This window comes from Tenebrio molitor, chromosome 4, assembly GCF_963966145.1.
Source record: "Tenebrio molitor chromosome 4, icTenMoli1.1, whole genome shotgun sequence".
Taxonomy (NCBI): Eukaryota; Metazoa; Arthropoda; class Insecta; order Coleoptera; family Tenebrionidae; genus Tenebrio; species Tenebrio molitor.
Window position 1 is genome coordinate 17,523,018 of NC_091049.1, and position 59,945 is coordinate 17,582,962.

The window sequence follows — 59,945 nt, forward strand, 5'->3', positions numbered from 1 at the left end:
CCTAAGCACGTTGGAGGGATCACGATGGTTTTCCACACTAGATCTGAAGAGTGGCTACTGGCAGGTGGGGGTCCACCCGGAAGACAAGGAGAAGACGGCGTTTTCTACTGATAGCGGTCTTTACCAGTTCAACATCATGCCATTTGGTCTCTGCAACGCTCCTGCCACTTTCGAGAGATTGATGGAATTCGTTCTGCGAGGATTGACGTGGAAAACTTGCTTGGTGTATCTCGATGACGTTATGGTGGTAGGAAGTATTTCGGTCGCCTCAGAAGCGTACACCTTCAATTGAATGCCAAGAAATGTCAACTATTCCAGCAAGAGGTAAAACTTTTGGGACACGTAGTTTCACCTGCAGGAATCCAAACGGATCCTGATAAGTTAGAAGCTGTTCGTGAATGGCCCCGACCGATGGATAACCACCAACTAAGAAGTTTCTTGGGCCTCTGTACGTACTACCGTCGGTTTGTCAAAGGATTTGCCGATATCGCCAAACCTCTTCACAAGCTAACTGAAGACAAGACGCCGTTCATTTGGGATAAAGAGAGTGAAACTGCCTTTCAAAGCCTCAAGATCTCACTGTGTACAAGTCCTATACTCTCTTATCCGAAAATAAAGGGGTACATCTTGGATACTGACGCGAGCAATAACGGTATAGAAGCAGTGCTATCACAAGTCCAAGAAGGGGAAGAAAGGGTCATCGAATACTATAGCAAGGTGCTGTCAAACCCGGAAAGAAATTATTGCGTGACAAGAAGGGAGTGGCTGATGATCGTAAACGCGGTGGGACATTTCCATAAATACTTGTACGGTCAACATTTCAAAATTCGAACTGATCATGCGGTGCTGAAGTGGTTGTTAAATCTCAAGTATCAAGAGGGATAGGCAGCCGAGTGAAGAGGAGAGAGAAATGGAGTTGTATACCGGATCAAGGGCCATCTCAAGGCTAAGATGAAGGTGGTTCACTTGGACCGTCTGGTTCCTTACGCAGGAGACAACGACCAGGTTTAGTTGTTCGGGGCGAACAATCTTTTAGAGGGGGACAGTGATATGAATAGTGATAATGTGGGCTCAGAAGAAATTAAGTCAGTGGAATGAGAAAGTGGGGAGAAGAGAAACGTCAATTTTAATTAATAAAATTTGATATTGACGGTTAAAAATAAAGTTTCTTTAAAATATAGCGAACTCAAATATAAAAGTCGTTGCAATATAAATACAAGGTTAATTTATTGTTCGTTGTGGGTAGATAGTTCGATAACGCAAAAATTTAAATGTGTTATTATCTTTTCATATGGAGATAACAAAAAAACGCACTACATTCAGTTGTGCATATATTATTGTAGTAAAAACAAAACAACTCGCCTAGAAATATTCAATATAAGTTCGTAAATTAAATTGAAGCATTATACGTTTTGTTTCAATTTGAAAATGGAAAATACAGATCTAAGAAAATTATCGAGAGAAAAATTGAAACTTCATCCAAAAATGAAAGCATGTTTCCTATCGGATTTCTTTTTTTGGTAAGACCTGTCATTTTTATTTTAATAATGTTGAGGTACTTGCTTTTGAATTCAAACCAACCGCCAACAAAAGCCATGATAGTACCGATGTCGGTACCACCAGCAACCACTAGGGGCGGGGGTGAAAGCCGACAGGGGATGAACGACCATGTTTTTTTTTGTTCTTCTCTGTAGATGAGTGCAGAGGTACCCTGTGTGATTTTTTTTTCTGTGCTCTAACTGTGTGATTTCGGTCCTTTCCGAACTACATTAGATGTTGTTGTTGTCCAGACCTTCTGGTTTGAACTAGGTATGTGTTTGCGGTACTAAAATTATTTCTGTGTCGCGCGAAATGTATTTTAACAATAATAAGACACAAATATGTCACACGTGGGTTGGTGATGTTTCCATCATGTTTTATAAAATCCGCAATTATCTCGACCATCCCCATGTATCACGCTTTTAACATTTGTAAGCTTGCGAAGCGTAAGGTAGCCTTGTTCTAGTTTCGCTAAATTTATAAAATCGTACGGACCACGTTTTTTATCCTAAAAGAAAAAAAAGGGACCAAGTTTTAGAGTTGGTCTGTGGCTTTTCATGATTTATAAGCACACTCCTTCATTTTAATCCCCTTTAATTATTCCGAGTGACGCTTTTGTGTACTAAGTAGTTATTGCTCAACGTTTTTAACCCAAGTGTAAAAGTCTCCACTCTCCATCCCGGGAGCAACCAATTATATTTATCTTCCAGGTATCTGCGTGGGTTTTCCTTATCTAGGGATATGCTGTATTTAGGTACTTCCGCCATTTAGGTACACGCGCCCAACATATTATTCAGGCCGCCATCTTGCGTCGATGAACCGGCTCAACAAAGAGCTGGGGTCGACCGGACTGTGTTTTTGTTGGTTGAGAAAGGCAATTAAAGTAGGTTTATATTGAAACGTTTCGACTTCCTTGACTTTTCCTCGATGATTTCTTTTTTCCCTCATTTGGAAATACGAAACAAAAATAATGAGAAAAGAAATATTTATGGATCTTACGTTGTGTTTTATTTTTCATTTTGTTTAATTAGGTTCTAACGAGAGGCCGTACTTTCGGAAGGTTTTTTCAAAGATGAAATTAAAACGATTGAGCACACTTCACTTAAATTTTATTTAACAAATAATCGAGTGTGGTGGTGTTTGGTCCCAACAAATGGTAGAAATGAATAAATGAATTTAATTACAGAAGTTGGTGGAAATGAAATTTGACTCGCGGCCCACGAATTGAGATCTGACTCATAAATAAATGACTAAGCTAGGCAAATACAGAAGTTTCTGGCGTGAACAGCATTATGCGAATTATGTGATCCGATTTAGATTTGAATTATTTCCCCAATTAAATTGAACCCGACGCGATGCCCTGGAACCTCTCAGTCTAGCCTGGTCTAATAAAGGGTAAAATAAAAGGGGTAAAGGTTCTAACAGACTAACAAGAGTACCTCTCTTCACGTGTCAGCTGTACCTAAAGGGTCACTATTCACCTAAATTTGGCGCCGGACCAACAGCTAATTGAGAACGGTGGACACTGGCGGTAGCTTCCCCTGAACCGCGAGAAAGTCCCAAAGCGACGAATAATGATTTAAGGTGTCCCCTTTTTTATAATAATTTAAACTAGATCGCCTTGTCGAGAGCACGTTTCCCTAATCGGTAAATGCAAGAAGATCACATACTTCGCGATAAAGAATTTAATTCAAGATTCTAAAGAGTCACGTGGTCATCAAATGCTCAAAGAAAATAATATAATTTTTATTTTAACACTATAGTGAACTAATGTTGTGTGAATAATTGAACCGCGACTACAATTTAAGTACAAGAATTAGAAAAATAATTTACCTTGTAAATGTTAAGCACGTGGCACGACCTGCTGTATAATAACCGGCCTGTTCATTTTATTAAAAAAGCATTGCGAAAATGTTTCCGAGAAAGAGCCAATTTTCGCCCATGAGGGCGCCACAGTACGGGCGCTTCTAAAGAATAAAAATGCGGAAAAATATGTTTAGACATGATTTTAGAGTTAAGATTGAGTACAGTAAGTTCATATTTTCTTTGTAAAACAAAACTGAATACCAGTGTATTTTTGTATTTTTGATTTTAAATTCGAATGTCATTTGAACGAGAAAAACTCTGGGTGACAAAAACTTAAGATGAATAATATCCCCAAAAAGCGTCCGTACACTAGCGCTCTGCGGGGATCACTCAAATTACACTTTTGAACAGGCCGGTTATACCGAGTGACTATAAATGATTGAAGGAAAATAGTGGATTGGCAACACTGATGCAGTTGGTAGTGCAAGTCTTCTCGTGTATCATCTGTCAATCATTCCTATTTAGGTTAGGGTAAGTCACGAAGTACATTGTCGATTTAGATTTTTTTGACGTTTGTTTCAATTTTAAAAATTGCGTGTGTCATGCCAACGATGTTGCCAACTAAAGATTTCAAATGTGTTACCAACATAACAAAATAATTTTCAATCATTTATAGTCACTCGGTAATACAGCAGGTCGTGGCACGTGGTCACAAAATGGCTGCTGGAAGTACTGAACGTACCTACTGCTACCTTGAAGATCAAACCCCCAGTGAATCAAAAAAGCCTTGTTTCCCGTCCCGCATTCGGTTTTATCATTTCTGGCGCACCCCACTTTCGCAACCCCTACTTGACCAAAGTGACCAATCAGCTCGGTTTTACTTTACGCCGATCGCGACACCTTCTCGATATCTCTAGAACTTTTGAAATTACAGTTTCCGTTTTTCCACCATTATTTTAAATGTTTAAATTTTAGACATTTGTTAGAACCAGACCGAATGTACTTAATTTGTTGTTGAATTAGAACTCTGAAAAAGAAATAGAATTAAACAGGAACACTGAATTACCGACTCTATACAATAATAAAAATCAGCACCAAGAATTAAACAGAATTAAAATGAAACAGACAGAATTAAAATGAAACAAACAGAATCAAAATGAAACAGACAGAATTAAAATGAAACAAATTAACATTATTTTGAAACCTAAATTGGGCTTGAAACGCTGTTACGTAAGTGTCATGTCATGCAACTAAATTCCGTTGATCTGCTACTTCTAAAAATTGTTCTACATTGGTTTTATTCCCCAAAACTGTTCTAATTAATAATTGATTCGTAATTTTCATTCTCTCTCTCTCTCACTCGCACCTCTGATTCTACTCCCGTTCTACTTTGCTTTGTTACTTTTCTAACTAAAAGTGCAAACGATTCTAGTTATTTTCTACGATAAAGCGCTCTGTTTCTAATTTGCAATTCTCGCCCTTTAATTACAAATATGCCACAACTTTGAGAATGCTAAAAAAATAAATTAACCTAATGAACATTGATTTGGTGGTTCTCTCAATTTGAAACCTGCTAACATCAAATTCATTAATTCAATTATCCCCTGATTTTAACTGGACTCCCCAAATTGTCGAACGAGTAAATTTTCTTTTCCCATGAAAACTGATATCTTTTTGTTGTGTTCGGACCGGGCGCGTACCTGCATTTTCAAAGAAAGTTTGGCAGCTTTTAACTTGAGGAATGTGGTATCATTCTTGCCGACAAAGACATCACTAAAATTTGCAGCTGACCAGCATTTCCGTTGCAAATGAACGGTATTTAAAACATTTCTTCAGTCGAAGAAGATCGCCGTCTCGTAGCTCAGCTCACTTTTACCAGAGCCAGGCTCGAAAAGAGCCGCGTCTCGTTTTTTGGAGAGAGGAGTGAAATAACAGGCACTTTTTTAGTATAAAAACCAACTTCACTTTTCTCGGCCGGCGCCGCCTATTTTTTAGAGCAGTTGGGACTAAGGTGCACTAGCAAAACCGGAACGCAAACGGTGCCCGGTGACAATATGTACAACGAAAATAACAATTAATAAAATAAAATCTTTTCAAAAGTTCACACTCACAACAGTTTTTAGCACTAATTTGTATGTGTTTGTTATTGGTTGTTCCCACTTGTCTCATCCCAATTTGAAAGTTTTCTTAAGTAACTTCGTCAACAAATTTTTGTCGCGGTTTTGTTTGCATTTTCCCAGTTTTGCTGTAAATGTAAATTCTTCCTTACCGCGAGGGTCTCTCTTTTGAAGAGGTTTTGCTTCTTCTAACATCCCAGGGTTCAACATGACCTCACGCCCCCCTCGTAAAATTTAAAAATTTTGAGACCCGAAAAACTTAACGATTGGCAGGGCTTGTTCAATGTTGACCTGAAATGTCACTCATGGTGTAAGTTGTCCCCGACTTCCTTGGCACAAGCTTTCGGAATTGTGATCTCCCTGAGTTTGTGGGACCTGACAAGCGTTGTTTGTTTTTGCTTTGTAATAGTCATACTCACCTCAACCGATGAACTTAGAGTAGCTCAATTTGTTGACTTAACGTAAAGCAGCTAGGACTTTCCTTTAGTAACGTAAAGCAGCTAGGACTTTCCTTTAGTAACGTAAAGCAGCTAGGACTTTCCTTTAGTACTAAATCACGGGTAGGCGGGAAATGTTAAAGTCGTAAGGATAGGTTGCCACAGACCACCGCACCATGCAAGGCCACTCACCCCTTCTATAGCGTATCTGCCGCACATTGTAAATTTACTTGGAAAAAAAAGGATGCTAAAGTTCTCGTTGAGTAGTCTTCTCACATTTGGGGAGACTTGGGTGCCCTCTCCTGAGACGTTTATTAGTCATTAATCTCACACGTTACAAAGATTATAACATTGAATAAATAGCTGATTATAATTGTATAGTTTTATTTGCACTCTTCTATGTGGTTCAGAAACCCTGTTGGAACGAAATCTGGTACTGTTTAAATTGTAAAAAAAAAACACAACGTAGGGAAATTAATGAGGTACGATCACGCGTTCTTGGCCATTTTTGAATCCCGCGGGTTTTATGAATGACATTTTTTTTTTTTAGTTGTGAATCATTAAAACTGGTCTCTTGGACCAACCATTAATTTACTTTTAAATAGAGGCAAAAAAAATAAATAAATAAATATTGTGTTAATAAGTATTGCTGGTGTTATCAGTGTTATCACTTATCACTCATTGCACTAAAGTGTGGTCGCTGAACAGATGGAATAATAAAAAAGGGATGTGGCGTTAGTTGCGTAGAACGATATACGCCGAAGTCTGTTTCACAATGAGGCAGGTTCTTTGCCATTTTTCATTTTTATAAGAATATGATATAGTTGATAGACTGAGAAAAATGTTGCATTCATTGACGTGCACATCTTCTCGAAATATGAACACGTGGTCAAACTGCCGAAGCGAGGTTAAAATTAATGAGATGCCGCCAAGTAATTTTTGTGGAGGTATGTCAGGCATTCAAAAATATGCGCACGTTTTGAATAAGCCAATTGGACGCTGCTGTTTAAAATACGCGAACACTAGGGGGCGGTTTTATTACTCCATCTGTTCAGCGTCCACACTTTAGGTCACTAGGTCTTTTTCTTTTCAATCTTCGGGTTGAACCGTCCTTTACCAGTAGTTGTGTGACCTCTGGATTGACGTGTTCTCTAACTCTTTTTGGTGTTTTTGGGCTGAGCGTTTTATTTCATCGGCAATATACGGGATGTTTAAGTCCCGACGAATATCGCTGTTTCTCGCATATCTTGGTGCATCGACAATATTACGGAGCACTTTGTTCTGGATAGTCTGTGTCATTTTTATATAGCGTTGACTGGTACAGCCCTAGAGCTGAATACCATACAGCCAGGACGGCTTTAGCATCTGATTATATAACAAGACTTTGTTATACAGGGTGTCCCAAAAATGGCGTACTAACTACTTACTACCGTATCCAGGATGTTTAAATGTACACGAAAAAAATATAGAAAAAAATTTTCAGACAAAAAAAAATAATAATTATTATTTTTATTATTAACGGTAATACAATGTAAACAAAGATGTACTCGTACTTCATTACCTTGCAATGTTACCGTAGTGGATTTAAAATATTTTTTTCGATTTCCAAAGCTTCTAAATTCACTATTGTGCAGGATTAGATATTGGTAGTGAGTAATCTTGTACTTTGTGATAATATGTACGATTAGAGGTGGCTGTCATGACAATTTAATTCATATATTTCAAAATAGTGATGGATAAATAACCGGTCATTTATTTTTGGTCAAAGTTGACCGGTCCTTGAACGGTCAATTACCAGTCATTATTGGTCAAAAAGTAGGAACTAGTTAAACATCACAAAATGATTCTTTCAATGTCAAGGATTATTTTAATACCAAATAATGGTTCTTAATTCCATTTTTTATAAGATTTATCGATCGATAAATTACTGTTCTAAAATTGTTTAAGTGAGGTTAAGTTTGAATTGTTTGAAGTTATACTTTGTTTTTTCTTTAACATATTTGCTTGAATTTGAACTTTTTGTTAATTTAAAACGCTTTAAACGTTTCAACACAAATGTGTGTGTGTATTTTCAGTTTTTTAGTTTCTTTTAAAATATGTACTTAAACATTCGTTTAGAATTTAAAAAAGTAGGTAAGTATTTTATGAAAATAAAAATATATCGTATGTCATCTTAAGAAGACAGAAAAACGATTGAAAAACAAAAACCACTTCTTCCTATTAGATAAAAAGCGTAATCGTTTTCCACAATGATCTTTATTAAAGTTTTAGATGTTTTGTGACCAAAAGTTGGCCAGTGACAGCTCCGGGCTCCCAGGGGGTTTTTCGGGGCAGAGGGCGTGGGTTCGGATTTTTAAAAAATGGGCGCCAGGCAGCTATTGTCTTGAGCTGGTTGTTGCTTGTCCAGCTGCCGGGACAAGTGCTCAGATCTTACTCGTCGAAGGTAAGTAAAAGCAAACGCTTTCTGTTCGTTAAACAAATTTTGGTTTATTCGGTTACTGCAAAATTATCCACAGAACAGTCTTTGGTGGTTCGGTACTGGTTCACACGAATGCGATAATGGTTCGCTTGTAACTACTAGATGAAAATTGAAAGATGCGGAACCAGTACTTTTTGGTGGCCTTAATATCTACTTTGGTCGTAACCAGAAAAGCTTTTCTTTCACATGTGACCGAATCTTAAACTAAACATGATATTCTTCGACGAAATAAAAGATGTTTTGATTCCTGATGAGGAACCTCCCGAACTTAGACTTCCTTCTGATCGAGCTAATTATTAAAAGTAAACTTAATGAAACCCAAGGTCAAGATTGGGGTGTCACCTTGACAAAAAATTAAAATTGATCCTGATAGGAAAGCTTAAATCGGTGAAGTTCCGAAACGTTAAATTTGACTGAAATTTCTTTAAGTTGACACTGGAGATTGAATGAAAAGGTTCTTACAAAAAATTCTAAACATTTGCAAAGTTTCAAAAAAATTTAGTGAACATACAAAAATTATGAAAGCGAGAAGCGAGAAATTCGAGGCGTTCCTAAATTTTGCAATGCCGCGGTAAAAAAATATGGCGACTTAGCTTTATGACGGGTCTGTTGTCTCCTCGAATAGCGTCCTTTTGACTTGCGGTGTGACCTTGGCGATACGGTGCTCAAAATAAACGATCGCCTCTGCGAACGATGTTCTCCAAAATGGTCGCCTCTGCGAACGATCTGGCTACGAATCGCCCTGCGAACGATCTGGCTACGAATCGCCCTGCGAACGACCCCTAACGAATTGTCGTTAGTGTTGTGAAAATCGGAAGATTCGGTAATTACCTTTCAGCGAAAAAGGGGGTTCTTGGCGCTAAATCGAAGTCCTTCCGGCACTCCTTTACTCAAAAATTTTCGGTACTCTAAAGTTGCGATACGGTACTGGATCAATTCATCCAAACGGGATTGACTCTAAACTGGATCGAACCACCCCTAATACATGGTCTTAGTGAAATGAATTCAAAATTGAACGATAATTACCTCTATAGTGCGAGGGGTCACTCGACCACGAACTCTAAAAGGCGCTTCGCTGGCGTCGCTTCGACGGCTCTCGACGAAGTGTCCGACTTCCGCATTTTTAATCTCGGTACCGCAGTCCCATAAATCGCGAAAATCGTCACGCGCGCGATTCTCGACCTTATTCAGTTGTGCTATAAGGCGGGCTGCGCTTGCGTGGTACTGCGCAATCAAAAATGTGCATTTCCGGTGGTACTACACGTGCGCGTGTCATGACAGGTGGACCGTCATGGCGTCGGTTTGTTTACCTCGAAATTATACCGAGCGGGAGAATTCAGATTTTGGACGGTATTGTGTCGGTAAGTCGTGCACGTCTATCCTGATGTTACTTGCCGTAACTCGCAGGTCAAAAAAAGGACAGGAAGAAAGATGGGGTTGAAAAGAAGGAGATGACTTTCCGGCAAGTTACTAAAGAGGAAAAGGGACCCAACATTGCCGTACGGTCACCTATCGCTGAGAAGAGAAGAAGAGAAAGTGAAGAGAAAGAGAAAGTGAAAGTGGGGTTCTGAAAGATAGGTTGCAGCTCGCCAACCTAGAGGCGTGAGGCCACCTCAGCCTGACATTTGCGGGGGTAACATGTGTTCTTCCAGCCCCCCCGTGGTGGCTGGCACAAATGACTCTAAATTGAAACTTTCCGCTTCCGGAACGAGCGACGTAAAAAACTTGAAGGCAGGGTGGGCGCGTCGCGCTGCCAAATGCCGTGCGTTAACTGCTAGTTCCGGGTCTTCGAACTGCGATCTATTAGCCCCGCGAGCATAAGTAGGACCTCGTGGCCTCCTACTCCGGCCAATCGCCATTGTGGCGTTTCGTAACGCTACACTACCCCCCTCCTCAAAAAGAAAAAGGAAAAGGTAACTCAGTTGCCTTTTACTTTTTACAAAAAAACGAAGATGAAGTCTTCACAAAAAAACGTCAAAATTTGATCACTGGAAAAGTTTTGGTTTCGCCACGAAAATGGCTTGTCGATATCTGCGCGTATCAAACGATTGAAAACTGAATCTCAATGTCAATTAGTACTTGAGTACTGCGGTATGATGTAAGTCAAGTCCGGTTAAATGTCATAATTTGGGGTTCTTAAATAAACTTTTCCTGAACAAACTCCACGGTAAAATTTTACTGTCGTCAACATTCCAAAGGAGGACAAAAGAATTAATCGAAAAATTGAACGGTACGAAAAAGTGAAATGCAAAGCTCGCTACGGTTCTTCGGCTTCTGCCAGAGATCCTCTGAATTCTTTCAAATCTTTCATGTGCCAAACACCTAGATCTGCGCGGTTCTCATCTTCGAGAGCGTACGCGAGTTTCGATAGTTTTCTCGTTATCGTGCACAGCACGTAGCGTGGCGCTAATTTTTGCGCAAAGTCTTTCGCAGCGCTGGAAAGTACTTTGTTGCGTTTCCAAACTTTGTCGCCTACAAAAAATTCAGCGTCGCGCTTCCGAAGATTGTACGAGCGTTCGTTGCGTTCGTGCGCTTTGTGAAGGTGCTGGGTTACATCCTGCAAGATGGTCTTGAGGTGTTCTAAATTTTTCGCGTGATCTTCGCGATCAGCTGTCGTCAAGGTTTCCGGATTTTCCGCTACTTTGCCGTAAAATTCACCGGTACAGGGTACTACCCTACCAAAATTGAGAAATGCTGGACTGAATCCGGTTACTTCGTTGGCCGCTGTGCGAATCGCGTACCCGATCTTTGCCACCTCGGCATCCCACTTTTTGTGAGCGCCTTTGACGTAACTTCGTATGGCAGTGCCAACTGTGCGGTTGTATCGCTCCACAGGGTTGCTCTGAGGGTGATACTTGGCTGTGAACCAGATCTTTTGAACTTTGTAGTTCTCGCAAGTCTTTACAAATTCGTTTCCGACAAACTGCTTGCCGTTGTCGACCAAAATGAATTGCGGTACACCATACACAAGAAAAATTCCGTTCTCGATACATTCTGTAACTTTTGAGCTCGTAGCTTTTCGTAACGGAAATAGTACAACGTACTTCGTGAACCAATCTACGATCACTAAGAGATACGAATATCCTTTCGTGGACGTCGGTAATGGACCAATCAAATCAACGGAAATCATTTGCCACGGAAACTGAACCTTTTTTTCTTTTCCCATAAGCCCTGCGCGAGCGGTGTTCGGTGCTTTTTGCTCATTGCAAACCTTGCAGTTTCGAACGTAACGAATGACGGAACGACGCATTTTCGGCCAAAAGTGATTGATGGATAACCTTGAAAGTGTCTTGTAGTACCCGAAATGAGCTGATGTCGGTGCATCATGACATGATTCTAAAATTTTTGTTCTTTGATTTCGCGGTACTAAAAGCTTCCACTCCGGGACGTTGCCGGGTAGTACAATTTTGTTCGGTACGAATCGATACACGAAACCGTTCTCGACTTTCCATGATGGATTTCTTTGAGGATTGGCGATTATGTTGTCGCGAAGTCGCGTGTACGACTCGTCCAAATCATTCAAGTTCACGCCGAGAAAGCTGTCAATGTCTACCGCAGCAATTTCTGCAGGTAGTCTCGATAGTGCGTCCGGTACTACATTGAGCTTGCCCTTACGATGGACCAAATCGAATGAAAATTGATTGAGCTTGACACTCCATCGCGCTAACTTGCCTGCTGGGTCCTTCATTCGGTTTAACCAGAGCAATGAATAATGGTCCGTCACGATCGTGAAATGGGTGCCCTCAACGTAAGGTCTGAACTTTTCCAACGCGAACAAAACGGCTAAACATTCTCGTTCCGTAACGCTATAATTTCGCTCGGCTTTTGTTAGCGAACGGCTGGCGTACGCGATCACTCTCTCATCTCCGTCTAAATCTTGCGTTAAAACTGCTCCTAGACCGGTGTTTGAAGCGTCAGTTTGGATCACGAAAGGTTTCGAGAAATCAGGACTTGACAATACGGGTGCTGAAACAAGTGCATCCTTGATTTTCTGAAAAGCTTCCTGAGCTTCAGGAGTCCACTCCGTTTTCTGTCGCTTTCGCTTTCCGGTAAGTAACGCGTTTATCGGGGACATGAGGGTCGAAAAATGAGGGATGAAACGCCTATACCAAGAACACATGCCTACGAAACGTTTGATTTCGGTACTAGTCTTCGGGACTGGATAGCTCACCATGGCCGCTACTTTGTCTGGATCGGTACCTAGACCATGTTCATCGACAATGAAACCCAAATATTTCAAACTTGAGCGGAAAAGTTGACACTTTTTCGCATTCACGGTGAGTTTCGCGTCTCGAAGACGTCGTATCACCTCCCTCAAAACTTGTACGTGTTTCTCGAATGTCGGGGCGATAATGATTAGATCGTCCAGGTAAACAAAGACGTGAGGTTCTAGTTCAGGTCCGAAAATTCTGTCCATGAGACACTGCTGCCTCTGGGCTGCGTTTGTCAGTCCGAACGGTAATACGTTAAAATGAAAAAGACCTCTGCCGGGAATCGCAAAAGCTGTCTTCGGTCTAGACTCTGAATCTAACGGGATTTGCCAAAAAGCGTTCTTGAGATCGATCGAACTGATGTACTTTGCTCCTCGCAACATACTGAGAATCCTGTCGACACGCGGTAATGGGTAACTGTCACGTTTTGTCACGGCATTGAGCCTGCGACCGTCAAAGCAAAGTCGGTATTCACCGGAAGATTTCTTTACTAACAAAATTGGAGAAGACCACGGACTGTCAGAAGGCGATATGACATTGTTCTCGAGCATGCGGTCAATTTCTTTGTTGACTTCCGCAAGCATGTACGGAGACCACCAATACGGACGTTGTTTGATCGGCAATGCTTCTCCCGTGTCGATTGTGACTGTCATTTTGTGTGTCCTCCCTAACTTTCCGTCGTTGCTCAACAAATCTAAATTTTTCCGGATGATCTCGGTGATCTCATGCCGATCCGCGCCACACTCCGTCACCGCGTCACATTCTGGTACTCTTACGATATCCGACGCTACTTCAATTTTGTGACCCGCGAAATCTATCTTGAGTCCGAATAATCTACAAAAGTCGCACCCTAATATGACGCTATGCTGAAGATCTGGCACGTAGTAGACACGAATTCGCCGTCTCGACGAGTCTAACACTGCTTCTAGTTCGATAGCTTTGGTTACCGGATGTTGTTTTCCGTCGGCAGTTCTGATGGTTTTTAGCCGAGATGGGAAAGTTTTTCCACCTGCGCGAAAATGAATTAAATCGGCTCCTTTTCCACCAACTATAGTGCAATTCGAACCGGAATCCACGAGTCCTTCAGTTTCCTTATTGTTTAGACGCAGTCTGATAAATGGCCTATTGTCATTGGTTTTGCTGACGAAAATGGAAGCGGAATTTGCCCGAGAAGGCTTGCAAAACTCTTTGACTTCGTCTAACCAAGCGTTCCACTGGGTGTCCGTACGTTTCGCGATGATCGATGCGTTTACATCGGCCTTGGAATGTTTTAGGAACGTAGCACGGCCGCAAGTCTGCCGCGTCCCTACTGCGCGTTTCCCGACGGATTACACTTTTTGCAGGTCGCCAAGGTGACGTCTGGCTCCCCACAACGGTAGCAAAACTGCTTTCTTTTCAGTCGACAGTTCATGAACGAATGATTCGGCTGTTGACAATTCCAGCACTTGAACGACCTGGAGGACGAACTCGCGGGTTCACCCCGTCTGGCTGAATTGCCTGAGGGTTCCTTCACGACGATGGCGCGTGGACTCGCTTTCGCGGGTTCGCTCGCCCGAACATATGCCAACTCTGGCTCCAACACGCAAGATGACTTGGGTGCAGCGCGATGTTTCTGCCGCAAAGCCGATAACTCCTCCACTTTTTTGCACAACTTAATCAACTCCGGTACGGTGACAACTTCGGTGATGCTAAGCTGGTTAAGGTAACATGGAAGCAAATTCCTCCGAATCGTCTTTACCTTGGTTATCTCCGCCGGTGGTCGACTAAGTCTAGCAAAAAGCGTCTCCATAACCGCAACGTAAATGGTTATCGACTCGCTTTTTCCCTGAAGCCTGCCCTTGATTTCGTCCCACAACAATTCATCGAAATCCGGTGGAAGAAATTCCTGTTTCAACAACTGAACCACTTCGTCCCAATCGCTCAATCTGCTCCGAACAGAACGATACCAAATCAGCGCTTTGCCGCTAAAGAGATCAATGGCCGCGTTAAAAAGGTCCCTGTTGGTTGCGTTTCGCGCTACCGACAGTTCCTCTACCCGTTCCAAGAACTGGTTCACCGTCATTCCATTTTCCTCCCCGTTGAAAGCTACGCCCCAGGTGTGAATTGGCACTAGTTTCGGTTCCGGAGATCTCGCGTGAGGGTGCACGTAAATGGGAGTAGTCGCGACGACTGGTGGCGCTTCCACCGTAACCGGGCTCGCTTCTGCTGCCTTGTCGTGAAGATCAGCTTCGAGCAACAAACATGTCGCGTACGCCTCATTTCTATACTCCGCATCTCGCTCGCGTCTCATTCGCCGAATGCGAAATGAAAGGTGCGTTAGACGGGTCTTCAACCGTTTGAAGATCATGTCTTCCGCCGTTCCTTCAAATTCTGTCAAAATCGTGCGTATGCTCTCAAGGGTGTCCTCAATGGCCTGGACCTCGGTGTCGTGATCATACTCTGCGTCATGAAGTGACAGAAAGTATTCGTCCGGTCGACCTAGTTCTTTGGACAGAGCTCTCGCTAACAGTTTCCTCTTATCGTCCTGGTTTCGGCTAGTCGTGATGCCGCGTATACGCAATTCATACGTCAGCTCGTCAGCTAGTAAATGCTTGACCTTGAATTGTTCGTCCATTTTGACGAAGACTCACCGCGATTCCACGGGTCGGTAACGCAATAAAAACGCCGGTCAAAACACTACCAAAAAACAGCGCGCAACACGATAGTCGATTCCGAGAAAAGGTTTTTGTCGTCGAGGGTACAAGATAAGACCGCTACTCAAACAATGAATTCGCCGCTAAATTTCCGCTTCTCATTAACACACAATCAAAAAATTCAACTTTCAATAAACCTTTACCAACTCCCTTTGCTCCGATTGAAAAAAGTGACTGAGCCTCAATGAAGATGAACGATAAACGAAAATTTGTGGTTGCTCCAAAAAATCGAGCCCCACGTTCTGGGCGTCAAAATTTGTGTGACCAAAAGTTGGCCAGTGACAGCTCCGGGCTCCCAGGGGGTTTTTCGGGGCAGAGGGCGTGGGTTCGGATTTTTAAAAAATGGGCGCCAGGCAGCTATTGTCTTGAGCTGGTTGTTGCTTGTCCAGCTGCCGGGACAAGTGCTCAGATCTTACTCGTCGAAGGTAAGTAAAAGCAAACGCTTTCTGTTCGTTAAACAAATTTTGGTTTATTCGGTTACTGCAAAATTATCCACAGAACAGTCTTTGGTGGTTCGGTACTGGTTCACACGAATGCGATAATGGTTCGCTTGTAACTACTAGATGAAAATTGAAAGATGCGGAACCAGTACTTTTTGGTGGCCTTAATATCTACTTTGGTCGTAACCAGAAAAGCTTTTCTTTCACATGTGACCGAATCTTAAACTAAACATGATATTCTTCGACGAAATAAAAGATGTTTTGATTCCTGATGAGGAACCTCCCGAACTTAGACTTCCTTCTGATCGAGCTAATTATTAAAAGTAAACTTAATGAAACCCAAGGTCAAGATTGGGGTGTCACCTTGACAAAAAATTAAAATTGATCCTGATAGGAAAGCTTAAATCGGTGAAGTTCCGAAACGTTAAATTTGACTGAAATTTCTTTAAGTTGACACTGGAGATTGAATGAAAAGGTTCTTACAAAAAATTCTAAACATTTGCAAAGTTTCAAAAAAATTTAGTGAACATACAAAAATTATGAAAGCGAGAAGCGAGAAATTCGAGGCGTTCCTAAATTTTGCAATGCCGCGGTAAAAAAATATGGCGACTTAGCTTTATGACGGGTCTGTTGTCTCCTCGAATAGCGTCCTTTTGACTTGCGGTGTGACCTTGGCGATACGGTGCTCAAAATAAACGATCGCCTCTGCGAACGATGTTCTCCAAAATGGTCGCCTCTGCGAACGATCTGGCTACGAATCGCCCTGCGAACGATCTGGCTACGAATCGCCCTGCGAACGACCCCTAACGAATTGTCGTTAGTGTTGTGAAAATCGGAAGATTCGGTAATTACCTTTCAGCGAAAAAGGGGGTTCTTGGCGCTAAATCGAAGTCCTTCCGGCACTCCTTTACTCAAAAATTTTCGGTACTCTAAAGTTGCGATACGGTACTGGATCAATTCATCCAAACGGGATTGACTCTAAACTGGATCGAACCACCCCTAATACATGGTCTTAGTGAAATGAATTCAAAATTGAACGATAATTACCTCTATAGTGCGAGGGGTCACTCGACCACGAACTCTAAAAGGCGCTTCGCTGGCGTCGCTTCGACGGCTCTCGACGAAGTGTCCGACTTCCGCATTTTTAATCTCGGTACCGCAGTCCCATAAATCGCGAAAATCGTCACGCGCGCGATTCTCGACCTTATTCAGTTGTGCTATAAGGCGGGCTGCGCTTGCGTGGTACTGCGCAATCAAAAATGTGCATTTCCGGTGGTACTACACGTGCGCGTGTCATGACAGGTGGACCGTCATGGCGTCGGTTTGTTTACCTCGAAATTATACCGAGCGGGAGAATTCAGATTTTGGACGGTATTGTGTCGGTAAGTCGTGCACGTCTATCCTGATGTTACTTGCCGTAACTCGCAGGTCAAAAAAAGGACAGGAAGAAAGATGGGGTTGAAAAGAAGGAGATGACTTTCCGGCAAGTTACTAAAGAGGAAAAGGGACCCAACATTGCCGTACGGTCACCTATCGCTGAGAAGAGAAGAAGAGAAAGTGAAGAGAAAGAGAAAGTGAAAGTGGGGTTCTGAAAGATAGGTTGCAGCTCGCCAACCTAGAGGCGTGAGGCCACCTCAGCCTGACATTTGCGGGGGTAACATGTGTTCTTCCAGCCCCCCCGTGGTGGCTGGCACAAATGACTCTAAATTGAAACTTTCCGCTTCCGGAATGAGCGACGTAAAAAACTTGAAGGCAGGGTGGGCGCGTCGCGCTGCCAAATGCCGTGCGTTAACTGCTAGTTCCGGGTCTTCGAACTGCGATCTATTAGCCCCGCGAGCATAAGTAGGACCTCGTGGCCTCCTACTCCGGCCAATCGCCATTGTGGCGTTTCGTAACGCTACAGTTTCATTGTCATAATCTACTTATTTGTTGTCATAATCGATTTCTTCGTTGTCAACAGCTACGTAAATGAAATCAGACAACCCAACATAACCTCATCTCATTAGTCCAACAGTCATCATATCCTATAATCTTCAACATTATAAGCGGGAAATTGAAATTTTAAAAATGACTGGTCAAATACGTCAAGTCATTGACAATTATTGACCGGTCAAATAGGTCATTGACTAAGTCAATTACCGGACCTCACAACACTATTTCAAAATAATTTTCCTGTTAAGTGCCACTTTCAAGGACCGCCAAATCAGCAATTAAGGCCAATAGAATTTTTTAAACATTTTTCTGACGTTTACGGTAGTCTCTTCTACACCGTAGTGCACCGTTAGTACGCCATTTTTGGGACACCTGTATATAGACAACTGTGAATTTCTACCTATCAACCAGTACATTTTCTTATATTTTAGGACGACTTCTTTCTTTTTCACATGCTCTTTTCGCTTCAACTTTGTCTGCAGAGTCATTCCGAGATATTTCGCCGTATTAGCGTAGGGTATTATGATGCCATTCATGTTAACATTATGGTGACCCGCTATTCGTTTATTTGTAAAAGTTATCATATGTACCTACAGATTTTGCTTCATTCAGTTTGATTCGCCAGACACGAGTCCATTCGGTTATTTTATCACAAGGAGTTTGCTATCTTCTAGTGCTACTGCTAATTTCACGACCAACTGCTAATTTCACGACCAACTGCTAATATCGCCGTGTGATCTGCAAAGGTGGCCATGGTGATGTTGTTTCCTTTTGGTAGATCATGCGTATACAGTAGATAAAGCACTGGGCCTAGAACGCTGCCTTGGGGCATTCCGGCCTTTATATCTTTGAACTGGGAGTATTCATCTTCTTGTTTTACCCGAAATATCCTTCCAGTGACGTATAACTCCAGCAGATGCACATATTGCTTTGGCAAGATCTTGTTCAATTTACTCATCAGTCCTTGATGCCAGACCTTATCGAAGGCCTGGGGAACGTCCAGGAATACCGCCGAGCAGGTTTCCCTTCCCTCTAATGCTTCTTCTATTACGTTTGTTATACGATGTATCTGGTCGATTGTATTATGTTGCTGCCTGAATCCGAATTGATGGTTCGGTATTAAGTTTTTATTTTCAATTGTCGGTTTTAGTCTTTTTAAGAGCAGTTTCTCAAAGAGTTTGGAGATAATTGGCTAAACCGATATAGGCCTGTATGATTTAACCTCGTTTCCAACAGCTAGGCATATGTTGCAACCTGATTACTGCATTGAACAGGTATGTCAACATTACTATTGCTTTTTTGGGCAGGTTTTTTAGTAGTTCACCGGGGCTTTCTTTGGATTAAGATTTACTTTAATCTCGTTGGCGATTCCTTTGGAGTAACAAGGGGAATTTTTTCATCGTCTTGGTTATTATATTCTTCCTGGCTCATGGAATTATTTTGAGCTGTATAGTGTTGGAATGTTTGCTCGAGAAAATTAGCAAAAGCCTCCGCTTTTTCTTTAGCGCTTTTTGCCATCCGTTGTTCTTAATGGCAGTATATGTATATGTTATTGGTTTCTTCAGCTTCCTGGTAGCTCTTCATAGTGAGTAGTCTATACTTCTTTCATTTGTCAGTTCTCTTAGGTAACACTTGATTGAGGATTGTTTCAAGTTTATAATTTCACGCTTTAATTGTTGTGTAAAGTTGTTTAATTTGGTTTTGTCTGGTGCGTTCCTAGTTGTCTGCCACTTTCTCCTAGCCCTTCTTTTATCTCTCACGAGTTCTCTTATTTCTAAGAGATAATTGTTGTCCACTGTTTTGTATGTGTATGGTTTGGTGTTATTCCATGCTGCTTCTTGAATTTGTGCTATGAATTGATCCGCTGCTGTATCCATTTTTTAGATGTACGTTTAATTGAAATTCAATGAATGAAATGAAAATCAATGAAAACCATTGCGCATGTTGGTAAAAAAAAGAGAGATGGCCGCTTGGCGGGATCTTTGAATGGCCCACTCGATTCATCACGATGCAACAATTGTTTCAGTTGGGAACTACCATTAATCGTAAAAGGATGGAGAAAAGAGCTCACCGAAGATGACCTTTATAAAACACTCGAAAATCACGAATCCAGCCGTTTGGGAGATAAATTAGAGAGTCTTTGGTCAGAAGAAGAAAACTTAAGCAAAAATCCATCTTTAGAAAAAGCTCTTACAAAACTCTTTGGTTTAGAACTTGTCCTTTATGGACTTAGCTTTTTTCCAATACAACTGACCACAACGTAAGATTACTTTTTTTGATGTATCAACGACTTACTTCAAAATTGTAGATTGTTAATTCCTTTTTACATTAAAAGATTACTCGATTACTATACTCCCAATCAAACGGAAGTAACTCGACAACAAGCATACATTTTTGCTTCCGTCCTTGTCTTACTTTCACTGATTCGTGTCTTGTTCGTACATTGGTATATGTTTCAACTTCACATTTTGGGAATGAAAGTTCGAATTGCCTGCTCAGCACTCATATATAGACGATGTTTAAAATTGAAAAAAAGCACTCTAGAGAAAATTTCAGTGGGCCAACTGGTTAATTTGCTGTCGAATGACATCAACAGATTTGACACCGCATTCATGTCTGTGCATACTCTATGGATGGCTCCTGTTGAGTTAATTGTTGGAATTTATTACATGGACGTCACACTTGGGCACACTGCCATAACGGGCGCTGCAGTTTTAATACTTACACTTTTTTTTCAAGGTTAGTGAATCATTTGATAAACAAAAATATAAGTATCTACATTTTAGTCTACTTGTCAAAGAAAATTCCTGACATCAGAATGCAAGTGGCTGTGAAAACAGATAACAGGATTCGTTTGATGAATGACGTAATATCCGGTATTCAAACAGTCAAAATGTATACTTGGGAAGAATCATTTGCGAATATAGTGAAACAGGCCAGAAGGTAAATATCCAATTTAATTTACAAATAGTTAACTTTAATTTTTTAGAACGGAAAGTGAACGGGTAGTGGTTGCTAATCGGTTTCGTTTAACCAACAACACCTTAAAAATTTATATGACAAAATGTTGTGTGTTTTTGTCAGTACTGGCCACAGTATTAACTGGAACGCCTTTGACGTCGCAGTATGTTTTCGCTTTAACTAATCTTTATGAAAGTATTAAAAATTCCATAAACATTGCCTTACCAGCGGCTGTCATCATATTTCCAGAAGCTCTAGTTTCAATTCAAAGAATTAAAGAGTTCTTATTAAGGACCCATAATGATTCGAACAATCTAATTAAGGCAAATGGCAAACCAGATAAGGTAGATAATTGCATTGACAAACATCATCAAACTTTTCAAAATAAAAATACTGGAGTTTACATAAAGAATCTTGGAATAAAATGGGACCGATCTTTATCCAATTACGTTTTAAAAAACATCAATTTTCATGCTTCGCTGGGAGAGCTAGTAGGTGTAATTGGTAAGGCTGGGAGTGGAAAATCAACTTTACTTCAAGTGATTATAAAAGAACTCGACCCTGTGAAGGGAACTAGAGAAGTCGAGGGAACAACTTCATATGCATGTCAAGAGCCTTGGATATTTTCCGCGAGCATTAGACAAAACATTTTATTTGGGCAAAATTTCGACTCAGAAAAGTATCAAAAAGTGATTAAAGTTTGTGCTTTAGAGCACGATATTTTCCTATTTCCTTATGGGGATCAAACTCTTGTCGGTGAACGAGGTGTGATGTTAAGTGGTGGACAAAAAGCTCGAATTAGTCTCGCTAGGGCTGTTTATAGAGATGCTGATATTTATCTCTTGGACGATCCTTTATCAGCTGTTGATGCTAACGTTGCCCAACAAATATTTAACAAATGTATTCTAGATCATTTAAGAAACAAGTGTGTAGTGCTGGTTACTCATCAGATCCAGTACCTTCGAAATGTGGACAGAATATATCTTCTGGAAACAGGGACTATTGTTGATAGTGGAAAATATGAAAACTTGGTGTGTTTAGATAAGTACTTCACAGAAAACAATGGCGAAAGGTTTGCTGAGACTGTAGACAGTCCAGGTTTAAAAGTTTACAATTTACCGCTCGAGACAAAAGAACATCGAAGTTCAGGAACCACTGATAAAAAAATCTATGGAGCTTATTGTACAGCCGCTGGTCACTGGTTATTCACATGTCTGGTGCTCCTGCTATTTACCTTAGCTCGGTTATGGGGAAGCTTTATAGATATTTTTTTGACATTTTGGGTTAATTTAGAACAAGAAGCTGCATATTTGACGTCTGAGCTTTCAAAAATGTTCACCACAAGTAACTGTCTATACACTTTTGCTGGGCTTTTAATGTGTTTTATATTGACAAGTCACATATCTGCACTACTCTTTTCTAAGTTCTGCAGTAAAGCTTCAAAAAACTTACATAATAACATGTTAATTACCATTCTAAATACCACAATGACTTTCTTTAATCATCATCCCAGTGGTCGAATTCTTAATCGATTTTCAAAAGATATGGGAAGCATAGATGAAGAAATTCCTGTGAGCTTGATGAATAGCATCATGTCATTGCTCACCGTCTTGGCGACACTTGTGATTGTTGTAGTAACAAATTATTGGATGATTATACCGACCGTTCTACTTTTGATCTTTTGTGCATTCTATTTTATTATATTTCAATCTACAAGTAGAAATCTTAAAAGGACAGAAGGAATTAGTACGTCCCTATAATGTGATTTTCAATATAGTAACTAATTTAATTTTAGCCAGAAGTTCAGTTTTTACACACATATCAGCTTCACTTCAAGGTCTAGCTACAATAAGAGCTCTCAGTGCTGAAAAAATCTTGATACAAGAATTTGACAATCATCAAGATATTCACACTTCTGCTTTCCACTTATTGATATCAACGTTCTCAACATTTGGATTTTGGATAGATGTTATGTGTGTTTTATACAATGGTTTAGTAATTTTCGCTTTCTTTTTGATTAAATTTGGTAAGTTCATACAATTTTATGAAAAAAATATTTCTTGTCTAGGTATTTATAGAAACACACGTAGGGTCTGTTGGTCTAGCTATATCTCTGTCAAATTCGTTATTATTAGTAATGCAATATGCCTTGAAAACATGGATGGAACTCAATGCTCAAATGAGTGCAGTTGAACGAGTAGTTGAGTATTCGGAATTATCTTTGGAACGAAATGATGGAGTTGAGAAACCTCCCGAATCATGGCCAACTTCAGGAAATATATCATTTCACTCAGTTTCTCTCCGATATTCTTCAGACGATGTATATGTCCTTAAGAAGGTCTCATTTAAGGTTAAGTGTAAAGAAAAAATTGGAATAATTGGTAGAACTGGCGCTGGAAAGACTTCTTTGATTTCGGTTCTGTTCCGCCTGTTCCATTTTGAAGGATCTGTTGTAATAGACAACATCGACACCAAATCAATACCTCTGAGAGAGCTTAGATCGAAAATTACGGTTATCCCTCAAGACCCTCTTTTGTTTTTGGGCAGTCTACGTAAAAATTTAGATCCCTTTGGCCAATACAGTGACCATCAGCTTTGGAGGGCTTTAGATGAATTTGAGCTGAAAGAAGTTGTTTCCAACTTACCTTCAGGCTTGGAGAGTATGGTTTCTGAAAAAGGTTCGAATTTTAGTGTAGGACAAAGACAGTTGCTGTGTTTAGTGCGAGCAATGCTGAAAGAGAGCAAGATAATTGTCTTAGACGAGGCAACAGCAAATGTGGATTTAGAAACTGACGAATTGATTCAGTCCTCAATTAGGAAAAAGTTTCAGAACTGTACTGTTTTAACAATTGCACATCGAGTGAATACAGTAATCGATTCTGACAAAATTTTGGTAATGGATGAGGGATTGGTTGTCGAATTTGGCCAACCACATCAACTCTTACAAAATCGTGATGGATCCTTTTATAGATACGTTAAAAAGAGCGGTGTGCAAGCAATGGCTGACTTGACAAAGACAGTCGAAAATGTGAGTGGTTTATTTCAGTTATAGTGGCTTTGTTTGAATTTTTCTCATTTCAGTCAGAAGATGATCATGTCAGTATGATGTAAAATATTAAAAGAATTTAATTTTAAACTTTAGTGTTTTCAATAATCAGATTTGTTTAGTTTTTATATTCTAACAATAAGATATCATTGTTTGTCGTTATAGTTTGCAATAAAAACTGAAAGAATTCACCAGAAATTATTTTTAATTGGTCTCGTAGGTACAGGGTTATTCTAAATGATTGTAGTCGAAGTAGGCCATGCCCATGTTATTACGTTTTTGCCGCTTTCATGTGAACTGTCAGTTGTATCGCTTGGATTTCCAGAATTATTTTACAATTATGTTAATCACAGTCATTTTGTAAGCAGGTCATTACAGATAAAGGTGGGCCCATAACAAAACAATTATATTTGCTTAATTAATCCGTGTCATTCTTGGTGGAAATGAGTGGAAAGTAATTATAAAGTAAAGTATCATTAATCACTAGACAACTACGCATGACTGCATGTATCATGCAGATACATGTGTGTGGACTGCGTCACGATGCACGTGATGTATTTGATAGCATGACAGTTAGTTGCTAACAGTAACCCCAAACGTCAGAATCATGAGAACGTAGGATTTTTCGGTCTACGCCCAGGCCGCTATAGACTCTCTCACTATCTAGCAGGTCGTGGTTTGTACAATAAACAACTCGTAAACAACATATCCATAGCGATTCGTGACCAACGTAGTTAAATAACAAAAAACATTTTGAATAACACTCTTGCGAAAAGTTTTAGCGCCGGTAGTATAAAGCCATGTCAAGTTCGTTGTTAAAGTTAGCATAATATAGGGCGATCGGATTGGGGGATATTTAACATTGGATTTGAATCAGCCAATCAAATGGGCGGATTTCAGACTTGACGCCTTGTTAGCTGACACGATGTTAACTAAGTTTTGTACAACCGGGCCTTTTAAAGTATCTCGAGTGTCTATGCTCGACTACGTCTCGTTGCACAACGAAAACTTCGAACTATAAACCTAGGATTTCGCACGTGAATTATTAATAATAACTATTACTAGAGAAAGTTATTGTCTCAACATTCGTTTGCCACTGAATAAAAGGATATACTCTTGAGCAGATTTATAGTCAGACACCAACTATTCAGTGTTTCTAATTGTAGAAGTATAGAATAAATTCACCTAAAGCTTTTTCTGTTAAAAGTTACTTTGGAACAGAAATCATGATGAAAATACCGAGATATTAATAAGTATATTGAATGTAGTATGTTTGATATCCTTATGTAATAAAAAAAATAAATATAAAGTTTTTTTGTATCCTACTGTTCGCTGTTGGTAGACAGTTTAACAACGCAAAAATTTAAATGTTACATACTTATCTTTAAAATGAAGATAATAAAAAAAACGCACCACACTCAGTTGTCAATTTGTTATTGCACCGTGAGATCATTTACATTTATAAAAAAGTAGACTATGACTTTTAAATTAGATTGCCAACACTGTTGACAACTTGCCTTGAATTGTGACGCTTCAAAATTCAATGCTAAATATGAAACGGCGACAGTACAACAAATTTTGTACTGAATTTTGAAGCATCACTTTGACAATTCAAATCAAGTTGTCAATAGTGTTGTCAATCTAATTTAAAAGTCATAGCCTACTTTAATTATAAATTTAAATGATCTCGCGGTAGTAAAAACAAAACCACTCGGCTAGAAATGTTTAGTATAAGTTCGTAGCTTAAATCGAAGCATTATACATCTTGTTAATTTGAATATGGAAAATACAGATATAACAAAATTATCGAGAGAAAGATTGAAACCTCATCCAAAAAAGAAAGCATGTTTCCTGTCGGATTTATTTTTTTGGTAAGACTTGCCATTTTTGTTTTAATAATACAACGACTGTTTCAGTTGGGAACTACCACTAATCGTAAAAGGATGGAGAAAAGAGCTCACGGAAGATGATCTTTATAAAACCCTAGAAAATCACAAATCCAGCACCTTGGGTGATAAATTAGAGAGTCTTTGGTCAGAAGAAGAAAATTTAAGCAAAAATCTATCTTTAGCAAAAGCTCTTACAAAACTCTTCGGTTTAGAACTTGTCTTTTATGGACTTAGCTATTTTTCAATCCAGCTGGCCATAACGTAAGATTACTTTCCTTGGTGTTTCAACGACTTACTTCAAAATTGTAGATTGTTACTTCCTCTTTACATTAAAAGATTACTAGATTACTATACTCCCAATCAAACAGAAGTGACTCAACAGCATGCTTACATTTTTGAAAAAATTTCAGAAAATTATTAAAGTTTGTGCTTTAGAGCACGATATTTTACTATTTCCTTATGGGGATCAAGGCTGTTTATAGAAATGCTGATATTTATCTTTTGGACGATCCTTTATCAGCTGTTGATGCTAACGTTGCCGAACAAATATTTGACAAATGTATTGTAGAGCATTTAAGAAACAAGTGTGTAGTGCTGGTTACTCATCAGATCAAGTACCTTCGAAATGTGGCCAGAATTTATCTTCTGGTAACAGGAACTATTGCTGATACAGGAACTGTGATGAACGCGGTATTTATACATTTTATTTTATTACCATCGCGGAAATTATTCACCTTAAATTCAACAAATTCAAATTTGTCTCAACGACCTCCAAGTTGTTTCTGTGCAATTTATGCATTCCATTTATTTCCATTTTTAAATACACACATGTCTTGCAAATGTCAGAATGTTGAGAAAAACAGAGCCGTTCCCACGAAGGGTTTCCTGGAATTTCAGACCGTTGCAAATCGCAAAATTAACTTCTTTTCTTTCAAAAGGCCATGTGGTATTTCTCTAAGTTATCAGGGTGGCGAGACGCCCACCATACTCGACCAGTCGACCAAGCAAAGCATTCATTTGCATACGAAAAGATAAATAATTTAATTGTTGTTTAAAATTGGATGAAAATAGAGATGTAACGATAAATGAAGTCATACATCCGTTTAGAAAGGAGTCGCCGTGTATTTTGAGTGACAAAAACAAAATTTAACTAGAATTAACAACGTTGATAATGATCCAATTGATCTGGGGTTGTCGTAAATCATGTTTCATTTAAATTTCACATAAGATGTTACATTAAATAGGAAGTTTTGTTCGGGGTTGTTAAATTCATATAGTAAAATTTGTTAATTAGTTTAAATCCTTGTAGATCGGTCGATTTGTTTAAAATATTCACAAATGAATTGGTCCACTAGAATTTGGTGTCTGCGATTTAGATTTTAAACACAGCGTCGCCAGCCAAGGGTGGTCCGTTTAGTAAGGTGGCGAGAGACGCGTTACAGATCGAGGCTTTTAAGTAAGATATCGGATTACACTTGCACGTGTGGTCAGTCGTGGGCTCGTGGGAAAAATTTAGCGAAATTAATAAATTCTTGTTTAAACAAAGTCAAGTTACAAACCCACTATTTTAGAAAGACGCGCTGTATTTTTCTGAACATTTTGATATCCAATTTAACCCTAATTTAAGCTGGTGTAATCGTAATTCTGATGTACAAACCAATTTTCCTTATTTAATTATTGTAAGCAAATCTTGCACCGTACGATTACTGCCCATTTACTAACATAGTTTTACAAGGGAAGTAGGTGGAAATTTCTGTAGGAAAAACGTAGAAAATCGTGAAAATGTAAAAATAGTACCGCTGTAGTACTGGGGGCGACATCTAACAGAGGGTAGTACTACGAAATTTACAGTTTTCTTACGTCTTTCTTCCATATGCTTTCCGTAAATTTAAACAAACAAAATTTGTTGTTACATTCATTAACCATCTTCAGTTCAACAATTAGTTGCAGACAGAACAACAACCAATTTTGGAGTTTAATTTCTGTTTCAGCGTAATTGGGGTTGATTCGCTATCGTTACTATGTTGTATTATATTGTCCAATGGACAAACAAATTGTATGTTTAATAATGTTGATATTGCGAATCGAAAAACCACCCTAACTAGGAAATAATAATATTTTTAAGCGAGTTAAACGAGGTTTGATCGAATGCCAATGCGTCGTAAGAATCAAATTTGCATAATTCCACACATATGGAAAATGAGTAACAAGGGAAGGGGGGTAGGCGAGTTAGCGTCCCCTATTTAAAGTTTTGGCACATTTGTCTTGGGGAATTCGGTTTTTGACTGTCTTTCTAGCTAGTCGATATCCGTGTGTCTACCTTTGCGATTTTGTTTAAATTTTCCAAATTTAAACAAATTGTTTTATTAAATCACTTTAACTTCGTTAAGAGTGCCCAGTGCTAATAAATAAGTTAGTGCCAGTTCAAACAACAGGTGCCGACGATCAACCAGGGTGTTAAACTTTCTAGGTAAGCCCGAGAAAGGGTTATATTATTTTGATTAATTAACTTTATGTCAAAATTTACTTGTTTTTCGTTGGACTTATTTATTTCATTCACCCTGGAATATTTAATTTCAATTTATTCAATAATTTGAGGTAATCAAAATCCAAATTTAAAGTAATTTTCCAAGTTTCGAGGTATTTGAAGTAAATGTTTAAAGCTAGAGGTAGCCAGCAACAAATGATTCTATTTCCGATGGAAAGGGGCCGCAACATTTTGGTTGTCGGATTACTTAAATTACAAATTTAACTTATCCGATCCTTTTATTCGACATTTTTTATATTAAATTCTTTACTCTAAATTTGAGTGTAACCACCAGTCAGGGATTTTGAAACTTAACAGTCAATTACTAAGTTATAACTAAATCGTTCCTGAATTTTCTCAACTGGTGCCCTCAAATCAGATCGAAATTTCTAGTTATAAACTTTAGGGAGATAGAATAATTGGTTGCATATTCAATATAGGGTAGAGTAGGGCTATTTCTCTCCCGCGTCGTGTTTAGGCGACCAAGCAAAATTATTGTTTTGCACCAATTGCACCTGAAATTATAGGCGCGTTTGTCGGCCATCAACGATGAGGAGAGTCGTGGTTCCCGGGGACCCTCTTCTCCAACTTTACTAGGTCTAAGACACGGTGTCAGGTCGTAGTTTCCGGCCGTGGACAGAATGGGCGTCGTAATTCCCGCTCCAACGACATGTACTATGTATGTGTGGGCTACCACGAGGACAAACGAGACAAAATAACCATCCCGGTTACCTGTAATAAACTGGTGTCGCGTACGACAAAGTTCTGTACAAGTCTTTGTCGAAGCTCGTGGACGAAAATTTGTGAGAGAAATGACGCCTACAGTCATGCAGATTAATTTGCGAGGACTTGTGTACCCGGGTTTTGTGCGGAAGTTGTGATTGGTGTTTTAAGCACCGGACTTTTACCGGAAGCGGTATTTCGGCAGTAGGGCGTAATAGTTAAATGCGATGCACTTATCAAATGCCGCGAGCATGTTACCTTCCGACTCTGGTACAAGTCTAACTTAGTAAACGCGATATTAAATGTTGCTTGGGTGATATAAGTTCGAACAAGTTACCTGAAGGTTAGGGTAGATTTGCCGTACGTAAATAGGGTTGCATAAAAATGGGGGTTACAGCAAGATCAAACTTTTTCAAATCTAAATTGGATAACATAAAATATAATCAGGTGAAGACTGACGACTCAATCATCTGTTTAAATTCATGATCACAATTACCAAGAAAGTCTCTTACGAATTTGATTACAAACATAACCTCAACAATAATTTTAGCACAGGGCAAAATTTGATCAAACCCGCAGAACTCATCCATTTTTGTAAACAAGGCTTCGAAATATTTTGTAATAAAATAATTGTGGGGAAACTTGTGTTTAAATCTCTTCCTCCATACGTTTTGACACTACTTTGTCTCCGAATTTGTGTTACGACTACTGAGTATTGCCTAATAGGCCTTAAGATAAAACATCATCATCGCTATAAAGGTGACTAGCGACGAAAAATAAACACAACGTAGGTAAGTGAAATTAATAAGTGTAAAGGGTTACTAGACGAACCAAATAGATTAGTATATCAAATTGAGAGTTTAAAAGATAGATTAACAGTTAAAAATGCAAAAATTTACGACATCCTCACGATCAAAATGGACGGTCTCACTACAGAACATATGGAAACTTGGTGGGTTCAAAGAAGTATTTCACAGAAAACAATGGCCAAACGTTAGCTGAGACTGTAGACAGTACAGTTTTAAAAGATTACAATTTGCCGCCCGAGACAAAATAACATCGAAGTTCAGGAACCACCGTCAAAAAAATCTATGGAGCTTATTGTTCAGCCTCTGGTCACTGGTTATTCACCTGCCTAGTGGTCCTCCTATTTACTTTAGCTCAGTTGTGGGGAAGTTGTCTAGATGGTTTTGTGACATTTTGGGTTAATTTAGAACAAGAAGCTGCATATTTGACGGATGAGCTTTCAGAAGTTTTCACTACATATAACTGTCTATACATCTATGCTGGGCTTTTAATCTGTTTTATATTAACGAGCCACATATCTGCACTGCTCTTTTCTAAGTACTGCAGTAAAGCTTCAAACAATTTACATAATAACATGTTAATTACGATTCTAAATACAACTATGACCTTCTTTAATCATCACTCCAGTGGTCGAATTCTTAATCGATTTTCAAAAGATATGGGAAGCATAGATGAAGCACTACCTGCAAGTTTGATGAATGGCATCATGGCATTGCTCACCATCTTGGCGACACTTGTGTTTGTTATAGTAACAAATTATTGGATGATTATACCGACCGTTCTATTTTTGATGATTTGTGCATTCTATTTCATTATATTTCAATCTACAAGTAGTAATCTTAAAAGAACAGAAGGAATTAGTACGTTACTAAAATGTGATTTTCACTGTAGTAACTATTTTAATTTTAGCCAGAAGTTCAGTTTTTACACACATATCAGCTTCGATTCAAGGTTTATCTACAATAAGAGCTCTCAACGCTGAAAAAATCTTAACACAAGAATTTGACAATCATCAAGATCTTCACACTTCCGCTTTCCACTTGTACATATCAACGGTCTCAACATTTGGATTTTGGACAGAACTTATGTGTGTTTTATTCAATGGTTTAGTAATTTTCGGTTTCTTTTTTATTAAATCTGGTAGGTTCACAAAAGTTTATGAAAAACATATTTCTTGTTATTTTTAGAAACGCAAGTGGGATCTGTTGGTCTAGCTATATCTTTGTCAAATTCGTTATTAATAGTAATGCAATATGCCATGAAAACATGGACTGAACTCAATGTCCAAATGACTGCAGTTGAACGAGTGGTTGAGTACACGGAATTATCTTTGGAGCCAAATGATGGGATTGACACCCCTCCGCAATCGTGGCCAACATCAGGAGATATATCATTTCATTCAGTTTCTCTCCGATATTCTTCAAATGATGTACCTGTCTTAATGAACGTCTCATTTAACATTAAGTCTAAAGAAAAAACTGGAATAATTGGTAGAACCGGCGCTGGAAAGTCTTCTTTGATTTCGGTTCTTTTCCGCCTATTTCACTTTGAGGGATCTGTTGTAATAGGCAACGTCGACACCAAATCAATACCTCTGACAGAGCTTAGATCGAAAATTACAGTTATCCCTCAAGACCCTCTTTTGTTTTTAGGCAGTTTACGTAAAAATTTAGATCCCTTTGGCCAATACCCTGACCACCAGCTATGGACTGCTTTGGATGTGTTTCAGCTGAAACAAGTTGTTTCCAACTTACCTTTAGGCTTGGACAGTATGGTTTCCGAAAGAGGTTCGAATTTTAGTGTAGGACAAAGACAGTTGCTGTGTTTAGTGCGAGCAATTCTGAGAGAGAGCAAGATAATTGTGTTAGACGAAGCAACAGCAAATGTAGATTTAAAAACTGACGAATTGATTGAGTCCTCAATTAGGAATAGGTTTAAGAACTGCACCGTTTTAACAATTGCACACCGACTGAATACAGTTATTGATTCTGACAAAATCTTGGTAATGGATAAAGGAATGGTTGTCGAATTTGGTCATCCACATCAGCTATTACAAAATCATGAAGGATTCTTTTATAGATACGTTAAAAAGGGCGGTGTGCAAGTAACTAGTGACTGACTTGACAAAGACAGTCGAAAATATGAGTGGTTTTTTATTTTAATAGTGTCTTTTTTTTACTTTAAAATAACGAATGTTTTATATTAATAACATAATTACATTTGTTTTATAATACAAAAATTTCCGATAATATTGCGGAATCTGGAAAAGTGCCCCGAATGCTTGCAGCGTTTCTCTTTGTTTGATTTTCAGTCAGAAAATGATGATGTCAGTAAGATGTAAAATAATGATGGGATTTAATTTTAGAATTCAACGTTTCCCAAAATTATTTTTTTGTTGATATAATAGGAGTAACGATTAGTGGAAAATGCCACGTTCGTCGAAGAAGAGATGCTGACATGCATAGGTACTACTAATATCATCACAATTATTATTTGTTGTTACCTATACTTTGTAATAAAAACTGAAATCATTCATGCAAAACTGTTTGAGATTTTTCTTTTATTAATTTATTTTGGAAGTTACAACTAAGTATGTTTAATTTGACACAAGTTTATTCTAACGATAAGACAACGTACAAAAAATTGTAGTAGTCAACAACACCTTAACTTTTTCCTATACAACATTATCTATTAAAACAATGTGACCGCGTAGCCGTAGAATTCAAATTTTATACAGTAGAGTTGGTTCAAATCCAAACCAAACAGAAGTTGTACTCCAACACTCTTACCGTCCGTGAAAAGGACATTCTACGAGGGCAAATTTTTATGTAATTTACCTAGCAAATGAAAATGAATTTTCATTTGGCTCTCAAACAGTGGAAACAGAGTTTACTCAGTTTAGTTCAGCATAATAAAAAAGCAAATTGAAAAAAATGTCACTAAGAAAAGTTGTCCATTTAACCTAGCTGTGCATCTCAGAAAAGTTTGTTACCTTAAACACCAAACACCCTGTACAACATTTTATATAATTCCTTTTTCATTTTTATTTCACACTGTCAGGTAGATGTTCGATTGCATTATCAATTTGAGTCTGGTAAGTAAGTTATAACTTATAAGTTATAACAATATCAGAGCCAGGAAGCGTAGCTAAGCAAAACCTACTGGACTGTTTTATCTTAATAATTTAAATATATTGAAAAATAAAAAAATTCAAAAAAATTCAATGTAAAAAACAACAGCAAAGGCGGGTGCCATAGGAAAAAAAGTGATGCAATTTTCAGAATATAATGTGATTTTTTAATTTTTGAAATAAAATTATGACAGAATAGATTTCCTGTATGAAATAAAATACATTACGATACACTTCCGGTGGTACTTGCAACGTAAATTACTATGGTCATTCTTATAAGTAATTCTTACGTAATTACGTCAATTCTGTAAAATTTTATCTGACTTTTATCATTAGGCGACAATTAGGAAATAAGTGACATTTAATAACATCAAAAAGCTACGTTACTTTTCACAATTATCATTTATGCAACAAGTTAAATCAAGAAAAAGAAGTATATATTTGAATCCATATGCATAAAGAGATGCTTGCCCTTATGAGCAGATACTGAAACGTTTCGACTTCCTTGACTTTTCCTCGATGAAACTTTCCTCCCTCATTTGGTGTATTGTTGGTTGCCTCATTCTCTCGAATGTAATTTTTGCAGAAAATATGAAACAAAAATAATGAGAAAGAAATATTTATGGATCCTACGTTGTATTTTATTTTTCATTTTTTTAATTAGGTTTTAACGAGAGGCTGTACCTACGGAAGGTTTTTCAAAAAATGGAATTAAAACGATCGAGTGTGGTTGCGTTTGGTCACCCGATTCCGTTTCATATTTTACATTTTTACGAATGGGGTTGCAGCGGGATTCCTATTGATAATAATTTAATGACAACTTTGTCTTCAAAACAATTAGGACCTTTTAAAAAGGTTCAGAAAGACCAGCATAGTCTGTAACACAATTTCCAATAGAACATAACCTTAAAATCGATATCATGTAAAGATACTTTTGAGGAACACGAATTCCCCAAAAGTACCTTTGCGGGAATTGAAGAATGATTCGGAATCCGGCTTTTTTATTCGTTTGTGATTGGGATAATTTCATGGAATTTTGAATATTTTTTAATCACCAATCAAGTAAAATCGGTTATAAAAATATTTCGCCAAATACAAGCGGGGTCACCCGATTCCGGTTCATATTTTACATTGTTACGAATGGGGTTGCAGCGGGATTCCTGTGGATAGCAATTTAATGTCAGCTTTGTCTCCAAAATAATTAGATCTTTTTAAAAAGGCTCAGAAAGGCCAGCATAGTCAGTAACATAATTTCCAATAGAATATAACCTTAAAATTGATATCACGTAGGGGTACTTTTGAAGAACACGAATTCCCCAAAACTATCTTTTTTTAAAGTGAATTCACAAAGAGGAATATTTTTTTATAAAGTTGGCCGAAATGTAATGCGGTATAGGCAGAGAATTGCCTGACGTATATTTAATTAATTCAGAGGCTAATTAATACTGCTGATTTTTTTCTTGAAGTTCAGACTGCATAAGCTAGGCAACTATTTTCGCTTTAACTTAAGTTCTTCGAAAGTCACAATAGAGAATAAAAAGTTCTGAAATTTTAGGCAACCAATTTTGCTGCGAAAGTCCTCGAAAGTCCTGAAGGTTCCCCAAAATTCCTTCAAACGTCTAGCTTTGCTGCAAACCAAAAAAAACACCCCATAAGTATCTTTGCATACTTTTTTTTGCAAAAATTGTCTTTTCTTTACTTTTCTTTATAAAAATGACTTCTTCAGGTAAAAATTAGATGAATTTTAGTGAAATCCTCACCTTCGTACGACAACGAATAAAAAAGCTCCCGCAAAGTCCCTTTCCACATATATACAGGCTGATTCACGTAGCCCGTTCATTAGAAACTTTCTGACTTCCCCAAATCATATTAAGTAATATGAAAATTGGTAGTTGACTATAATGGACTACTCCAAGTTCAAATGAAATACAGGGTGTCCCAAAAATGGCGTACTAACTACTTACTACCGTATCGAGGATGTTTAAATGTACACGAAAAAAATATGGAAAAAAATTTTCAGACAAAAAAATAAATTTTTATTATTATTATTATTAACGGTAATACAATGTAAACAAAGATGTACTCGTACAACATTACCATGCAATGTTACCGTAGTGGATTTAAAATATTTTTTTTGATTTCCAAAGCTTCTAAATTCTCTATTATGCAGGATTAGATATCGGTAGTGAGTAATCTTGTACTTTGTGATAATATGTACGATTAGAAGTAGGTGTCATGATAATTTAATAAATATATTTTTCTGGCGTTTACGGTAGTCTCTTCTACACCGTAGTGCACCGTTAGTAAAATGGTGGCACTTCCGGAAATGCCGGAAATCGACGCCATCTTTATTTTTTTAAATGGAAAGGCCTCATGTTATTGCCCGTTATTGGGGCTTGTAAGAGAAAAGCTTTTCTTAAAAATTCAATTCGAAATATTTTTTTGACTGGATATTTATAATTATTTTTCATTTTGATTATTAAAGAGTGTCACATTATTTTCCATTTAAATCTTCTTTTTTTATTATTGTGTCGAAAACTCGGAGTCCTTGTTCCGGCAACTGAGCAAGGCTCCTTTATTTAGTTGCCTAGCGCCCACCACGAATCCACCCTTTGAGCTCCAGAACAAAAAACTGAGCCCGAAGAAGTGACTGTCCCATTGAGGGTCACACGTTTTTTAATATTCTACTGTTCGCTGTTGGTAGATAATGTAGTTTAACAAGGCAAAAATTTAAATGTTACTCCCACATTCTTATCTTTAAAATGCAGATAACAAAAAAACGCACTACACTCAGTTGTCAATATGTTATAGCACCGTGAGATCATTTACAGTTATGAATAAAATAGGTTATGACTTCGAAATTAGATTGGCAACACTGTTAACAACTTGATTTGAACCGGCAGTGACGATGACGCTTCAAATTCAATATAAAATATGAAACGGCGAGTTAACAGTTGTATCGAACACCCGGAATGAATACACCTGTTAACTCGCCGTTTCATATTTTGTATATTTGTATATTTGATAATTCAAGTCAAGGTGTCAAAATAGTGTTGTCAATCTAATTTAAAAGTCATAGCCTATGTTTGAAATTCCCGCTAATTTCAATTGGCGCGGGCTCAAAGACGGCGTCGGTAACACAGTTACCATTATTATTATCGACATTATTATCGACACACAACCCGATAGAAAAGGAGAAAATCATTATACAAGGCAGTAATCATAGTGAATCATCATTATCAATAGCGAAAAGACCATCATCATACAGTAAATAGAGTGTGTAAATAGTGTAAATATAGTAGTGATTAAAATAAAGACATCAAAAAAATCTGTGTCCCATCAACAAAAAATTAAGACTTCCAGCCACCTTCCGATCCACCAGTATAGTAGATCCTCAACATCATTTTGGTCCTTCGAGCCGGATGAGGCTGGTGGCTGGTCTTAATTATACCAAAAACCACGAAAAAGTGAATCTCATCAGTTGTGCTTCACCCTTGACCTTGACGCATTGCGGAGCACGCAGAACGTCGTACTGCGTCATTGAACAAAATTTAAAGGACACGCCGGTTGCGAATTAAATTTTGTGTGAAGTGTGCTTAGATCAGAACCTCAACCTAATTTCGTGGCAATTTTAGTCTCAACACATCCATCGGCATCTCATCCACATCTCATCGAACTTCTCAACAAGATGGCGTCTGTCAACAATAGGATCACGCTCCAGGCCAGCAGGATGGCGTTCATCAACAGCGTCGATGCTGAGAACGATGCTGGAAGTATAGGTGCACTCAACTTGCAGGCTGCTCAATCCAAGCTAGAAATGCTCAATGAAACCTGGGAAAAATTTGAAGCCGAGCACGAAAAGCTCTTAACATCAAAAACAGACGTTTCAAAAGACCTAGAGTACTTCAAGAACGACGCATACCAGACAACAATGCATGTCTACGTATCTGGTAAGGCTGCGCTCAGAACTCGTATCGCAGACCTAGAATCAGCTCACCATCCTCCAACTGGGGCTAAGTTAGCCAACTCAAGTCTTCTAGCACCGACTCACGCCAGGCCGGCACTCCCCGGGATAAATATCGAGCCATTTTCCGGTGACATTCGGGACTGGCGTCCTTTTCAAGACTTGTTTGTCTCCTTAGTCGGAGAAAGTCCTACTCTCTCGAACGTCGAGAAAATGCATTACCTCACATCCAGTCTGAGGGGCAATGCTGCGCGTCTCATAGGGAACTTACCAATATGTGGCGACTCATTTAAGACAGCATGGGATCTACTCACGAAACGCTACGAAAATAAGCGTTTACTCATCACTGCTCAACTCGACAAGCTGCTTTCACTCAAGAGAATTGAGAACAGATCGGCAAAGGAACTGAACGATCTCCTGAACACAACCAGTGAAGCAGTGAATGCACTCCGAGCCCTTGACTCACCAGTGGATCAATGGGATCAACTATTAGTCCATCTCCTGGTCCAGAAACTGGACATACGCACACGCGAAGACTGGGAATTCAGCCTTGGAACTAATACTGACTTCCCGTCGTATGAACAGCTCGCACAATACCTTTCGGCCTGTGCAAGGGCACAGGAAAGCATCGAGGGTTACGGAACCCCACGAAAACCATCAGCGAAGACCACCCAAATCACACCAACTCAGTCGTCTCATCAAAAGGGAAAACCTGCGCACGTCCACGTTGCTCAACAACAAAAATCAGAATCAGCCAGCTCATCCAACTCATCGCCATCTCCCGATGGGTCTCCTGTCGTCTCAACTGACCCGAAGAAGAACTGCGCATGCTGCTCAAAACCTCACTTCATCGTGTTCTGTCCCATCTTCAGACAGTATGACTCAAAGGAACGTCTCGATTGGGTAATTCAGCAGCATTTATGTTTCAATTGTCTCGGTCCGCACAACGCTTACAAGTGTCAATCCCCACACGTGTGCAAGAAGTGCAACGAAAAGCACCACACGATGTTGCATGACTCACCATTCAATACTGCGAGAAGGCCACCTCGTAGTCCTCCAACTCAAATGCAGTGACTAGTCAGCAGGAATTCTCATCACTCACAGAAACGTATTCTCAAAATCAATGCATCAACTCAAACGGACTTGGACACCGCTCGACTCAAAACATCTCAACCCGCCGTGGTTCCTTCAACTCAAATTAGATCATCTCACAGCGCGACAGCAACAAGGCCGGCAGTCATTTTGGCGACTAGCCAGGCAGATATCTATTCTCCCAGCGGAGCAACTCATCGGATAAGACTTCTCATCGACCCAGGGTCGGAAGTAACTCTCATTGCAGAACAACTCGTGAACAAGCTACATCTTCAGCGAAGATCTTCAACAATCCCTATTCTTGGGGTTGGTAGCGTCTCACCCGGTCGCACAACCGGTATCGTCTCATGTCAACTCAAGTCAATACACTCAGAAGCGCAAGTACATGTAGATGCACATGTCCTGCCGCAACTCACAGCGCAAATTCCTTCAGTGGCAGTCCCAAAGCAACAGTGGAAACATCTGAAAAATCTAGACTTGGCAGATCCAGATTTCAATCATCCAGGTCCAATCGACTTACTCATCGGTGCTGACTCATGTGCAGCAGTAATCTCATCACCAGGAGTACTCATTGGCGGTCCTTCAGAACCTGTAGGACTTCACACAGTATTTGGCTGTGTACTTTTTGGCAAAGTATCAAGTCCATCTCAACAGTCATCACATCAATCACTTCATGTGATCAGCAATGACAATCTCCAAGAGTCCCTCTCCAAATTCTGGATCCAAGAAGAAGTTCCAACCTCATCACAAAAAAACCTCACACAAGCTGAAGCCGCATGTGAAGATCATTTCATCAGAACACACTCAAGAGATTCCTCAGGTCGGTACAATGTACGACTACCTCTCATCGGTGACATCTCAACACTAGGCAACTCAAAGGAAAAGGCTCAACGGTGTCTTCGCAGACTTCTCACGCAACAAAAATCTCCATCAACGGTACAGCGACTTCATGAGCGAGTATGAATCCCTCGGACACATGGTTCCGGTGTCGTCGAATGCTCCAGAGCCACCTCATGCGTATTATCTGCCGCATCACGGAGTAATACGTGAAGACAGCAAGACCACTAAGCTACGAGTAGTATTTAATGGTTCAAGTAAATCATCAACAGGTGTATCTCTCAATGACATCTCACACACGGGTCAGAAGCTTCAGTCTGACGTATTCGACGTACTTCTCTGGCTACGGCACCACAAATGTGTCTTCACGACGGACATCTCAAAGATGTTTCGTCAAATAGTAGTTCATCCAGATGACAGACCGTTGCAACGAATCATTTGGCACAATCATCAAGGTCAAGAGCAAGTTTTTGAACTGACAACAGTGACGTACGGAACCCGTTCAGCTCCATTCCTATCAGGACGAGTGCTCCAGCAACTCGCAACAGATGAAGGCGAGAAATTTCCTCAAGCAGCAGAACTTCTCAAGAAAGGTACCTATGTCGATGACATCGGCGGGGGTGCAGACTCACTAGAAGAACTCAATGCAATCGCCGAAGAGCTGACGGCGATGTGTAAAACAGCGTGTTTACCACTTGCAAAGTGGAAGAGCAATCACCCAGATTTCATCATGACATCCTCAGAACCCTCATCAGAACAGTCTCACTCATTTGAAGATCTCACTACAAAAATATTAGGAATCTCATGGCAATGCAAACCAGACACATTCACATTCAAAGGCAACCTCAACACGCACAACACCTGTACCAAAAGAGCCATGCTCTCGGAAATTGCTCAACTGTTCGATCCTCTCGGTCTCATCTCACCTGTTGTTATCCAAGCAAAGATCCTCATGCAACAGTTATGGCTCGAGAAGGTGAATTGGGACGACACACTCACACCAGAGATCATCAACAAATGGCAAGAACTTCGCCAAGATCTACAACGACTCTCTCAACTCCAAATACCCCGCTGGTTGAAATTGCATTCAGAAATCTCATCAGCACAAATTCATGGCTTCTCAGACGCATCTCAACTGGCAATGGCTGCAGTAGTATACATCAGAGTAACAAATCAAGACTCCTCATCCATCGTGACATTAGTATGCTCGAAGACGAAGGTAGCTCCTCTCAAACGTCTCACAATTCCTCGGCTGGAATTATCAGCTGCAGCGTTACTCGCAAAACTCGTGAAACGAGTCCAGGTCACTCTAGAGCTACAAAAAGTGCCCGTATTCACATGGACAGATTCATCAGCAACTCTTGCATGGATCAAGAGCAATCCAATGCGTTGGAAAGAATTCGTCGGCAACAGAGTCTCATTAATTCAAGAAACATTGCCTGAAGCTCACTGGAAGTTCATTTCAGGGAAGCAGAACCCGGCTGACTGTGCATCACGGGGCCTCAGTGCATCTCAACTCATTCATCATCCATTATGGTGGACAGGACCTGCGTGGCTATCTCAACCGCCAGAGTTCTGGCCATCAAAGATACCCCCAGAAAATCTCCACGACGACCTAGAACAGAGACCAGGTCTCTCATATGCAGCAGTTATTCCAGAATCACCAGCAATTTGGGATCTCATTGAACTGAAAGAAATCAAGACTTTCAACAAAACACTCACGAAACTTCTCAGACTAACAGCGTTAGTGCAACGTGCCTGCTCATGCTTCAAAAGGATTCCCAACTCAAAACTGTCCGTCTCACCTATCAACCCAGCGGATCTAGAAAATGCCAAGCTTTTTTGGATAAAGACAACTCAACAGGCGTATTACTCATCGGAATTCAAGATTCTTCAAGCTGGAAAACGTCTCAAGGAATCTCACGCATTGTCAAGACTCACTGCAATCATTGATCATGCAGGCATCCTGCGTGTCGGTGGTCGACTCCAGAACTCACAGCTAGATGCAGACAGTAAGCACCCAGCTATTTTGCCCAAAGAAAGTCAACTAGCTCAACTCATCATCTCCCATGCTCACTCCAGAACAATGCACGGAGGTACTCAACTCACCCTCTCCCTGATCAGAAAAAGTTGTTGGATCGTAGGAGGCAGGGCTCCTGTAAAGTCATTCATCCAGAAATGTCTCACCTGTGCTCGTATTCGTGGTGTTCGAGCTCAACAGTTAATGGGTCAACTCCCTGCATCACGTGTCACACCTTCACTAGTATTTGAAAACACAGGAGTTGATTACGCAGGACCTGTGTCGTTAAAATTCAATCAAGGTAGAGGCACTCGCTTTTACAAGGGTTGGATAGCCGTATTTGTGTGTTTCTCAACATCAGCGATTCATTTGGAGGTTGCAACAGACTACTCATCAGAAGCATTTATCAAAGCATACAGACGGTTTATCAGTCGACGTGGAATTTGCAAAACCCTACGCAGCGACTGCGGAACGAACTTTAAAGGTGCTGATGCACTGCTCAAAAAACTTTTCGATCAGTCAACGCATCAATTCAAGGAACTTCAACGTCTTCTCACCAATGATGGGACAAGGTGGATATTCAATCCTCCAGGTGCGCCCCACATGGGAGGCAAATGGGAAGCCGCCGTCAAGTCGGTGAAACATCACCTTCGACGTACAATCGCAGATACTGTGCTGACCTATGAAGACTTCTCAACATTGTTGGCCCAAGTAGAAGCGATTCTCAACTCACGACCTCTCAGTGCACTCTCAGATGACCCAGAAGACATCTCAGCACTCACTCCAGGGCATTTCATTCGTGGTGCTGCTCTCACCACGATTCCAGAGCCAACTCTCACTCATTTGCCAGACTCACGTCTTTCTCATCTTCAGAGAATCCAAGCAAGACTCCAAACATTTTGGGACAGATGGTCCACAGAATGTCTGCAAGCTCACCAGTTAACCTCAAAATGGAAACACTCTCACAACGACATCAAGCAAGGCTCATTAGTTCTCCTCACAGACGAGCGGTACCCACCGTCCAAGTGGCCTCTTGCCAGAGTAACTCAAGTTCACCCAGGTGTGGACGGGTTAACTCGGGTAGTGACGATCAAGACAGCTACCGCCACGCTAACAAGACCAGTAACAAAGCTCGCCTTGTTACCAATTTCAACACACGAGGAAAACTCAGACAATTCTCTGGAAAATCATCATCATCAAAAAGAACTAGATGTCTCATAGCTGCAAATAATTCCCCAAACCTGTTGGAGAAGGCGGGGAGAATGTTTGAAATTCCCGCTAATTTCAATTGGCGCGGGCTCAAAGACGGCGTCGGTAACACAGTTACCATTATTATTATCGACATTATTATCGACACACAACCCGATAGAAAAGGAGAAAATCATTATACAAGGCAGTAATCATAGTGAATCATCATTATCAATAGCGAAAAGACCATCATCATACAGTAAATAGAGTGTGTAAATAGTGTAAATATAGTAGTGATTAAAATAAAGACATCAAAAAAATCTGTGTCCCATCAACAAAAAATTAAGACTTCCAGCCACCTTCCGATCCACCAGTATAGTAGATCCTCAACAGCCTACTTTCATTACACATTTAAATGATCTAAAGGTAGTAAACAAAAAACCACTCGGCTAAAAATATTTAGTATAAGTTTGTAAATTAAATCGAAGCATTATAGGTTTTGTTTCAATTTCAAAATGCAAAATTCAGATCAAACAAAATTCTCGAGAAAAAAACTGAAACTTCATCCAAAAAATAAAGCATGGTTCCTGTCGGATTTATTTTTTTGGTAAGACTTGTTATTTTAATTTTAATAATACAACGACTATTTCAGTTGGGAACTACCATTAATCGTAAAAGGATGGAGAAAAGAGCTCAGCGAAGATGATCTTTATAAAACGCTCGAAAATCGCGAATCCAGCCGTTTGGGTGGTAAATTAGAGAGTCTTTGGTCAGAAGAAGAAAATTTCAGCAAAAATCCATCTTTAGCAAAAGCTCTTACAAAACTCTTTGGTTTAGAATTTTTCCTTTATGGACTTACCAATTTTCCAATTCAATTGGCCACTACGTAAGATTACTTTCCTCTGTATTTCAACGACTTACTTTCAGAATTGTAGATTGTTAATTCCTCTTTACATTAAAAGATTACTAGATTACTATACTCCGAATCAAACGGAAGTAACTCGACAACAAGCATACATTTTTGCTTCCGTCCTTGTCTTACTTTCACTGATTCGTGTCTTGTTCGCACATTGGTATTTGTTTCAACTTCACATTTTGGGAATAAAAGTTCGAATTGCCTGTTCAGCACTCATATATAGACGATGTTTAAAATTGAAAAAAAGCACTCTAGAGAAAATTTCAGTGGGTCGACTGGTTAATTTGCTGTCGAATGACGTCAGCAGATTTGATACCGCATTAATAAATGTGCATGCTCTATGGATGGTTCCTGTTGAGTTAATTGTTGCAATTTATTACATGGACGTCACACTTGGGCACACTGCCATAGCGGGAGCTGTAGTTTTAATACTTACACTTTTTTTTCAAGGTTAGTGCATAATTAGATAAACAAAAAATAAGTAACTACATTTTAGTCTATTTGTCAAAGAAAATTCCTGATATCAGAATGCAAGTGGCTGTGAAAACAGATGACCGGATTCGTTTGATGAATGACGTAATATCAGGTATTCAAACAGTCAAGATGTACACTTGGGAAGAATCATTTGTAAATTTAGTGAAACAAACTAGAAGGTAAATATCCAATTTAATTTACAAGCAGTAAACTCTCATTTTTAGATTAGAAAGTGAACGGGTAGTGGTTGCTAATCGGTTTCGTTTGGTCAATAACGTTTTAAAAACGTATATGCCAAAAAGTTGTGTGTTTTTATCAGTACTGGCCACAGTATTAACTGGAACGCCTTTGACGTCGCAGCATGTTTACGCTTTAACTAATTTTTACGAAAATATTAAAACTTCAATAATCATTGGTTTACCATTGGCTGCCATACAATTTCAGGAAGCTCTAGTTTCAATTCAAAGAATTAAGGAGTTCTTGTTAAGGACCCATGATTATCTGAACGATCCAATTAAGGCAATTGGTAAACCAGATAAGGTAGATAAGTGCAATTGCATTGCCAAACATCATCAATCTTTTCAAAAGAAAAATCCTGGAGTTTACATAAGGAATCTTGGAATAAAATGGAACCAATCTTTTAACCAATTATGTATTAAAGAACACAAATTTTAATGTTTCGCTGGGAGAATTAGTGGGTGTAATTGGTAAGGCTGGGAGTGGCAAATCAACTTTACTTCAAGTGATTTTAAAAGAACTCGACCCTGTGAAGGGAACTAGAGAAGTCGAGGGAACAATTTCGTATGCATGTCAAGACCCATGGATATTTTCCGCCAGCATTAGACAAAACATTTTATTTGGGCAAGATTTCGACTTGGAAAAATATCAAGAAGTTATTAAAGCTTGTGCTTTAGAGCACGATTTTTTTCTATTTCCTTATGGAGATCAAACTCTTGTCGGTGAACGAGGTGTGATGTTGAGTGGTGGACAAAAAGCTCGAATTAATCTCGCGAGGGCTGTTTATAGAGATGCTGATATTTACCTCTTGGACGATCCTTTATCAGCTGTTGATGCCCACGTTGCGCGACAAATATTTGACAAATGTATTTTAGATCACTTACAAAATAAGTGTGTGGTGCTTGTTACGCACCAGACACAATACCTACCAAGTGTAGACAGAATTTATCTTCTGGAATCAGGGATGATTGCTGATATTGGAAAATATGAAAACTTGGTGTGTTTAGATAAGTATTTCATAGAAAACAATGGCCAAACGTTTGCTGAGACTGTAGACGGTGCAGTTTTTAAAGATTCCGATTTACGGCCCGAGACGAAAGAACATCAAAGTTCAGGAACCACTGATAAAAAAATCTATGGAGCTTATTGTTCAGCCGCTGGTCACTGGTTATTCACATGTCTAGTGATCCTCCTATTTACTTTAGCTCGGTTGTGGGGAAGTTTACTGGATGGTTTTTTGACATTTTGGGTTAATTTAGAACAAGAAACAGCATATTTGACGCCAGAGCTTTCAGACGTTTTCACCACAAGTAGCTGTCTATACATCTACGCGGGGCTTTTAATGTGTTTGATATTAACAAGTAACATATCTTCACTAGTCTTTTCTACGTACAGCAGTAAAGCTTCAAAAAACCTACATAATAACATGCTAATTACGATTCTAAATACAACTCTGACCTTCTTTCATCATCACTCCAGTCGAATTCTTAACCGATTTTCAAAAGATATGGGAAGTATAGATGAAGTACTTCCTATGAGTTTGATGAATGGCATCATGGCATTGCTCACCATCTTGGCGACACTTGTGATTGTTGTAGTAACAAATTATTGGATGATTATACCGACCGTTTTACTTTTTATGATTTGTGTATTCTATTTCATTATATTTCAATCGACAAGTAGTAATCTTAAAAGAACAGAAGGGATTAGTAAGTCACTGTAATGTGATTTTCACTGTAGTAACTAATTTAATTTTAGCCAGAAGTTCAGTTTTTACACACATATCAGCTTCTATTCAAGGTCTATCCACAATAAGAGCTCTCAACGCTGAGAAAATCTTGATACAAGAATTTGACAATCATCAAGATCTTCACACTTCTGCTTTCCACTTGTACATATCAACGTTCTCAACGTTTGGATTTTGGATAGATGTTATGTGTGTTTTATACAATGGTTCAGTAATTTTCGGTTTCTTTTTTATTAAATCTGGTAGGTTCTTACAATTTTATGAAAAAAATATTTCTTGACTATTTGTAGAAACACACGTGGGGTATGTTGGTCTAGCAATATCTCTGTCAAATGCGTTATTACTAGTTATGCAATTTGCCCTGAAAACATTGATTGAACTCAATGCGCAAATGACTGCAGTTGAACGAGTGGTTGAGTATTCCGAATTATCCTGGGAATCAAATGATGGTGTTGACACCCCTCCTCAATCATGGCCAATATCCGGAGACATATCATTTCACTCAGTTTCTCTCCGATATTCTTCAAATGATGCACCTGTCCTAATGAATGTCTCATTTAACATTAAGTCTAGAGAAAAAATTGGAATAATTGGTAGAACCGGCGCTGGAAAGTCTTCTTTGATTGCGGTTCTCTTCCGCCTGTTTCATTTTGAGGGATCTGTTGTAATAGACAACGTCGACACCAAATCAATACCTCTGACAGAGCTTAGATCGAAAATTACGGTTATCCCTCAAGACCCTCTTTTATTTTTGGGCAGTCTACGTAAAAATTTAGATCCCTTTGGCCAATACCCTGACCACCAGCTTTGGACTGCTTTAGATGAGTTTGAGCTGAAAGACGTTGTTTCCAACTTACCTTCAGGCTTGGACAGTATGGTTTCTGAAAGCGGTTCGAATTTTAGTGTAGGACAAAGACAGTTACTGTGTTTAGTGCGAGCAACGCTGAGAGAGAGCAAGATAATTGTTTTAGACGAGGCAACAGCAAATGTAGATTTAAAAACAGACGAAATGATTCAGTCCTCAATTAGGAAAAAGTTTAAGCATTGTACTGTTTTAACAATTGCACATCGACTGAATACAGTCATCGATTCTGACAAAATCTTAGTAATGGATAAGGGAATGGTTGTCGAATTTGGCCAACCACATCAACTCTTACAAAATCGTGAAGGATTCTTTTATAGATATGTTAAAAAGGGCGGTGTGCAAGTAGTGACTGACTTGACAGAGACAGTCGAAAATGTGAGTGGTTTATTTCTTTAATAGTGGTTTTGTTTAATTTTTTTTGTTTCAGTCAGAAGATGATGATGTCAGTATGATGTAAATAAAATACTGAAAGAATTTAAGTTTAGATTTCAGTGATTTCAATAACCAGATTTGTTTATTTAATATTCTCAAAGAATCAGATATCATTGTTTTCAGCTATACTTTGCAATAAAAACTGAAAGAATGCACCAGAAATTATTTTGAATTGATCTCGTATGTTATAAATTTTTGGTTTGAACAATATTTGTTTGAAAATTTTTGTTAAGTATTTAAAATTCGGTTGAAACATTTCTCACCTTTTCATTCAATTACGTTTATTGTAGTTAATAATAAAAAGTGAATAAAATTCATTTTATTAACTCGCAGCACCTTAACTGTGTTCTTAACAAGTCCCAATATTGAAAAAATGTGGTCGAGTAATTCTAGGCTTCAGGTTTTAGATGAGAGGGAGTTACTTCTAAACCAAACCAAACAGGATTTCATTTGAACGCTGTTAACTGTCAGTGAAAGGCATTCTCTTATTTTATAGCTGGTCAAATTTTGGCATCAGATCGGCACATGTGACAGCAGCAAGTTGGTGCTATAGCGAAACCGGTCTAGGGTTTGTTTTATTAGTGTTCCTGTAAATAGGTGTTTTATAACTTTTTTTAAAGTTTGCGTCTCTAATAGGTCGTTTATGGCTATCTATTAAAGCACTCGTAGTTTAGTAGATCTCTAAGAAAATTTTTATCAATATTTCAGTCGATTATTGTCATTTACACCAAAAAACTTCCAATATTAATGTTCAAACTCTACTTTTTAACATCTGTTGCAAATGTAGTTGCATCCTTTACCTTGAATTACCAATTAATACAAAATTCCCTAGAATTTGAAAATTTAATTTTTTTATTTAAAAATTAAAACAAGGCTGCAAATTCTAAAAAATAACATAAAAAACTCGTTTTATAAGGGCATTGGCGCACTCGTCTCATAGAAAACTTCCCTACGGCTCGTTTTATACACTTGGGACTCGTGCGCTAAATCAACCCTTATAAAACTCGTTCTTTAATATACCATTAATGTCATTTTTTCAAAAAAATTGTTATGTAAGGTACCAATTTTTTTCATTCATCGTTTAGGTAGTAGGAAGGTCTATCAGAAAAAGAAAATAAAAGTGGGGGTCGTTTTGAAAATACTGAAGTTATTCCATAAGTAGTTTCCACACTGTAGAGCTCTGGCATGGAATTGGTTAGGAGTTAGGGGATTTGGATTTTTGAATTTTAACGTTGCTGGTACAGTCAGGAAAGAATCATTCATGCTTTTAATCTAAGAGTACAACTGCTAATTTAGAAGTTTCTGGGTGACCTTCTCGGGCCAGGTTCACTCGAAGATCCAGTCTATGTCAAGAACATATCGAGCTTGCATTCTCTCAGCTTGACGTGATGAAAGGCTCCGGTATAAAGTTCAACGAAGGTCACAATGAAGGTTTTGGTATTGAAATGCGAACTTAGATGTTATTCCATTGTAGAACTTATTAAAACACTATAGTTGGCGCGGAGAACCAGTGGAGTAGTCACAAGGTGTTCACGTGACAGTTCGTAGCGCCGTCATGAAAAGTCTGATTTACACTGCCTCGCCAAATTTGCGTTTTGTGCGGGAAATTTAAATCTTACTACATATTTTTAAAATAGTGCATTGAGCTGCATCACAGTTCTTAACAGACGCCCTTTAACCAATGGGAAACCATCCCCCTAAAATCACGTGCTCAGAGCGTGACAGGTGTTTCCGAAAGCTCATTTTTATTTGCTCTCCATACAATGGAGTAAAAAATACGTAAGTGGCAGATGATACAGGTGGTTTCTTCGTAGCTCAGGACCGATTCGAGGGTTTCTCACATGGGTAGTTCAGAACGCATTGGTACTTTTCCGTTTTTAATTTTTCTCTCACCTTAGAAAATTTTATTATCAATGACCACATCCAATTATTATATTAAATTAGTCAGATACTGTTGTTTCTTTTTGCACAATCAATGTTTATAGTAAATAAGTATTTTTTTTCTCTTGTTCAATAATTGTGATTAAAGGTTTATGAAGTTTTAATACAAATTTTATCATTTTACTTTATTTTATTTTCAAATAAAATGTAAAATTAAATGTCAGAATTATTTTACGAGCTGTTAAAATATGTAAATCAAATTGCTGTCGAATTTTCTATTAATTTTTCCATTAATTTTCCACCATTATTCTTAACGTAGCGATAAAAAAATCCATTAGGGTTTTGCAAAAGCTGGTAAGGATGACCAAATTCAACTGCCAACCCATCATCCATAACTAAGATTTTGTCCGAATCAATGACAGTATTTAATCGATGTGCAATGGTCAAAACAGTACAGTCCTTAAATTTTTTCTTAAGTGTTGATTGGATTAATTCATCGGTTTCTAAATCAACATTTGCTGTTGCCTCATCCAATATAACTATTTTGTTATTCATAAGCATTGCTCGTACCAGACACAGTAATTGCCTTTGACCCACACTAAAATTCGATCCTCTTTCAGATACTGTGCTTTCCAGACCTAAAGGTTGGCTCGAAATAACTTCCTTTAGTTTACATTCTTCCAAAGCTTGCCAGAGCTCCCTGTCAGTGTGTTTATCAAAGGGATCTAAATTTTTACGTAAGCTACCCAAAAATAAAACAGGATCTTGAGGAATAATCGTAATCTTGGATCTGAGCACAGTCAGTGGTACTGACTTGATGTCCACATTATCAACGGTAACAGAACCCTCAAAGTGAAACAGGCGGAAGAGGACTGAAATCAAAGAGGTTTTTCCAGCACCTGTTCTACCGATTACTCCAATTTTTTCTTGAGATTTAATATTAAATGAGACATTCTTAAGAACCGGAGCATCATCAGAAGGGTATTGTAGAGAAACTGATTCAAATGATATATTTCCAAGTGTTGGCCATTTGTCAGTAGGAATCTCCATTCCATCAATTTGTTCCAAAGGAAGTTCTGAATACTCAACAATTCGTTCTACTGCAGTCATTTGAGAATTGAGCTGTATCCAAGTTGTCATGGCAAACTGCATTGTGTGCAATAATGCACTTGATTGAGTTATGGCTAAACCAATATTTCCCACATAAATTTCCCCAGACTCGAGTAAAAAGAAACTAAATATTGTTAAACCATTGTACAAGACAGTAATTACATCCACCCAAAAAGTAAAAGTTGTTAATACTGCTGTGAACATATAAAATGCGGAACTATGAACATCTTGATGGTTGTCAAATTCTTGAATTAAAACTTTTTGAGCGTCAAAGGCTCTTATTGTGGGTAAGCCTTGAATAGAAGCCGAAACATGTGCAAAAACAAAACTTTTCGCTGAAATGAAAAATATTTTATAAAGTCAAAACAAACGTAAAACACTTACTAGTTCCTTCTGTTCTCCTGAGGTTCCTATTTAAAGGGTGAAAAATAGTTACAAGAAAATAGCTGACCCCCAAAAGCAACGATGCCGGTATAATCATCCAATAATTTGTAATGATAACAATTACATTTATATTAATAATTGCAAATGCGGCTGCAATTACGTTCATCAACATGACAGGGAGAGCTTCATCTGTACATCCCATGTCTTTGGAAAATCTGTTAAGGATTCGACCAGAAGAATGGTGGTTGAAGAATGTCATAGTAGCATGGACAATTCTGAATAGCATAGTGTTATGCAATTTTATTGAAGCTTTCGTGCAGTAAGTCACAAATAATAATGAAGCTGCGTGACTTATCAAAACAAAAACTGCCAACAGTCCTGCATAGATGTACAGACGGTTCTTTGTATCCAAAATATTTAAGAATTTAGAGTTCAAACTTGTCGTTTTTTGGTCTGGATCAATCCAAACTGCTACAAAATAGTCAATAAAACTTGCGAATAATTGAACTACAGCAAACAGAAAAAGCACCACACAGGTGAAGGAGCAGTGACCTGCAGCTGAACAATATGCTTTGTAAATCTTTTTGTCAGTATTTCCAGAACTACGGTGTTCTTTCAAATCAAGTGGTAGTTTTTTCTCTTTCAAAAACCTCGCCCTTGATGTTTCCGTAGATTTCTGTACGACATCACCGGCGATGCGATTCTTTAAATCCGCAGTTAATTCACATTCTTCACTGTGAATAATTTTTCCAGATTCTAGAATGTAAATTTTATTGACGTTTGCAAGATACTGAATTTGGTGTGTCACCAGTACAACACACTTATTTTTCAAATATTTCAAAATGCATTCGTCAAATATTTGACGAGCTACTTGCACGTCAACAGCAGACAGTGGATCATCTAGGAGATAAATGTCGGCGTCTCTGTAAACAGCCCTCGCCAGATTGATACGAGCTTTTTGTCCGCCACTCAACATTATGCCTCTTTCGCCAACTAGAGTTTGATCACCATAAGGCAAAACGTCCACATCGTGTTCTAGGCCACAAACTTTAACGATTTTGTTGTACTTCTCCAAATCTAGCTCTTCCCCAAATAAAATATTTTGTCTAACGCTTGCCGAAAAAATCCAAGGGTCTTGGGAGGCATAAGAAATACTTCCACCAACTTCAATACTTCCTTTAATACAGTCGACTTCTCTTAGAATAATTTGAAGCAGAGTTGATTTTCCACTGCCAGCACTTCCAACCACACCCACAATTTCTCCAGCACATACATTAAAATTTTCACTGTTGAAAATGTATTTTGTCAGAGACTTGTCCCACTTGAAACTCAGATCAGTAATGGTAACTCCGGTAAACTTTTTTTCAGAGACGTGGTAGGATTTCATAATGCATTTGTCTGCAGTTCTTGCAAAGTTATTTGTCGTCTTATCTAAGGGTTCGGACATAATTTGATTGTGCAGTAAAAAGTCTTGTATTCGTTGAATTGAAATTAAAGATTCGGGAAACAAAATAAGAGCTGATGGGAAAGATACAGTCACTGTCGCTTTTATACCTTCATAGAGAGTGATTAAGGCAAAAAGGTACTGAGGTGTTAATGGAGTCCCACATAAAGTAGTGACTAGTACCACCAGAAAAATACAACACTTTGTTACATACATTTTGAAAGTGTTGTTAATTAAGCGACATTGCATGGCAGATCGTATTTGTTTAATTTCCAAACTAAAAAATACGATATATTGAATGCAAGTTGGAATCGGTCTTTACCTTCTTGCTGTTTCGACCAATTTGATGAAAGAATTTTCCCAAGTGTACATCTTGATTGTTTGAATTCCATGAATGATATCATTCATCAGACGAATTCGTTGGTCCGTTTCTAGGGCCATTTTCCTTCTCAAAATTGGAATTTTTTTTACCACGCATACTAAAATATAAATTTCGAATTTGTGACAAATAAGAGAAGTACCTATTTTACTCACTTTGTAAAAAGACTGACAAGATTATCATTGTAATACCTATTATTGCAGTGTATCCAAAAGTTACGACCATGTACCAAGTTACAGCCATTAATTCAATTGGCCCTATCCATAGAAAATGTAAAAACATAAAAGCGCGGTCAAATTTGTTAACATCATTGGACAACAGATTAACTATTTGTCCTGTCGTAATTTTTTCTAAATCGTTTTTCTGTAATTGTAGTGACTTTCTGTATATAAGTGATGAACAGGCGATTCGAACTTTCATTCCAAAAACAGAAAGTTGCATAAGAAACCAGCGATAGAATACAACACGGACTAGTGATAACAAGATGAGGCCAGAAGCATAAATCCAGGCTTGTTTTTGTGTAATATTTTGTTGATGAGGCGTATAATAATCCATTAATTTCTTGATACAAGTAGGAAGTAATAAGCTGAAAGTCTAGTTTGAATTAAGTAGACTAAATGGGAGTCAGGCTTACGTAGTAATAATTTGAACAGGAAAATATATTATTCCGTAAACTAGAAATTCTAGACCAAAAAGTTTCGTAAGAGCTCGCTTCAAACATGGTTTTTTCAAAAATATTTCCTCTTCTAACCAAAGGTGTTCTAATTTGTCTCCAAGTTGCTTCGATGCGTACTCTTTGAGCGGTTTATATAGATTACCTTCTGCAAATCCCTTTTGCCGTCCTTTTGCAAATAAAGATATTTCCCAACTGAAACTATAACTTCATAAAATCGAAAAGATGTAAACGAAAATATACCAAAAGAAAAAATTCGACAAAAACGACGCCTTCTCCTTGGGATGAGTTTTCAATTTTTCATGATATAGTTTTAGATGTTCCTTGCTTTCCATTTTTTATTGTAATGGAATGCTTGCAACATGCAAGTACATGAAGCATCTAAGTACTAAGGATTAAGGTAAAGGACTAAGTACACACTGCGTGGAAAACGTATATTTTGTATAATATTTATAAGGTCATGCAAACAGGTATAATATATTCTACGACACATGTGTGTGTTAGAAAAAAATACAATAGTATATGTTAGCATTTTTTACATAAATTTAGTATAGTTTTTAAATCGAGGTGACAAATAAAATAATATTAAGAACATGTAGACTAAAATAGAAATAAAGAACTTAACAAATTATCAAAAATTAGGCTCATAAAAAATATAATCAATGAGCACATTAAGAAGAAAATTAATTTTTTGGGATAAATTTTTGAAATAGAAACTCCAAATTACTGCTGGCATACGAGGGGGTATTGATGAGTACATACGAGTAGTTAGCCTTGGTTATTCTTAATAAACAAAAGCAAATGACAATTAAGTATAAACATTGCTTAGTGTACTCGTATGTGCACATGTAAAGTTTGAGGTAAAAAGATTCGATTTCATGAAAAGAATTTGTATATTGAAAATAATAATGAAACATTTCGACTTCCTCGACTTTTCCTCCATGAAACTTTCCTCCCTCATTTAGTGTATTGTTGGTTGCCGCATTCCCTCGGGTGAAATTTTTGCGGAAAAATACGAAACAAAAATTATGAGAATGGAAATATTTATGGATCCTACTGTCGCGAGCAAAAAATTCTGGTCGTCAATGTCATTTCAAAATTTTTCCATGCCTGATTATGCCCACGTCAACAAAATGTCAAAAAATTAAATTATTAATGTCATACAACATGATGATAAGTTATGATTTTACGATAGTTTTACAATGGAGCATTTTCCATTGCGTCAAAACATGATTTTGACGACCATTTTTTTTTTGCTCGCGACAGTACGTTGTTTTATTTTTCATTTTGTTTAATTAGGTTCTAACGAGAGGCCGTACCTTCGGAAGGTTTTTCAAAAATGGAATTTAACGATTGAGCACACTTCACTTAAATTTTATTTAACAAATAATCGAGTATGGTGGCCCTTGGTCCCAACAAATGATAGAAATAAATAAATGAATTTAATAACAGAAGATGGTGGAAATTTGACCCAATGAGATTTGACTCGCGGTCCACGAATTGAGATCTAACTCATGAATAAATGACTAAGTTGGGCAAATAGAGAAGTTTCTGGCGCGAACAGCATTATACGAGTTTGAGATGCGAGCTATGTGATCCGATTTAGATTTAAATTATTTCCCCAATTAAATTGAACCCGACGAGATGCTCTGGAATCCCCTAGATCACCCTGGTCTACTCCGGTGGTCGAAAATAAAACGGATAAAGGTTCAAACAGGCCCAAAGGGTACCTCTCTTCACGTATCAGCTGGCCTAGTTTGGTCGCTGGCCCCCTTGGGGGTGAGGAGGCTAATTTTGTGCTCTTACGCCGGACCACAGCTAACTGAGTGCGACGGACACTGGCGGTAGCTTCCCGAACTCGAGACTCCAAGGCATAAATAATGAATGGAAATGTTTTATAATGATTGTATACAGCTTGCCCATTGTAGCTTGAGCTGTAAGGGATGCGCAAAGTTGAATAAAGAGATCCGAAAAAGAGGTCCTGGAAGCAGCAAAGAAATGCGACAAAATTAGTGTTAGACCACTGCGCATCCGACTCTCACAGCTCAAGCTACAATGGGGAAGCTGTACTAGTTCGCCTTGACGAGAGCACGTTTCCGCAATCGGTAAATGCAAGAAGATCACATACTTCGCGATAAAGAAATTAATTCGATTCTAAAGAGCCACGTGGTCATCAAATGCTCAAATGCTCGGACTACTTTGGAGATCAAATCCCGAGTGAATCAAAAAAGCCCTGTTTCCCGTTCCGCATTCGGTTTTATCATTTCTGGCGTACCCCACTTGCGCAACCCCTACTTGACCAAAGCGACCAATCAGCTTGGTTCTACTTTACGCCGATCGCGACACCTTTTCGATATCTCTAGAACTTTTGAAATTACAGTTTCCATTTTTTCACCATTATTTTAAATGTTTAAATTTAGACTTTTGTTAGGACCAGACCGAATGTACATAATTTGTTGTTGAATTAGAACTCTGAAAAAGAACACTGAATTACTGACTCTATACAATAATAAAAATAATTAAACAGAATTAAAATGAAACAAACAGAATTAAAATGGAACAAACAGAGTTAAAATGAAACAAACAGAATTAAAATTAAACAAATTAACATTATTTTGAAACCTAAATTGGGCTTGAAACGCTGTTTCACTTTCTAAGGACGTAGGTATCGAACAAAACCAAATACAGCACTCGAAAATAAGGCTGCTTTAATTTTTAATTTTAATTTAATTTTAAGAGCGAGTTTCTTCATTATTATGTATCGAGCGATCAAATTAATTTGTAATCGAGTCATCCATGGATTTGAATCCGTATGTCTTTTCCGACTGATATGTCGAAATCTAACCTGTGTTCCGCGCTGTGATTATTGGAGCGTGGAGTTCAAGTAACGACATACGATTTCAGATTCATGGATTACTCGATTACAAATTAATTTGATCGCTCTTTATTATTATAAAAAGAAGCCTTGTCAGTACGTAGAAAGGAGCTTATGAAAACTAACAGTGTAAAAAGTGTCACAATTTGACGATTTGTTCATATTTTATTTCTATCAGAAAAGACAATTACTCATAGGCGGGTCTACATTTTGATAGCCAATTTATTCCAAATTTTGAATCAGTTTGTAACGCTTTTTCGTAAAAAATTCAAATAGAAAAAATATTTAATTTAACTAGCTCTCCTGCATGTTAAAATTAACACACATTTTACATACACTATGTAGATACAACGTTATTAAAGTACGTATCAAAATTTTATCAAGACTTTGCTGTTGTAACTACAGTGAGCTAAAATCCATGACCCACTACGATAAAATTAAAACACACTAAAGTAAGACCTTGCGATTGGACGAGTTCTTAAATAGGCGCTGACAGTGACAACTTTAAGGTCTTTTAATTTTAAAGTAGAACAGTTATTCTTGTTAACAATAAAATTATCAAGGCTAATGTCACGTTTGTCATGTTTAAAAAATAGGTTTATTATAAAAAATTATGAACATTATTACTTTGATTCTTAAATAAATAATAATAGGGCGGTCCAATAATCTCTCAATCAGAGGGGTGAAACATAAACAGCGAAGTCAGTGTTTGAATTGGTGGCCGTCGAGAAAACGTCGTTTCTTTGTAACTAAAACACTTCTGAGTAATACTTCAGTAAAAAGTGGGCGTATAGAAAACTAAATAATAATTGAATAGTGCTTTCAAAGGAATTTTTATTCATTGGTATAAATATCCGTAATAATAAATAAATCCAGCCTTGATATTGTGCTCCCTTTTTATACATTTTTGAGCAATTCTTCTATACGCACTGTTGTTGTCAACAGAGATTGAATCTTCGGTAATTGACCGATCAGTTAGTCAAATTGATATTTTTAAGAACATTCGAAATGGTTGAATGATTGAAAGTTTACAATTATATACAAAAACATGAAAATGGTAAAAAATTTTGCTGATTTTTAACATGCTTAAACTACTAAATGAAACGTAATATTCATTATTTGATAATAAACGTTGCAGAAACTAAAAGATAATTAATTTCCTTGTTCATACATATTTAACGCTTAATTTTAATTCTTATAATACCTTGAAAAACAGTTAAGTAGTTTTCTTTATACCATACTGTTATTAGGATTTATCAGTACTCAATGCTTGATTGATATGACACCTATAACAGTCTAGGCCGTTATTGAAAATTATCAGACCGAGCCCGTTATTTTTGCTGCCGTTGCTACGGTTACGGCACAAATGACAACTAAATCTAATTTTTGAAGTAAAGAGAAATGTCAGTCTTACAAATAAATCATGGTTAAATGTTAAGTATTATTGGTATAAAGAAAACTATAAAACAACATACGGACGATATGGATATAACAGACTTGGTTGATTATAAAATCTCGGCTCCGCCTCGATTTTACAATATCTTAACCTCGTCAGTTATACAGAGCGCCCAGAAATGTGGTAGCAAGTTTTTCGATTGGTCCCGCAAGATAACACTTTTTTACAGAGACCTTTTTTATGCATGGCAACGCCGCTATCTAAATTGAGATAAATAAATGTCAAGAATTGTCAAACGTAAAACATTCAAATTTAAATTTCATTGCAAATGTTCAAATTGACCACCATTATGCTCAATGCATAACTGAACCCTTCGAGCGACATCTCGACAAATTTTAGTGGGGTAAAAATTGTTCGGAAAACCTCCTTGAAAAAATTCAAAAATTGAATGTTGCAAGACTGAACAAATTTGGCTTTTCGAAAGTGCCATCTTGTGACACTTTGTGTAAAAGTTGCTACCACAATTTCTGGACGCACTGTATAACCCATATCAGCCTAATACCGTTATATACTATTTCATTAGCCATTAATACATATGTTAACACGTTGAATACCGAACCTAAAATGGAGATTTCCCGCCTGTGCCACGGGTACCCAATTGGGTGCCACGCGTATGGTAATTTTTTGAATTTGTCTATCTACCCACTTGGGTGCAAAATACTTGTATGTAAAAAACCATAGATATTAAAAAACCATGGCCTACTAAATCTGAACTGCGCTGCGCTTATTACGGCCGTAACAAACTAGCTGAATCATTGATTCGGCTAACCTCAAAAAATCTACCCTTAACTAGCGCCATCTCTTTAAAGATATTAAACTACAAATCAACTAAATTGCCACAATAATTTAAATTTCCTTGAATTTCATCAAGGTTGAAGTACTAACATGGGAAAATAGTGCGTTGCATGTGGAGAAAATAACAACAGCTATTTTCAAATTCCCAGCAACCTCCAAACCAAATCCAAAATTGATAAAATTATAAAAAAAAACACTAAATGAAACATTTCACTGTAATACATGTTTCTTCTTTATTATCTACAGCAACTCCAGGACCCTTGTTACGATTAGTTTGGCTTCAAGACCGTGGGGTCTGTAAATTTGTGGGGCTTTTAAAAGACTTGGCTAATATTGCCACACAAGTTTTATCATATTTAATTCCAAAAAATCCTTGTCAACCACTGGTTACTACTTTGCATCCACATTTAATACAGAATTCCATATTTACCTGTGATAAACACAAAGATAAAAATTGTAAAGTTATTATCCAATTAGTAATGAAACCAATTTTAAACATTTGTTTATAAAAAAAAACAGATTACATAAAAACGAAATCCATTCAGAATAAACTCACAAGTAGGAAGGTTCTAAAATTATAAACTTACGAGAAAGGTATTGTCTTCCTGCAGATAGATAGTTTTACTTTTAATTTTTCTACTGTGCTCTATCCATTTTCAGATTTTGCAATTCCATTTTATATATAAATATTTTGTTTCATAATTTGATTATTGTAATTATTAGGTATTCTTACGTTCATGAAACGTATTCGTGAAAATTTATTTCGCGTCAAAATGACAAAATAGAAAGTGTTAACCTAACAAAATAAACACGTTACGTGATTGTGATTGGATAATTTCAATTCAAATTACATTTTTCTTTTCTATTTCGCTAACAGATGGAGTTGGTTAAGGGTGAATTTTTTGAGGTTAGCGGAATCAATTGCTCCATTGAAAATCCGAGCTTTGTTACGGCCGTAATAAGCGCAGCGCAGTTCAGATTTAGTAGGCCATGAAAAAACAAATGTGTGGCTCCACCTACCCAAAAATTTAAAGAATATGCATTACAGATTATTCACAACACTTGGCAGGTTACTATCCTGTAAAAAAATTGTGGTTATGTTAGATTTTTATATCGACTTTTATCGATTGATAGTGCGGTTTTGTTTGAGTTTAAAAAATGAGTAAACGATGTGCAAATAACCAGCTGCAGCCTAGTTGCTCAAAGAAATGGCTAACACGACTACGACTCTCATTATGAACATTTCGACAACAGTGCAAGTGAAAGCCAATTTGAAGCCAGTGAAAATGAAGATGAGGTCGAAGAAAGTGATGATAATGATGATAATGACGAACTGTTGACTGAACGTCAAGCGGCAGAAGCTTTCGATTATTATGCAGACTGGGGTGCACCTAGTGGAAATTAAATGGATTTTGAAATGCCACCATTGGAAAGCATTAATGTGGACTTTGATGCACAGTCTGCTACGATTATTACTTAGTGTTTATATCGGATGATGTAATAAATCTGATGGTAGCTAAAACCAATCGCAATGCCTACCAAGTAATTGATTCAACTCAAATAAGGAGCAGCCGCATAAAGAACTGGGCAGATACTACTTGAGAAGAAATGAAAACATTTTTAGGGATGAGGTTGTGGATGGGATTGGTCATCATGCCTGCCTTACATTGTTACTGGAGTAAGAAGATAATATTTTATTTAAATTTAATATATTAAAAAATCAGAGTTGTACCTGCATGAGTAGGAACCGCTTTCAACTACTTTTAAGATTTTGGCACTTCGCCGATAGTAATAGTGATGACAACAGCAGGTTGAAGAGCTTGAAGCCTTTACTGAGCCTGTTGGAACGTAACTTCCATACTGCTATATCTCCGGGAGAACGGCTAGTTATAGGCGAGTCAATGATCTCAAAATAGTCATTCTAGTGGATCTCAAAGATTGCCTTGTACTCTATGTAGTGGAAAATCTTTTAAGGATAATAACAGATTGAAAATTCACGTAGATAAGTATCATATCGATAATAACCAATCAACTTTTTTTACTTCCTCTTCAACCGAGTCAATCACAATATTGCTTATTAATTTAAAACTTTAGTTACCAACTATTAGAAGATTACCAAAAGCTTGTAGACATTTAGCTGCAGATAAATTAAGCTCAATTATTAATAATTGTCTTTCGACCAAATCAATCTTTTCCTTTGAGAATCTTTTGTTTTCCTCCTATAGAGCTTTCAATGTAGCAGATAAATCTGATAAATCATTGAATAAGCATATAAAAGAAAATCTTTCTAATTTTGAAGTTCTTCAAATACGAACTGTTTCTAAGAAACGTACAAATTTATCATTAGCTAAGAAAGTGGAAGCAAAAGTAGCCGATTTTGATACCAAAGGAGCTGTTAAATTATTGTCTCGAATGACTAATTAGCTTCATTCAATGAAG

General features: G+C 38.1%; 1 protein-coding gene and 2 long non-coding RNA genes across 4 annotated transcripts; all 3 read left to right on the top strand.

Annotated features, from left to right (window-relative positions):
- Nucleotides 1-1,337: 1,337 nt before the first annotated feature.
- LOC138127827 (probable multidrug resistance-associated protein lethal(2)03659) lies at nucleotides 1,338-23,850 on the top strand. Of its 2 annotated transcripts, XM_069043904.1 has the most exons (8): nucleotides 1,338-1,520; nucleotides 19,681-19,914; nucleotides 19,963-20,393; nucleotides 20,441-20,597; nucleotides 20,644-22,361; nucleotides 22,411-22,641; nucleotides 22,694-23,643; nucleotides 23,697-23,850. In XM_069043904.1, exons 1-8 carry the CDS (start codon nucleotides 1,429-1,431, stop codon nucleotides 23,724-23,726), a joined length of 3,843 nt encoding a protein of 1,280 aa, XP_068900005.1. In that variant the 5' UTR covers nucleotides 1,338-1,428; the 3' UTR covers nucleotides 23,727-23,850. The 2 variants fall into 2 exon arrangements, with proteins under 2 accessions (XP_068900005.1, XP_068900006.1); XM_069043905.1 differs by lacking the exon at nucleotides 23,697-23,850 and having other exon boundaries at nucleotides 22,684-22,950.
- Nucleotides 23,851-25,193: 1,343 nt separating this feature from the next.
- Nucleotides 25,194-26,382, top strand: LOC138128692 (uncharacterized). The gene is made up of 3 exons (XR_011158856.1): nucleotides 25,194-25,532; nucleotides 25,578-25,811; nucleotides 25,860-26,382. It is a non-coding gene; the product is annotated as an uncharacterized lncRNA (long non-coding RNA).
- Nucleotides 26,383-42,782: 16,400 nt separating this feature from the next.
- LOC138128691 (uncharacterized) lies at nucleotides 42,783-46,746 on the top strand. The gene is made up of 5 exons (XR_011158855.1): nucleotides 42,783-43,407; nucleotides 43,453-45,174; nucleotides 45,224-45,454; nucleotides 45,503-46,452; nucleotides 46,505-46,746. It is a non-coding gene; the product is annotated as an uncharacterized lncRNA (long non-coding RNA).
- The last annotated feature ends 13,199 nt before the right edge of the window (nucleotides 46,747-59,945 follow it).

Bases quoted from the DNA above. Each gene is read 5' to 3' on its own strand.
- LOC138127827 (XM_069043904.1), top strand. From the start codon at position 1,429: ATGGAAAATACAGATCTAAGAAAATTATCGAGAGAAAAATTGAAACTT. The intron at 19,915-19,962 runs GTAAGATTACTT...TCAAAATTGTAG, and splicing joins CCAATACAACTGACCACAAC to ATTGTTAATTCCTTTTTACA. The intron at 20,394-20,440 runs GTTAGTGAATCA...TCTACATTTTAG, and splicing joins ACTTACACTTTTTTTTCAAG to TCTACTTGTCAAAGAAAATT.